This window comes from Protopterus annectens, chromosome 3.part1 (genome assembly GCF_019279795.1).
Source record: "Protopterus annectens isolate FY-2018-M chromosome 3.part1, PAN1.0, whole genome shotgun sequence".
Taxonomy (NCBI): domain Eukaryota; kingdom Metazoa; phylum Chordata; order Ceratodontiformes; family Protopteridae; genus Protopterus; species Protopterus annectens.
This window is the reverse complement of record NC_056732.1, coordinates 994572686-994644774: the sequence shown is the minus strand read 5'-3', so window position 1 is coordinate 994644774 and position 72089 is coordinate 994572686.

Below are 72089 nucleotides of genomic sequence, written 5' to 3'. Positions count from 1 at the left end.
TTCCCCAGAGGTGTATTTCTAGGTGAGTGACATCAGCAGCCTTGCCAACACTGAGTATATGAATTGTACGGGGTGTGAGTGGCCTAAAAATCATTGCTCTCTACTCAGTCAGACACACAGATTCACACACAAGCACACAGTTGCCAGATCTGGGGTTAGAACACCTACCTAAGTACTTTATCACACTACAGCAGTATGCAGTTACAGGACGCACTACAGAGATTACTGGGCTATGATTTCCCCAGAGGTGTATTTCTAGATGAGTGACATCAGCAGCCTTGCCAAAGTTGTATTTATGAATTGTACGGAGTGTGAGTAGCCTAAAAAGCATTTCTGTCTACACAGTCAGAGAAAGAGAGACACACATGCAAACACACACTCACACAGTTGCTAAGTCTAGGATTAGAACTACTACCGAACTAGTTTATCACTACAGCAGTACACAGTTATGAGATGCACCATGGGGTATACTGAGCTACAGCTCTCCCAAAGGTGTATTTCACATTAGATGACCTCAGCAGGCTTGTCATGATACTGCTATGGGGAGGGCAGTGTGTGCATGGGCCGTAACCCATTCATGTAGGGGTTGACATGCCACATGCGGGCACACACGGGGTCATATGCCACAGGTACGTGTATACAGCTACTAGGTGACTACTTCCTTGCACAGTCATGTTGCACAGCTGGCACGTGCAACGTGCTGTCATGCTGACAGATACTGGTGGCTAGTATCTGCAGTGAGTAACACCTGCACCTCATGTGTTTGGGGCCCTTTGGCTGTGTGCTGGGTGGGACAGGCCCAGATGGCTAATTGACATGGTCACCCTCTTCCACACATCTATGTCTGTCTACCTTTGGCTTACTATAGTGTGCTGTCCTTACATATATGTTTGTATTCCTATCCACTCTGTGTGCAAGGCAGGAGTGGTGCATACTGACATGTGTCTGCACTAAGAACTGCAACTGCCAGATATGTCTGGTCCACTGGTGTTTGCTGACTTGGCCTTCATGTGTTTAAATGTGTGAGCATGCCCAGTATGACCTTTCATATGTTGTTGACTGACATTGTCTTCATTCCTCTAAGTGTGTGAGCATGCCCAGTATGGCCATCTATATTGCATGTGTGGATCAAGTCCAGGTAGTTTGTACTGCTGTGCTGACCTTTGTGTTGTACACTGACAGGTAGCATGCTGTGTCTGCAGGGTATACATTGGTCATTTGGCAATGACTGCTGCTACATTTCTGCATAGCGGGGGGGCACCTGATTGTTTCTACATTTCTACACAGTGGTGGGGGGTAACCCCTGACTGTTACTATAAGTGTGCGGAGGATGGTGGGGCATACCTTATGCTTTTACACATTTGCTAGGACTGTACTGGTATGTCGGGTACACCATTTCAGTCTGTAGTCTTACCTATCGTGCATGCTAGAGGCATACCAGTGTACTACAGATCTTAGCTTTAACTACCTACATACTAGTTTCTGACTTCCTAGCCTTCACAACTTACATCCAACTGGCTGGCCTGCTGTAGTCTGTCTGTGTAGGCCTGGGGGAGGGGTTACCCATAGAGCTTATTCAGAGGCCATAGTACAGCATTTTGTTTGTGTTTGTCTACACCTATCCTGCTGGCTGTGACTGTTGTTGGGTATGTGCCCCTCCAACGGGCATGTGTGAGTCACTTACCTTGTGGGTGTCCCAATACTGAGGGTGGTGCTGCAGAGCTGCCTATGTTGGATGCACAAAGTACACTCCCTATACCTGATTGAGCACAGGTAGTGTCATGTTTGGCATCCTTTTTACTGTATGTGCGAGTCGGAGAGAGGTGTCATTCCCTGGGTCCCTACTGTGTCAGTGCATGTGCTATGCATTGCCTCTTTGCCAAGGCCAGGGTATACAGATCATGCCTCCTTCTGCCTACTGGGGCAGGCTCAGGTTGTTCCTCCTCCGAGTCACTCTGCACCTGTGCAGGCCTTGGCACTGGTGGGGGGCTGTGTGGCCCTGCCCCATGCTGTTCCTGCTGCAGCTGTTTCCACAGGATCATATTGTGTAGCATGGCACATACAAGGACAATTTGAGTACATGTGATTGGTGAGTACTGCAAGGCTCCACCAGATGTGTCCAGGCACCGGAACTGTGACTTGAGCATCCTAAACACATGCTCTATTATGATTTGTGTTTGTGCACGTGCCTCATTATGGAGTTCTTGTTCGGGTGAGTTTGCATTTCTGATGGGTGTCATCAGCCATGGCTCCAGTCCATATCCAGCATCCCCCACTAGGTGACTGTGTGGGATGTCCCCATTGGAAAATGTATGGTACAGCTGCATCAAATGCCAGATGTGGGAATCGTGGTAGCTTCCAGGGCAGCGAGTGCACACATTCATTATTATGCCCTGGGCATCGCACATAACCTGGCAGAAGAAGAGGAAGCCCTTGTGAATGATGTAGACCCTACCCTGCTCACCTGATACTGCTTTAATGCATATGTACATGCAGTCTATTGCACCCACTACCCCAGGGTATTCTGCTATTTGGTGTAAGAGACGCATATTGGTGGCCAACGCCTCACGGGTGATGGGGAAATATACGTGCTCACCGACATGTGCTGACATGGCATCCAGGAACTGGTGGAGTACTCTGGATGCTGATGCCTGTTAAATCCCCATCATATCCCCAGTTGGCCTTTGGAAGGTAAATGTAGCTAGTATTCTTAGGCCTTCACATACCTTGGTATCCACTGGGATGGGTTCCCCTGTTCGTTCTGTGTGTGAGGCGTGGCCGGCACAGCTCAACAATTTGCTGTAGGAGGTCCCTGTCCACCCTATAGTACTCCACTATCTCCAGCTCATGTAGCCCTTGGTAGCTTACCCTGGGTTTGTACACTCTTCTCCATCTCCTGACTGTGGGTTGCTCAGCAGCATTCACAACCTCACCACCCTCAGCCTCTTGCACATGCTGGTTTATGATAGCAAAGGCACCCCCTAACATTTTTTCTCTTGCTTTCATTTTGTAAAATTTCCCCGTCTGTATACACCGGTGGTGCAGAGGTTTTGGGAAAAATATGGGGGAAAGGTGTTTGCATAATTTATAGTGGTGTGTTGGGCTTGGCTGCTGCCTGTGTAATTGGCTGTTTTTGATACATTTCACCTGTCAACTAAGCTAGTCCTCCTTGATTACCTTCCTACTGCTGTTTTCCCATCCCATTGCCTCCATGTTTAAGCCTGTGTGCGTGCCGCATAAATGGAGTGCTCAAATGTGCACAGAGCTGCTATTTCCTGGTTTAACTTCCTTTTTCTTCCTGTAAAACCTGGTGCACTGTGCGCATACCTGCTTACACTTTGTAAAGAGTGCTAGGCAGTTTGGACACACCTCTATCTTAGCTGTGCTAAGCTATGAGCAGTCCCGAGCCACAGGGCTCCAATCCACTTACAGTATGCCTGACACACCCTCCCATGATGCCACCTATATCCTAGTCTTGCACCCAGCTATTTATACTCTTACACTCTTGGGACCTGCCTCACACCCTGAGGAAATCTGGGATTCACTATCCTTCCCTTCATTTGCATAGGATTTCCTGCTAATGCATAGTTACATGTCCCACACTGAGCCTCCCCCCTTAGCAACCATTACTCACTGGCCAGGTTGTCTTATGCTTGCCATTTAATTGCATGGCAGAATACTGCTTTTAGTTAGAATGCTCATTATAAGTTTATTTTGTTATATTCCCTCTGATCCCGTTTGCACGCCACTGCCCTATGCTTAAACAGCCGAGATCGGTGAAAAAAAATAAAAGTTGATTTATTAGTTTTGAAACAGTTAGCAATGCCAATGGTCTTATACTTGGCCATTGGCATGCTTCCTCAATGATATGCAGCCTTTATTTGGAGCTGTCATAGCTCCGTTTTGTAGTTTGCAGAAATGTACTCAGTTACTAATCGAGTACATTTCTGCAGACTGCACTCATCCTGCACTGCCACCTACCAGCTTCCTGGATCACAAATTATCCTCATTTGCATGGTTTACACCTGTAAAGGTGGATAATTTGCATACAGGAGCTGGGTCTGTGCAGAATTAGCCTAAGAGCTCACGTGCACATCCTGGGAGCTCGTTCCTAGATCGCATGCCAGCCATATTGCCAATAATAGCTCGTAGACTAATCCTGCATGCTATAAAGGGCTTCGGAAATCCGGGGGAATATGTACATGGAGATATACTTAACCTCTTAGTACAAGAAATCTGGATGAAGCATAAAATAATGGGGGGGGGGCAAAAGACCAACCAGACACATTTTAAATCTTGCTCCTATAGACTTAGAAAGATACAGGAATAACATGGTTTGTGTTAGCAAGCATTCTGTAAAGGACTTTTAATTGATTAACCAGAAAACACATGTTAAAAGGAACAGACCAAAAGTGCAAGTAAAAAAAACAGAGCACAACAATCCAAAGAATAAACCCATTAGCACAAGAAATCTAGATAAACTTCAAAGCATAAAGTCATATGGGCCAAAAATTGGGGACAGATTTTAAATATTGCTCCTATACACTTAGATAAATGCTGGAATAACAGGATATGTGTTAGCAAGTGGACAACAACACATTTTATGAGAAACAGACAAAAAATAAAATACTAGTAGTAGCAGCACAAGAAATCTTCTGGATGGTGCATAAAGTAAGGGGGAGCAGATGTCCTCTCCAGACTCCTAGCACTTTTAAAAAGTTAACTTACCTGTAATCCATAACAATTAACACAAATACATTTATTTATTTTTTATTTTTGTTATTTATTTAACATTTGTTGACCGGGAATGTCCGACTAGGTTCCACAGAGCCTGTTTTCAGCGGAGGCCCGGGGAGAAATGCTCCAGATACATCTCAGACCTAATGTGAAAAAATCCATCCACCTCAGCAGCACCAGCTCCTCTACAATTTTACAGCACTGATCTGAAGCTTCAAATTGAATCCTAATCCTTCAGTGAGGCAGGCAGCAGTAAATCCTTTCCTTCCTTTGATCTTCTTCTTCTTGACCATGGCAGGCAGTTAATCCTTCTTCCAGGCAGCTTATCCTTTGTGGTCAGTGCTTTCCTCTTCACAGCTCAAAGGACTGCAGGCAGCAGACCACTCAGCTTCAAGATGATGAGATGAACTTCAGGCTTTTCCATTTTGCCGAGCTTATATGCAGACTGTGTGGACCTAATTGAAGACAAAAGGACATCAAATCCAGGCTTCTGCATATACAAAGCAGGAAATGGAGAATGGGCCTGCAAGACGTAAATGAGATGGTGTAAAGTGACATTCTGATTGGTTAAGATGAGTACAGACAGAACAGAGGTCACTTTACTGCAAATCTCGGGGAGAGTAGCTCTCAAATCCTGCACTCAGAAGATTAAGCTTATTTAAGCTTAAAAATGGGTGCTCCAGAGGAATTCAGGAAGCTTGAGGGCTGTAGATTTAACAGTAATTATGCAATGACAGCACATTTGTATTCAAAAACTAGCATGCTGATTGGACAGCCCAGTCAGCATGCCCATTGTAAATCAAGCATATACCAATAGAACAATGTCCAGCTGCTGTTGAGTGGCTGGACTTCCTATTGGAATATGCAGAAAGAAAGTGTAAAATAAAAGAAAAATCAGGTATGTTCTCAAAAATAAGAAAGAGAAATGTACTTGATTTTTCTTTTATAGCTGCACTGTCAAGAGAAGAATAAAACAACAAAAAAATAAAATAAAACAAAACAGTAAGAGAGATTCTCTTTTCTCTGTTGCTTCATCCTCATGACCAAATCATGCCAGTCATGGGTAAATCCTGATATACCCACACCCAGTCGTGGATTATTGCTAAAATAGCAAATGATATGACTGCATGGCTTCTTCAACATGTACAGCAGTCAGATTATGTTTATTCATCGGTACAGTCATTCATATTCTTGGTAGATGGATTACAGAGCCTATCAGCAGTAAGTAAAGTGATTCGTTTTACAGATGTGTAATGTATGCCAGTAAAGAGATTTTATTTGGAAATAATGATGACACAGTGAGCAAAGTCTCTATGTAGATAAGGATGAGGATACGAAAGCATTGAAGTACAGCTGAGTGAGTGCACTGGAGATCTTTAGAATTAACTCAATTTAAGCGAGGAGTCTAAACATTCTGCACATAAAGAATCAGTAGGTCAAGTAGAGTATTGTGAAAATCAGAGGAGAAATGAGCATAGTAATAGAATTTCCACCACTAAATTAAGAAAGTAAAACATAAGTTAGCACAGTAATGGAATTTCCACTAATTTAAAAAGTAAAACATTGTGTGATGTTATTTTTTTGTCTGATAAAATCAGGAAATTATTTTACTCAATGTTATCTAAAAGATCTATGTATTAGAAAATGAATCTATTTTTAAATATTGCCGATTATACTGCAGGGGTGGGTACACTTTTTTTTCCAGGGTAAACTTGGCTTTCTAATTCAACGGATCATATAGCATGTGGTAAACCATAAACACTGAGGAAAGCTTCTTCTGAAACTTCTTTTCATGGGCAAAAAAGAGCTCAGGAATTCAAACAAATACTGAGATACTCAGACTTCTGCTTTACAGTTTCCTGCTAAACAGCCAGGTCAGATGAGGCACTGATGGGCTTGTACAGCATCCCAGAATTCCCGTGTTTATTTTTTCTAAAAATAGATTTCTAATTCTTCTTGAACAAATAGGTATGCGAATCCAGGAGGTTTTGTTTAATGTTTTCAGTGGTTACTGCACAAGAATGGGCATAATTCAGGACAGCCATAGTCTTTAAAATCAATATGAACAACAGGGAACCAAGGAAAGAAACCAGTGTATTTTTTTTTTTGTAAACAAGGCAGTTTAGTTATGGATCTGCCAACATATCCGGATATGACTGGTTTGACATCTCTTACACCAACTAAATGAAGCAACTCTAAAATCATATAATTATGTGCTTTCAGTAGCAATTCATAAAACGCTGAATCAAAGGAATTAAGTAGAACCGCAAATAATACTATTTAGCTCAATTTACTCAACAGCAAACAAGCTATTAAAAGTATGATCTGTGAAAATATATGTATATATATATATATATATATATATATATATATATATATATTGTGTTAATACTATGAAAAACACTAAGACAGTACCATCACTTATACATTAAAGCATATCAGTACAGATGATGCTTCAGAGAAGTTGATACTGTTTGATTAGATACCTTTGAGAGCTGAGAGTTGACAGAAGAATGAATTGTCTATTCAGTTTTCTGTGTGTGTGTGTGTGTGTGTGTGTGTGTGTGTGTGTGTGTGTGTGTGTGTGTGTGAGTATATATATATATATATATATATTTGCACACATATATATATATATATATATATATATATATATATAAAATGAAGGAATATGCCAAATATGCCATAGTTATAAAAGAACAAGGTAAGTTCTTATATATAACAACTAAACAATATCAATGCATTTTTTTGTACTTTTGCTTTTAAATATCCATTGTACTACTTACCCCCTTAAATATATATTTAAGGAGCTTACAGTTACTTGCAAAGTCTACCCAAGTTAGTATTACAATTCCTCAGGCATAACACTTCAGAATGTATTTTGCTTCCATCACTGTTGCTTATTACACATATCAGAGTCTGCATGTCCTCCCTGCATTCAGTGGGTTTCCTCCAGGTGCTCTGGTTTCCTCCCACATTCCAGAGACATGTCTGGAGTATTTCACCCTGTGCCTCCACCGAAAATGGACTCTGTTCCGGTTGGACTTTCCTGGTTAACAAATGTTAGATAAATATATAAATTATAGTGTTCATAGGTTAATACTTCCCAGAGAAAAAGTGTGACAGGTTTTTATACTGCTGGTCAGTGTTGCTCTTTCTTCAAGGGGCAGTGACCTCTGAGGGATAATAATAATCCAAGAGTTGTATGTGGGACAATGTCCCTCACACGGATTAGTGCCAGATGTCTTTTACGTGCTACAGTTGCTCAAAGTATTGCAAGCTTGAGTACATCTATGTAAAGTATTATGTGACTTAGCTCATGAAAATTGAGCTTTAGTTGCCGCGCTTTTATTATAGTTCTTTATTTATTATATATTAGCATTTGTTTATTGGGAAAGTCTGACTGGGCCATGACAGGCCTCTTTTGAGCTGAGGTCTAAGGAGAAAAGGTCCACAGTTAACAAATCTTACAAGATGTCATGCAATGCACTATATAATACAATATATTACAGGACAAAACAGTAAATGTTAACTATTACATTTAAGATACAAAAACTAGCATGTAAAGAAAAAAGCAAACAAGAGAGAGAGATTCTAGAAATCATTATATTCCAAAGAGTTACATTTCAGTTTTACTAGGTAGTAACAGTAACTATAAGAACTTCCATTAAGTTAACAGACAGATGCAATGGACTCTGAAGAGCATTACAACTAGATAGCAAATTGTTTGGTAAGAACTTATAAATGTTAACAAAGCTATTGGGTCTTCTGATGAAAGCTCAGAAGCTTAGATTATGCAAGGAGACCAAAAGGGCACTACAGAGAGGACAGATAGATAAAGGTTTAGCAACATTTAGCCAGAAGTAGACAGACAGGAGCATAGTTTGGAACCATGAGTTTTATCCTAAGGTTTGCTTTGAAGTATTTTGCATTTATGATTAACCTTAGATCTTGTGGGAGAGTATTTCAACATTTGGATACATATGATGAATACCTTGCTTCACTATGTTTATTGATTGGTATATCGACTTGAGGAAGATATGTCTCCTTAGATTTGAGAAGCCTAGATGGGGAGTACCATAATCTTCAATACTGAGCATTTCTTGACATTATGAAGTATACTTTGGGCCAATTTAAATTAACTGATTTTTTGTTAGTTGAAGAATTCCAACCAGTTTAGCTGTTTGAGTGCCAGGCAATGATGGGTTTTACTGAAAGGTTGGTTGCAAATATTGATATGTTATAACATTGTTCCAGTTTTGTTAAAAGGTAGAAGCTGATACTTTTTAATATGGGAGAGGTGTAGGAGAGAGTTGGCAATTGATATGAAAGAACAGTGGTCATTCTGGACTGCAAGGTAAGGTAGGGAGGTGTTTTGTAGGAGATACCTAGTTGTATATGCTTTTAAAGTATTTTGGACATTTAAATCAAATTTTAAATTATCGTGTTGAGGACCACAAGTAATTTAATAACTGTGACAACTTCAAGTTTAGTGTTTTGAGCAGATGATATACTAAAGGTGTTTTTGTGATTTGAGTGTTGTTTTGGGATTAAAAGTAGACTTTTTTACTTGTATGGTTTCAGGATAAGATTAGAATGGTTCGAGAACGATTTGATGAAGGAGTAGGATTGCTACGTAATATCTTGTATTGATGACATGTTTGGAGCTGATCAGATTAAAGTACAGTTGTCTACATATTGAACCAGGGAGACACTGCAGTATGGAGGTTGTTTATAAAAATATTGAAGAGAACAGGACTGAGCCCTGAGGGACTCCAATGGTTATGGATAGGCAGGATGAGTAGCATATTTGCCATGTGACACATTCTGTCCTATTTAAGAGAAAGTTTTTAAACCATCTTAGGGTAGAGGTGGAGAGACCAAGGGAGAGTAATCTTTGTACTAGTTTAGTATGGGGGACTGTATCAAATGCTTTTGACAGATCCAGTAATATGGAAGAGACTAGATTACTTTCACCCCAAGTTGATTTATTATGTTACGGAAGAAAAGAAAAGTTGTCATACTATGTGATGAGTGAAAGCCATGTTGGGTGAGCAAGTAGGTCATTATCTAGGACACAGTTTAGCAAATGGGAATGTACACATCCTTGTAGAATTTTTAACAAGGTAGAGTATGGCTATTAGTTGAGAGCTGAATAATTCCACTGATTTTCCTCTTTAATGTAGTAGGATAATAAATGTTTTTTCCCATAGTTGGGGTTCATATGATTCTAATATGGACATGTTGATTAGTATTGATATGGGCGAGGTTATGGTATTTGCAGCAGATTTTAACTATTCAACAGGATGTTGGCTGGCTGCTAATACTGTAGGTTTTAGATGTGATAATAGCTTTTTGTAGTATTTTAATAGGGACTGGTTGAAGAGAAAATGTTGAGGTAGTATTCTGAATTAAATGAACGGTATCTAATGGGTTGTCTGTTACACTGTTTAGTGGTGCAGATGCTACTTGGATTAAGTAGGAGTTTAATTGTTGAGTGATATTTTGGTTTCTTTTATTTGGCAGGGGATCTGATTGTGTAGTTTTTCCAGGTTTCAGAAGTTTGGTTATAGCTGCCCAATAACATTTTGGGCCAGATTCCAATACATTTATGGAAGCCATTTGTGGACAATGTAGCATGCTGAAAGAAGACTTCAGCTCACCTGCTGCAGGCACAGTTTCAGAAGATACACTGACAGCATTTCAAGTACTTAGCTATTAAGCATAGGATAATTAGGGATTCTGTGCACTGGTCTGATTCCAAAAATCACTGTGCATACACAGAGCAACTTGAATGTGACAAATAGCCATGCTGACACCATTTCTAAAGTCCTCAGTATATGATTTATGGCCTCAAGGAATTAAAGTGAATAGTATGGTGTTTTGCAAAAGATAAAAAAAATATATAAAATGCAACTTTCTGTTAATGAGCTATAACAGGATGCAGTGATACAAGCCATAAATGAGGCTGTGACTGTTCATGCTAGAAGGCAGCCATCCAGAGTCAGAGCAAGGCTTCAACTATCCCAGTTGTCAGACCAGAAAATAATTGACAGATACGGGCTAGACAGACAACTGGTGCAGGCTGTCTGCAACATGTCTACTAAACACAGGTCTGTGCAGACTCTGTGAGGAAACCCCATCACCTTGAAACCAAAGTGTGTCTCAGCCTGGGTGTACTTGCATCTGGGATATTCCAGATTCACATGTGGGATGCTGTGGAACTGTCACAAATAACTGCCAGCCGTATCCTGGCAAAATGTCTGGAAGCAATGTGCAGCAAGGGGGATAACTACATACGCTTTCCATCCACCACCATGGAGTGGAGAACTGTAATGCATCAGTTTTACAACATTGCCAACTTCCACCTTGTCCTCAGTCCAATTGATTGCACACACACATACCTATTAAGGCACCAGGATATCCTGAAGCAGACTGATACATGAACAGAAAGGGCTGGCCATCCATCAACTGCCAGGTTGTGTGTACAGCAGATGGTAGCATAACAAACATCATGGCAAAACACCCTGGATGCGTCCATGGTGCTGCCATATGGAGGGAAAGTGGACTGAGGGCAGCATTCCAACAAGAAAAAATACCTGCGGGACTGCTGGGTAAGTACAAGAGCAAAACTAGGATGTAAGCTAAGGATACCCTTCCCAATAATATTCATTCTGACCAAATGTGTGTTCATTCCCCACAACAACTGACTGTGGTTATCCACTTGAGCCATGGCTAATGACCCCATACTATGAACCATCCAACCCTGCACAAGAGGCCTATAAGAGCACATGCAGCAAGCAGAAACACCATAGAGTGTGTGTTTTATGTACTGAAATCTCGGTTCAGATGTCTGAACATATCAGGGAGTGCACTGCCATATAAACCTAAGAAGGCAACACAGATTATAACAGTGTGTGCCATGCTGCACAACATGCTAACTAGAGCACATGGCAGTCTTCCATTTGCAGGTGTGGGTGAACTATCCCAATAATTCCATATATCTGAAGAAAACATCCTGTAGTTATCAGAGGGGAAGCAGGAGCATGTAGGGGCAGAAGACACAGGCATAGGCAAAGTAGGGTGTGGCCACATGTGCTCACCCATGCAACAGAGCAGCATCTGACCCAAGTATTTCAGTCATGACAAGCCACATGTACATGAGTACACAGAGTGAAAACATACTTAGAAGGCAGCAAAAACGATGTGTGTACCATGCTGCACAACATGCTAACTAGAGCACATGGCCATCTTCCAGCTGCAGGTGTGGGTGAACTACCCAAGAACCCCAGTTGTCTAAAGATGACATCCCACAGGTATCAGAGGAGAGAAAGAGAAAATAGGGGGGCAGAATACACAGGTGAAGGCAAAGTAAGGTGCAACCACAAGCACAGGCCCAGGCAGTAGAGCAGCATCTGACTCAACTTTCAGTCATGACAAGCCACACATACATGAGTACACAGATTAAACAGTGATGTTCAGGTGTTGCCCCACCACAACAACACAGATTGCATCTAATGCAAAGTACCCACTAGATGTTCACACTGAGCATCAGACATAACACCACAATCATAACTTATTACAACATGAACACATGCAAATGTGTCACAACAGGGATCATCAGCTCAGGGCACAATTGACACAGGTATGCATACAGACTCAGATTGTTATATCAGTGTATGGAAAACAGTAAGGTACACACATCAGTGCTACACATTCCTATCACTACAATATAATAGCATGAAAAAAGAGAAGCCACAGAGGAGAAAATGCAGTACTTTTTAATAGAAGACACATATCAAAGTACAGTGGTAATTCAATAATATGAGACAGCTATATGTACTATACTGTTGGACACACTATAATGCAGTGTAGGTTGACCTTGCTGATGTCTCACACCACAGTCTGCTCTGCCCCGACCATATACAGACACGTGTTGCCCTGACTGCTGCACAGAAGAGATTAATGGAATGACAACAGCATGTTGAGATGAAGGAGCATGACTGCGAGTTGAAGGCCTTGTGAATGGTGGGACCACAGCAGATGGACCAGCAGTTAAACTTTGTGCAAAATTAGACCATAGAAAGTGGTTCTCAATGGCAAATGGTGGTTCTGTGGACAGATGGCCTACCTCTCCCATGCTGCAATCTGCTGAGCACAATTAGGGAATGTAGGATCAGGCTGGTAGCACAATAGTGTTGCAGTACCACAGAGGCCAAGGTTTCTCCCAAATGTGCCACATCAGTGGCCAATGCAGCCATTATCTAAGCATGTCTGTGTTCTTGTCCTTCAAGCATGACACATAGCTGATATGTAACATGATCTGTGATGTATGCAAATACGCTGATGTGTGATCGATGCTGTTGCTATGACCATACATTTGCATGAGCAGGAGGCGGACACTCTCTGATATCTGGTCATGCACAACATCTAATAGCCTATGTCTACCATGATGCCCTGTTTCTGATTGTTGTTTGGAATTGCCAGCAGCAACAGTATCACCTGGGGCTTGTTGGTCAATGGTCTCACCCTGTTCAACATCCATTGCGGCATCATCCTCTGAATGGCTAGACAAGTTGATCTCCACATCTGTGGCTACAGCTACAGCAACATCACTGTCAACATCATGGACAGATTGTTCAAACACATCAAAGCCCTGTGTTCCAGGGGACATAATACACTGCTGAGAAACATCTGAAAGCACATCACGATCACTGGATGGGCTGCTGGATGATACAGATAGTTGATGTGCTACTAGATACAAAGACACAGATCAAGACAATATGCATACATTACCTGATCGATATCATCAAAGACACATGGCATATATAGCCCACTGCAATGTTATGAATAATAATGACTGTATATGGTCTACTGTATGTATGTATGCTTCAGAAAATCTATATACATGGAGTATATAATTTGATTGCAAGGCCAACATGCATGACATATGTGAGCAATACAAAAAACACATACACCTAACAAACTCCCATGGGAAGATGGTACTGTTGAAGATGGATGAATGTCAACTAATGTTGGGAAAAAAGCAGCATTATTGATCACATCACTGCCACCATTAACACCAGGTGAACACAGTTAAAATGCAGAGAAAGTGTAACATACACATAACACTTGTATGTGCAATTGATGACATGGCCTAGAAATGGGAAGAAGGATGCAGTATTACTGGAGGACAAGAAAAGGATTAACAGCAATGACAGGCATGAAACATAGTTATTAACATACCACTGACAGACTCATGCTTTGTAGAGGTTGTGTGTTGTACAGTGGATCCTGCATTGGGAAAGTAAAGAGATAGACAGTGCAGTCATGTACTTACAAAAAACAATACTGACAGCATCACATGTGCAACACAATAACATGGGCTGCAAGTACTTCCCTCATGGACATTGCCACTGTACAGCAGATGTGCCTGTGTTAGCAAATACTGACATAAATGTCATGCATCACATGTGTGCAACACAGGGATGCAGGCTATGACAATTCTGCTATAACATACCTGGTCTGTCTGCACTTGAGCCTGCACGGCTTGGGCCCCCACAAGATTTACTTGCAGTGTACAATGTTAGGTAAATTACAATGACAGTAAACAGCAGTGCCATGAAATGAGGCTGAGGCAATAACAAGGCAGTGGTAACAGTAACATTATGGAAACACTCACCTGCCGATACCTGGTTTAGTCCCAAAGTAGATGGACCTGTGAATATCAATGCAAACAACATTACACATGTTGTTTGGACTGCTGTGTTTATACTTCAGTTGTATGAAAACATGTCATTAGACTTACATTCATCATCTTCACGCTGTTTGGATTTGTGTGTGGATGGCTCAACTCTGCTGCTGTAAATCAAAAACAACAACAAAATGAATATGCACACTACACCAATATGCAGTGATTGTCTCTACACCCAGCCATGTTATAGAAAGTAATACTTACATGTTCAGCCTGGAACTCCAGCTTCAATGCTACCCTGGGGATGCTTTGGCCCCTGTTGCTGTTCTCAGTGAGGCCAGAAATAATGTGATGTCATCAGGGGGTCAGTGGTGGTCCACCACTGGTGGCATCCTTTGATCTCTCATAATGTCTCACTCTGTTGGCTGCAATAAGCATCATGCCTGAGCAGCATTATCTACAGGCATCACAGGATCAGTTGTGGCCTCCAACTACATTTATCATGTTGGTAAGGTTGGCCTAGATTTCAGATCTTCAAGCTGTATCGCAAGTATGGCCTAAGAGTCTCCATCCATGTTGCTGGAGAACATCAATTTATAATGTTTTTTCCCTGAGGGGGAGAAGCTGTCACCCAAGGATGGTTGGCCATCTAAAAGATAGTGATATGCACATGATAATATTCCTGTCTGAGCCCATTTATGCGTTTGATTCTGTGAAAGACATATGTCAACACAAACAGTTTGCATTCTTGTGCAATGCAAAGGTCTTTATAACACTGTCTGTGATAAATACTAATGTCAAATACAATGTAACAATGCCTTCATAAGTAACATCTGTAAAATCAAAATAACTTGTAATATCTTTAGAATTCATAAGTGGGATGAGAATCTCCCATACTACGTATATGTTGAATGGAGGTCCAAAGACAACAGCATCATGCCACAAGAGTCTGCATGCCTTTCACATTAACATACTACAGCAAGTAACAATGTAACAACTTACAGAAAGTGTTAGAAAACCTCAGGATCCATAGGCAGCAGAACGGATCTTTAGTATATTGACCAAGTTGTGATATCAACTTTTGTTGAGAGGCATCACTGAAGAAATATCCATAACAGTAACAGCATGTTTTTAACAGTTTTGTTAGGAAATATGAACTAATAAATATCTATAATATCAACATAACATACTACATATGGATAGTGTCAGAATCCATAGGTTTCTGTAGTTACAACACAGACTCCAATGAATTATCAGTAAGAATTGCAGATGATCCGTGAATCAGACTTTATATACTGTTAACATTTATAATATAAGTCTGTCTATACAACTGCATATGGGACTGAAATCAATTATTTCAAATAGCAGCACCTGTAAGAATAAAGTTCAAACCAACATCACTCCTGTAATTTATAACAAACTTTTTAAAAAAAATAACAATTTGAGTAAAAATTACTTTAAACAAGTACCTTTGGAAATGACTGACTTGAAGAGGTTTATTAATCACTAAAACAGAAATGCTACCATTTGTCAATGTATCACTAACTTCAAATCATAGAGTCAAAGCGGACCTAATGTGCAACCACCTATAAGCACCATTTGCACAATGCATAATTAATGAGATTCATTAAAATTCAAGTTTTTGGAATCCCATTTGTGCACTTCCACATAATTTGGCTTCATGTGCGGTAACACCCAGGTGTTCTGCAGAAACACACAATAGGTATCAATAAACAGTACCATGTGTGGCACATGCTTAGTATCTTCCATTTATCTGATAACATGACATCAGTCCTACTTTTAAATATTGATTTTGATGCATTTACTGATCAGATCGTTGCTAACTGTGAACTGAGTGGTACCTCAGTGAACATTTCTTTGTGTGTGTATTTTCTATACCTCTTCAACTTGAAGATCAGTATGGCTACTTCAAGGAGGCCGAGATGTGCCCTTGTCCCCAACTGGACTTACGAGGAGATGACCCAGATGTTGACTGTGTATGCCAGATTGGAACAGATGATGAGAGCTAGACACAGGAACTTCATCGTGATATGACATATGGACTCATATCATGAGGGAGCATCAATAAAAGATAGTGATCTACCATACTGGAATGCAGGTTTGTCACCACTATGACAAACTGCATCAGAGTGATGCAAAGGATCTATAATGTAGGTCTGCTGGGCTGCAGAGGCAGCCCATAGATCCTTACAGTAAGTTGCAATATCTACACATACCTGAGCATTCTTATAGATTTTACAGACATTTCTCTGTCCCATATATATGTATATGTATATATATATATATATATATATATATATATATATATATATATATAAATATATATATATATATATATATATACACATGATGGATGTTTTTCATAACATGTGCCCCTCCTATGGAAAATTGCTCACATCATACCCCTCCACAAGAGTGGCCCCACTAGAGAAATCACAAACTACTGCCCCATTGCCATCCTCCCACCTTTAGCAAAAATCCTAGAGAAATGCATTCAGCTTTAACTACTAAACCACCTGACCACCAAAAACCTTTATAAGATTCCCATCACGGCTTTAGACTCAAGTATAGTGCTAGCACAGCCTTATTATCCTTGACCAATACCATTCACCACCTAATGAACAATGGACAACTGGTATCCACAATATTCCCAGACATGTCAAAAGCCTGTGACAACATCTCCCACCAACTACTTCTAAACATACTTACTACATACAACCTCTTCCTGCTGCCCTGTTGTGGTTTCTCAGTTATCTCTCCAGCCATCAACAGGCCAACAAATGGGAAAACACACTATCTCCACTACTACCAGGGACCACTGGGATACCCCAAGGAACTATACTTGGCCAACTCCTATTTATCATATTTACTAATAAACTTAATACAGCTACCCATCTGGCAACTACAATACAATACACTGATGATACTTCCCTCATCTGCTCTGCCTCTTCCTCACAAGAACTAAAAGAAAAAATGCAAAAAAGCTTTTCTAGAAATAGAATCCTTTTTAACAAACCACCAACTCATTCTCAAATAAGACAAAATTAATAATCTTCTCTAACAAAACAACCAAATCCAACCACCCATCCCTCTATATTCATTCGTCTAATGGTACCAAACTGGGCCAAACTCCTAGGTATCACAAATGATGACCATCTCAATTTAATATCCATATCTTACAAACCATCAAAAAAGTAAACTCTAAACTATGTGTCCTTTATAGGGCCAAACCATACCTAACCCCCCCAAGCCAGGCTTGCCACTGCTGGGTCACAACTACTATCTACTCTTCTCTAATGCTCGCCCATCTTTACTAACTTACGTAAGACAGACCTGCACAACCTCGAATCCTGTTATAATAAAATTGCAAAATTTGCCACTGACCACCCCCATAAAACCCACCATTGCTCTGCTCTTCTTCAACTCAACTGGCTAGAACTCCATATCCTATTAACCTTAAACCAATTAACCCTAGAACACAAAATCACACACAATCCTTAGAGATGCCTGGCAATCTCAACCTTACCCCAACTACAAGTGAACAATAGGCCCCTTAGATCTTCCAATAGGCCATTACTCAGAAAACACAGTCACATAACTACCATGGCAACTCCCTCTACTCAAACAAAGTAGCCAAATCCTGGAATGCTTTTCCACAAAGCTTACAACACACCGCTTGCTTCTCATCATTGAAAAATAATTTAAAGGAACATCTAAAAAGCAGCTAGCTCTGCCCTTGTCCACAACCAGGGTAGCCATATTACCTTACGTGCCTTTATACCTCTACTACACTGATTTCCTCCAATACAGCTCCTATTGTCTGCTTTTCTTCCCTTTATTTTCTTCTATAATTTTTCACAAGCAAATGCTCCTTTTAAACCTATTTTCTACAAAGATAATTACTAATGAATCATATTGTTTGTAAACTTTTTCAATACTCACTGTAAAAAAATGTTCTTATGTTTTAAGTCAATGTAATAATGCAGCTGTCTGTTAACGTAGTCATGTAGATTTTTTTCTCTACTTTTTCTTGGTTCTGTATTGTTTAACTGTGAAGCTTTTTTCCCCGGGTCTTCATTGAAAACGGGCCACCAGCCCAGTTGGACACTACCCAGTAAACCAATGTAAATAAATAAATAAATGGAATAGCTGCTGCATCAATTAGTTCATAAGGGTGATTAAGTGGTGTTTGTAAATGCTGTCCTTATAACTGTGGGTTCAATTCCCATGTTTTTAATTTATTTAACAATGCGTATAATATCCATAATTATGACTTTTGTAGATGTACATATGTTTTACAACATCTAGCAACATAATTTCACATAGCCACTCTTCTCGTGTATCACTGATGCCTATAACACCAAGGCCACAGATGACTGCACATTTTGTGTTTTTTTATTATAGTGCCACAGTTGTTCCTACTGCAGCATTATACATTGTAATACAAACAAATATATAACTTTATTAATTAATTCCTCCTAAGAAAGTACACAGATATATTTATTTAAGTTAAAAATATATATGTGTGTGTGTGTGTGTGTGTGTGTGTGTGTGTGTGTGTGTGTGTGTGTGTGTGCGCGTGCGTGTGTGTGTGTGTGTGTGTGTGTGTGTGTGTGTGTGTGTGTGTGTGTGTGTGTGTGTGTGTGTGTGTTTTCAGTTACGTGCTGATCACTGTTATTTCTTTACAATAAAATGTCCAATATGGTTTTACAGTTTCTGCATTGATCCTCTCTCTGCAGGACTTCTGATAAACACCTGCAGTGCCTGATTTTTAAGTTGAAACCTTTTCTGAATGTTAACTCAGCCTATAAGACAAGGATCCAGCATGTGTAAATTTTGGCATGCTGGGGCTTCCAATCTGCATACGGGAAACATATATTTATAACTGAATAAATAAATAAAATAAAAGGCTGGTACGGCAAGAAGGTGTAAATTAGAAACATTAACGTATTATAGCAAAAACAAAAAACAACGAGATGAGTGCTTTCACACCAAACCACAGTGCTTCATCAGATCTAATAATTAAACAATAAAACAACATTTAAATAGCCTGCTTATCTCCTCGGGTCATGTGATTGTAATACAGGTCTTAAAGATATAGATTCATTTAAAGCACTACCTGTGGTGGACCGAAGTATCAAAATCCATTTTGTTTCAAGGTTCTCAGTACCAGTTCTCACATCTCCTCTTCTCCTCTAATATTAGACAGATATAGCTCTAAAACAAAAAATTTAAAAGAATGTATAGGACCTTTATTAACTACAAGTTTGCCAAGTGTACTCTTAATAGTTTGTCTGTTTATACTGTATAAGTGCTCCTTAATTCTATCCTTAACAAGGCGATTGCTCTTACCAGCATAATTGGAGCACACATTGCATACAGCAAGATAAACAACATTCAGAGTACCGCAGTTAGTATAAAAATTAAAACTAAACTACTGTCCAGCATTCGGATGAATGAAATGGTCACACACTGTAATAAAATCACAAACATTACAACCACCACATGGAAAAGTGCCCTTAAAATCTGAGATTAATTGAGCAATTGTATTCAACATCACAGGCTTATAACATAACTTCCTCCTAATTTAACTAAAATTCTTAAATGCAAACCATGGCTCATCCATCAGCAAGAATATTCCTGTTTGTGCTGTCAGATGCAAGCACCCTCCAATGTTTTTTACACAATATCACATATACATTGCACATTATTAAAACAGATCAAACACATTCTTATAAAATTGTTAGTTGGCCGTCTATCAACTACATTTTCCATCCACACCACTGCCAAAAAATGGTCTAGCCCTAGTTTGACAAGATAATACCTCATTTTGTGCATGAAGGATTTCAGACTCATGATAACCCCTCCTATGAATGTCATCAAATTAAGCATCAAATGAAGCATACATCTCACTATCTACATTATGCAGTCTAGCATTCCTAAAGAATTGACTCTGCATTACATTATTTTTTAAATATTTAGGATGCCTACTTTATGCATGTAATAGACCATTCCTTTTATATGGTTTCATATAAATAGATGTCTTAATTCCCCAAGCAGTTTTTGTGACACAAACATCTAAAAAATCAATTTCAGTCCTTGAATATTAACGAGTAAATCTCAAAAAAATGGTAGTAGCATGCAGATACTCAATAAAATCCTGTAAAGAGTCAACTGAGCCAGCCCAAATAAAACCTTGCATAAAAAGGTAAAGAACCTAAAAACTTATTTACTGAATTAAAAATATGTTCAGACTCCCAATGTGCTAGCACCATGTTTGCGTAACTAGTCATATGCATGGTACGCATCGCAACACCCACTCTCTGAACATAATACTTGTCGGCAAAAGAAAAAACATTATTTGTAAGGATAACATCAAGCAAAAAAATATAATAAATACGCGATTAAAAGTATAAGCAGAATTCAAAAAAAAGTCTAATACCATCAATTCCAAAGTCATTTGGAATTACAGTGAATTATGATACTATATCCATGGTCACCAATAGATAATTCTCAACTGTATTGTTTACAGTCCATTGAGATAAACGCATCAAAAAATGTTTAGTATCTCGGACATTCTCTATTTTATCTATGACAGAATGAAGGTACTTCTCAACAAAGATCGACAAATGTTCCTTTAACGTGGCATATGTGTGCAACATATTCACATTCCGTTACACATTTGTTGCACATTTGTTTGGGTTGTGTACACCCACTTGTGTATGTAGCAGCCTTTGTTGCTCTTCTGCAATATTTCTGTTTGGCACTGTGCTTGGGTATTTACCTTTCACATGGATGGTTGTAGGTTTAGTTCTGTCTTCTGTTGGAGTTATCTAGCATTGCTAGACCTGCACTTGCTCATCTGTGATGCTGCTTGGCTTACACCTGCACTGCTGATGGAATAATTGGATACATGTTTATTTATCCACCATGTACTGTGATCCTAATTTATTACGCTACAACACATGTCTACCATTGGTCATATACATCCAGGTATGATTTCCACACAGTTTTGACATGTCATAATGTGATAGTACATAGGTAGATGTGTATTTCTTCATTTCACTATGGCTAATATGCATCTGCACCCTGTTTGTCAACTTTCCATTGCCCCTGTTGTACGGTGTGCCATCTGTGTAACTTACCCATCCTTACTGTTTTTTTTCTAATCTTTGTCTGTCTTGTGTTGTGATATTTGTTATATGGATATACCTGCTGTGATGTCATTCTCCTCCTCTTTCCCTATGTTTACTTTTACTTCTATTCTAAAAAAATGGGACCTATCCCTACCAAAAAAAAAAAAAAAATGCCCGTGCCCCTCTGACTTTCTCTCAGATTTTACTATTACAACATCCTCTTGTGTGTCCCTCTTCTTCACCCAAACCCACATCTTCTTTTCTATCTCCCACTTTCCTTTGGTGTGTGTTACTTGCATTCCCCACGCAAGTCCCAAACCTATTGTTAGCAAATGTTAGCTGTGGCAATTGCCCTTCACTTTTATTTATTTTTTTTATTAGAACATTTAAATATTCCATTAGAATCTGTAAGTCCAAACTGCCATATTTTATTGATATAAGTGTTACCAAGATACCTGTAGTTGTCTCCGAGCTTACTGAAAAAGAGCTGTCAATCTATATATTACAAATGGCATTGAAGCACATGTTTTATGTTAGTGGATAAATTATGGAAATATCCATAGTTGTCTGTAACATTTCTGGGTATATTTCAGAAAATATATGTTATGAATGCCATGGGCATAGATTGGGATAGTTGGCATTTTTTGTATCATAATAGATTCAGTTATAGTCTATTGTTGTCCATAACATTGGACAGATTATGTGATATATTCTGTATAACTGTCAAGATGCTTGAATTGTGATCATCTTTTCATAACTTTGTTACTGTGTAACATGATTGGAAAACCTTTTTTCAGTACTTACAGATTACCTGTGGATTTATTTAGTGCACCATTGCCACTGCGACATGTCTTTGTATGCTAAGCTATTCTGAGTTTCTTGTGATACATTTACATATTAGTTATCTGCAAATTTAGTGCTGATATCAGTGAAATGTGTGAGAATCTGAAAACTTTACAGAATCTGCCCTTTTGTGTTAGAAAGGTTATTATTTTGGAGATGGCTGAAGAAAGCATTTTTGTCAATTTGGATGAGTTTCTTGGAGAGATTTCTCAGCTGTTTATATGTCTAGTAGGAGGTTTCAGTTTTAACTTTATTCCACTATTTCTATGCTTTATCCTTGTATTTTGCATTCTTTGTTTGGAGTTTCTTGTAAGCCAAGGTGTTGGATTAGAACCAACACATGTTTTGCATAGTGCAGCCTGACTATTGAGCACTGATAAAGAATATAAATTACATTTTCAGATGCTTTCTTTAGAGTTAACATTTTTAGCAATAACCAACTGATGTCCCTAAGTGTAGAGGTAAAGGAGGTTAAATTGAAATTTGTCAGGTTTTGAACAAAGTTGTACGAGATGTTTTCTTGCTTTTGGTGCATTGTCAGGTGGGACTTTGATCAGTTAGGGAGTCTGGAAGTGAGCCTGTAGTGGAGATTTGCCAGCAGCATTTTTCAAAATCTAAACATATTATTCTTAATGACAAAGGGAAATCTCAGCTAGTTAACCAAAGCATTATTGGCGAACAAGTTAATACACTAAACTACTTAGGGAAAACCTTCTGCAAAAACTTGGAAAAAAACAAAAGAAACAAACAAAAAAGCATAATATCTCAGGTAAATACATACATAAGTAGCTGGAACAGTATGTATTTTCATTCAAGGACATACTGCAATAGTTAAAATGACTCTCCTTCTAAAAAATTTATATAGGGTTCTGGCTCTAGACACCCATCCTGGGAGTAATTATATTAAACTCATAAATAAAACTTTATTAAACTTCCTATGGTACCCAGACAAAAATAGGATTGCTTATACGCATCATATTAGATCTTGGGATGGTGGTGGTTTAAGATTCCCTGACTTGGAATCCTATATCAAAGCATCATTATTAATTTATCATTTGTTAACCAGGAAAGTCCAACTTGGAATGAAGCCAATTTTCAGCAGAAGCCCAGGGAGAAACACTTCAGATGCATGTCTTTGTAATGTGGGAGGAAACCAGAGCACTCAGAGGAAACCCACATGAATGCAGTGAGGACATGCAGACTCCACATAGAAGGCACCCCAGCCGAGAATCAAACCAAAAAGCCCCTTGCTGTGAGGTTACAACACTACCGCTGCACCACTGTGCCATCCATTACTTAAAAGCACATTAAATTGAATCGATTCAAATTACAACTCAAGTTGGAAAGATCTCCATATATATAGTACAGAATGAAAACTCACTGTCATGTAAAATTACTTCCAAACATCCCTCCAATAAGTTCTGGTTTCCTCTTAGTCACCCTGTTCATATAATGTAACAAAACCCATAAAACTAAACTATCTAATAACATTATTAACGACTTTAGAAAAATAATATAGTCAAATACAGATATCAAACCCTAGTTTGACCTAATAATCCCCTTTAAGATCACACAAAAAACTTCCCAGATAAACTTCACATTAACATCTTCAATGAATGGGAAAGTAAAAGTTGTATTTGTTGGAAATAATGTATTAAAGACTTGGAACTTATCATCACAAGACTGGTTATTACTACAAAGTGTAATTGCTTATTCTGAAGACTTATGCAAAATTATCCAAAACCCTTCATATTTAGATTAACCCCCCCCCTTAATCACTCTCATATCTGAAATATTATTTAATGATCAACAATTTGACAATATAGTATTCAAATTATACACCATTCTGTTACGTTACAGGTCCGTTTTAACAACTAAGCAATGGAACACTATGATTAAAGGCCTACCACATAATCTCTCACAGACAGGAAAACTTGAAATTCTATCTTCAGCAAAATTCACTTATTGCGGTCAATATTGGCATGCATTTACTTGAAAGTATTTACACGGAACATTTTTAAGTCCTGAAAAAATTGCTAAATTCAAAAAATCAAATAACATTATTTGCTTGAGATGTCTACATCATGTAATGCAGATTTGTTCCATATTTTCTATGGTTGCTCTACACTAAGGAATTTTGGAAAGATATTGATGATTTTCTTTCAGATTTATTTTCAGGTAACTTTATATTAACTAAAACTTTAATTTTTCTTAATGTTGATGAAACCTTTTATTTGAATAAATCAAATTCATACTTACTATGGACAATATTAGCTGTAGCCAGGAAATGTATTACAAGGAAATGGACCGCTACCACTTCTCCGAGTCTTGGTGAATTTCTCTTCTTACTAGAAGAAACCAGAAACAAGGAAGTCAGAACTAAAGAACTCAGAATATATCTGAGGAGTTTTACAACAATCCATGGACAAAGGTTTCATACCTAATTGAGACTTTCCGAACTGATTTTAACCCTGTTTAATCATTACTTGTTTGCTTCACTGAAAGTTTTTTCTTAAAATATTTGTACTACTCAAACATTTTCAGGCCTATGTAAATAATGTAAATAGTTATTTAGTTTTATTGTTGTTAAAAGCTGTCTGTTCAGTATAATCAATGTATTGGACAGTGTTTATTGTCTTATTTTAAAAATATTGGGAAAAATCCACTCAAAAACTTTACTATTGTTAGTCTTCTTACTGAATCTGATGGGGGTACTAATTAAATGAGTAAAGTTATAGAGATTGTTGGTGCTAAAGCCTTCATTTTGAGTAGTGCAATTATTATTACAATTACTGAGTATGAGAAGTTTTTTGGGTGACATTGTTTGTTGTCCATAATAGTATATCTTTAATTACTTAACTGTGACACACACCCCTCACCAGGCTTGATAAGGAGAAGGTCACAGTCAGTTGTCTGTCTGGTGCTAGGATCTACCACATCACGCACGCATGTAAGTCTCTCCACAACAAGTACAAGTATGACTCTGTCATTGTCCATGTTGATGTGAATGACTTGAGATGTACCTCTCTGGACTATATGAAGAGAGACTTGACTGAGCTCTCAGAGTATGTGTCCCAGGCAGATATTACCTTAGTCCTAAGCAGCATCTTTCCTTCACCAAGAATGTTACCCCAATACCAACAAAAACTAATTGACTTCAACAATTGGCTTAGTTTCTGGTGTCATTCAAAGGGGATCCAGTATCTGTCTGCCTGGGATGACATGGTTGACAGGCCTTGATACCTTGCCAGAGATGGCCTCCACATGTCACTACTGGGATTCCAGACCCTGGCCAAGATTCTCACCTCCCCATTGTGCCTTTTTTAGGCAATGTCCCAAAGACAAATCTTCCAACATAAAAGATCTGTCAAAAAGCAAACTGAAGGTCATGCTGCTTAATGCTAGGAGCCTTAACCTGGAAATTCACTCAATGGAGGCTCTCTTTGTACTGGAAGATGCCAATGTCTGTGCGGTCACAGAAACTTGGCTCAGGGCTGCGGAGAACACCCCTGCCTTAACAGGCTGCACCTCACTCCACATGTTCCGACCTCAAAATGAGGTCAGGAAGTCTAAGGGTGTTCGAATTTCTATCTTCATTAAGGACAAGCACACCTCCAGACTGGCTTGCCAGCATGATGCACTGGAACTACTCCAGGTGCAACTTACAGTTGGCAAGATACTCATCCAAGTCATAGCTGTCTATAGACTCCCCTTCATGACTCAGGACACCTACTCCTTTACCTGGTTCTACTTGACCTGATCAAGGTACCCACTAACACCCTTATCCTTGGTGACTTCAACTATACCACCATAGACTGGGTGAACTATTCCTGAACTAATGCACTCACTCAACTTGACTTCATCAATTCTAATGCACTAGACCAGCTCATCTCATCTCCCAGAAGGGAAGATAACATTCTGAACTTGGTTCTCACCAACATGGGCAACCGCTGCACCACTTCCATAGTATGCTCTTCCCTGGTGAGATCAGATCATCGGTCTATCTCATTCGAAGTTTCTATCCGACACCCCCCCCCCCCCAGCTATAATCAAGCTAAAAAACTTCTCAAAAGCTGACTACAATCACCTAAGGGAGGGTATCAGTAGCTTCATACCACCACCATCCCCCTCACAGGATGCAGACAGCTATGCTAAACGGTACGCCAATGCAGTATACAAGCACCTGTACAACTGCATGGACTCAGCCATACCCAACAGAACTAAAACCTGCTCCTCAAGGAAACACAAACCTGTTTAGTGGACATCCTCTATCAACAGGCTTTACAACAAAAGGAAGAAACTGTTGTCCAAGGGTAAAAAGGAACAAATTCCAAACTGGAAAAAAACTCCCTCCTTAGCCTCAACAAGCAAATTATATCACTAGAGAAAACCTCCAAAGCCAATTATGAATTGAAACTAGCCTCTGAAACAAAGAGAAACCACAATGCCTTCTTCAGTTATGTCAGGAACCTCCATGGCAAAGGGTGGGTTTCTTCTGAACTAGTACTTAACAGTATCACTTACATTGATCCTCCTGACTTAGCCAACCTGCCAGCAGATAGGTTCAGGGCAAACTTTACCTTTCTCCCCCCCCCCCAAGGCTGTTTCAGCATCCCCGATACTTGTCCCACACCTCACATCTCCATAAAGCAAGTGTTAAAGGTCCTATCCAAAACAAAGAACAAAGTTTCCATGGGACCTGATAGTATCCCAGTCTGTATTCTGCACCATCTCCAGCAAGAACTGGCTTCATCAGTGAGCACCCTATTCAACCACAGCCTAAGTATAGACTTCATTCTAACAGAGAAAAGAGCTGCCATTGTCATCCTCTTGCACAAAGGTGGTGCCACTACTGACCTTGGAAATTATCGCCCCATTAGTGTGACAAGTGTGATCTGTAAAGACAGGGAGAGTATTACTATGGATCTCATAACAAGGACATAGGCAATCTCCAAGCACTTGACCCCACCCGGTCCGAATCCGTCAAGTGCAGATCTTGCCTGTTGAAGCTGGTTGATTCCTTTGAGACTGTCATCAAGGCCCTGGGTGAGGGAAAGTCAGTACATACAGCTTACCTTGACTTGGCTAAGGCCTTTGACACAAAAACCCACTCGGGCATCATCGATAAGCTAACACAACTTGGTGTAAATCCCTATCTCATCAGATGGGTGGCCAACTGGCTCACCAACAGGACCCTCAAGGACAAAATAGGTGCCTCCACCCCCAATAGTAGACCTGTCACTAGTGGAGTTCCCCAGGGATCTGTACTGGGACCCCTACTGTTTGGCATCTACTTCTCAGAGGTCCAGGCAAAGACAAAAGGCTTGTGGATGAGCAAGTTTGCAGACGACTGTAAGTTGGGTGCTGTCATTGACTCTCCAAATGATGTTAACGTACTGCAAGAGGGTCTCACAGCAACTAATGACTGGTGCCATAGTCTTGGCCTCAAGCTAAACATAAAAAAAATGTATCATCATAACATTCAGCAAAAATACGCCCCATACTGATTACCACATCAACGACAACCCACTAAACACACAACCTGTGGTAAGAGACCTGGGTACGCAGGTTGATTACAATCTCATGTTCAACCATCATGTAGAGGCAGTGGTCAGAAAAGCCTTTTACTTGGCTCACCTCATAAGTAAAGGGATTCCATCCAGAAAAAAAAGGAGGTTATTACCTCTCTATACTCCTCCAAATTAGACCAATAATTGAGTATAATGCCCCGTTTGGTATGTACGTCTCCAAACATCTGCACCAACAGGAAAGGCCACAGAAATACTTCACAAAGAGAATCCATGGCCTCCAACAACTGTTCTATGTGGATAGGCACAAATCGCTATCACTCTACTCGGTATCATACAGATCTCTCAGAGGTGATCTGTGTCTCACCTACAAGGCAATCTCGGACCCTACTTACTAGAGATGCTCCATATCCGTAAGTCTAACTCCTTGGGCATTACCCACTCAAAAGGCCTAAATTTAATATGCGACATTAACAAAACATGCTTAAGAGACAAGTTTGTTTCCCAGAGGCAGCACTGTCTCTGGAACAGACTTCCCATACACGTCAAACAGAGTACCTTGCTGACCCTCTTCAAGCACAACATTGATGAGTAGATGGGAAAACACAAATTTGTCCCAGGGTTCCACCTGACCTCATTGACAGAGGTGACAAGTGCTGACTGAGGTTTCTTTTTGGGGATAAACTGTTAGCTAGGCTTGTAAGGGCCCAAGGGCCATTAGCCTAGTAACCTCTTATGATCCTATGATCCTATGGATGAACTGGGATTCTGTGGAATGGAGATTGCAATTGCACATAGTGCATTAAGCTTTAGCAAGGCAAACAAAATTTCATCTTTGTCAAATTTGGGCACTGTATGACAGCAGTAGAATTCAAAGGGTAGATATACAACACTAAAATCATAAAATATAGGTTCAGAAGGCAGTGAAATCACATTAAGGGTCATGATACTATGCATACTTAACTTTCTACTCTCAGATTTCACCTGAGCAGCATTGTGATAATACTAGGAGGTTACTTTTTCTAACTACTAAGTTACTATAAAGCACATCACTCTAAATATCTTTTTTTTAATTCTTCACACAATTATTTTTATCTAGTGGCACTTCCTTTTGTAAAATGTGTAGGTACATACATGTTCCTAAAGTAAGTTCTAAACATATTATGAAATTAATTGGATTAAGTATGGTAAAACTAGCACCCAACCCTTTTTATTTTTTATCTGTAGGCAGCTCATGCCAACACTATTGCCTTTAATTATATACAACACTTTTGATTTTGTTTTGTTATGTAAAAGGAAAGCTGCCTCTATCCTCTTAGTGTATCCCCCTTCTTAGCGGGACACACTCTTTTAGAAAGACTGGCCTAAATGCTTCACATTAGCAAATCAAGCCAAATTTGTCTTTTTGTGAATCAAATCAAGTTTCTGTGCCTACTAAAAACTTTTAACTTTCATTTGGATCATTGCAATTATAATAAGAAGTAATATAATGTAAACTTCTAATACCTATTTTACTGATAGATCTTTTCAAGTTTGCCATCTAGATATAATGGCATACCTCTGAACTGCACTGAATTCCTCGGTATTGACCAGTTTTGAGGTGAAAATAATGGGGTGCCACAAATTCCCGAGTTGCTCCTTTAATTCCTGGGTTTTCTTTTGGAATTTGTCGCTGATGCCATCATGTGCAAGGTATGTGTGATGATGTCAGCTTCATGAAGGAGAATGCCAGCCTGTCAGAATAGGGCTCGGGCTGTGTCTTGTTAATGTTTACTTTTTTTTTTTTTTTTTTTTTTTTTTTTTTTTTTTTTTATGAACTTTCAGTCATAAAATTGACTGAACATTCACAGCAGCAGGCAGCAGCATTTGCACATATCGAATGGAGGAGCAGTAAAGCTGGTTCTTAATCCTCCTTTTAATATTTAAGTAAAGTTAGGTCAGGTTTACTAAATTACTAAACCTAAACTTCTGTGTTCTCTGCTTCTGTCAGTGGTAGCCATGTATTTGGTATTCCTGTTCTTAAACTGTGATGCTTTCTTTACCGAATCATGTGTTGAAACATGAAATTGAGCTCCTTTTCTGAGTTTAGTTATTTTGTAGTATTTGTAGTAGAAGATCCCTCTAGAAGTGACCGTGTGTCAAGCTTTCAGGTTTATTATTAATATGTACATCTGTTAAAAACAAAAGGTTCTAATCCGTCCTGCATGTTTGTTCCACATTGCTAGCCATTTATTATATTGGGGAGTCTAAAATTCAGCTGTTTGTCTGCTACTGGTACGCTTCACTTGCCTGTTACATATTGTTTCAGTGTACTGATTATTATACCTTTCAACTGCTATATTTTTTTCACTTTTGGAACTGTGTGTACTCATTTTCAGGAGTACTTTATCGTGACAAAATTCCCTCATTTAAAAAGTTTAATGTTCTATGCTCCAGTTTAAAAAGGTGCGAGCCTGTTTTACAAACAAACTTCAAAAATGTGAGTGCTGTTGTAAGTATCTATTTCACAGACTAGTTTAAGTATTATAAATATAAACTACTTCATATTTGAGAAAATTATGGAAAAACTGAGCTTATGTTGTTTAGTAAGAATGGCTTGCCTACATAATTATTACTGCAGGTCTTTCTTTTAGTAACTGTAACAGACGTACCATAATAGTTCTTTATTAGACTGTATGATCATGTAATAAAATGCAGAAGTCACCATTACAGTTCAAGAACTCAACTCCTTTATTTATGTTCTGTTTGTTTTGTAAACTGTATTGTGGTGGTATGTGCACTTTAAAGTGCTGGACATGATTTCCATGATGGATGGATGTTTCAAAGTTGTATTGTTAAAAAGACATTGCTGTATCTAGTAGTGAAGAATGGGCTTTCTTTTCTGTGAATCAGATGCCCTTTTGATTTGAATGAATTACAACAGAACAAGACATCATGGAGATGGAATGAAATATGGTCTGTTGTCTTTTTAAGAGTATACAGCTAAGTGCTCTTGCATAATAGGGCATGGGATGCTTTCCATGTGTGGATATGATAATGATGCAGAGTCAGAAGCAGGTTTTCTAACTGAATGACTAATGACATTATTTTTATAATATGCAAAAATGTTGAGCTGATTGATGTAGAATATGTTTGATGTGTACTGTGTTTTGATTATATAATAAGACAACTGAGTTTCAGACTTCATTTCCTTCAGAAAAATGCATATTAAAAATCACTTTATTGTAGCAATCTTCTAAGTTTTATAAGAGCAATATTTAAAATCTGTCCCTATTTTTGGATATTTGTCCCCTTATAGTTTTAGGCTTTGTCCAGATTTGTTGCACTAAGAGGTATGTCATTGCTGACTGCAGCAGTTATAATGATATATGTGCTGCTTCATATATCAGCTGTCTAGCATTTTTTTTGGCAAGGCTACTAAGGTAAGCATATTTGTTGTGATGTATTGTGGATGACAGTGACCAATGCATTATATAAGCATATGGAAGCTAGTGATAATAGTCATATATGTTAAATGTTGGTATCCCACAATTCCATTGGAGTGTGCAGGGTTACATAATTATGTATGTAAATTTTATGTTAATCAGTGTACAGATTTTTGGCCAGTTGTACCTATTTTTCCTGGGCCTTTGTCCAGATTTTTTATGATTCCAGGTTGAAAGGTATGTATAATGGCACCATAAAGTGGACTTTTCCTGCATTCACTATAAACTTAATAACATTTACTGTTTATGAGGACATCCTCATGAAAGTTAAATGCACTGTATATTCCAGCTAAAAATATAATTTGCTGAGATACAACCAAGTTTTCAAGATATGGATAGACATACAGTGTAAAAAATATATATTTCTTTCAGAGAATTTAATTCTTTCCATTTTAACAAGTACCATTACATTCATCTAAAATATTCTGCACTTCTGACTTAAAAAAAATGTCAGAAATACATTCATAGAAATTCCAAGACTCTCTTTTATGGATAAGCACTCCCACCACCCACAATCCATATAGGATGCAGCAACATCCTTTTTAAAGAATTACTGCAGGGTTATAATGATCTATTGGTATATCAACACTAGGTACAAAAAACTGCAAGATTGTCAAGTGATAAAAAAAAAGAAATAAAAAAATAATAGAAAATATCCCCTTTGAGTAAAGTTTTATGCTAGGAGGAAAAATGAACTCTATCAAAAAACATCAGTCACCCAAACATTCCAATGAGAATACTCATAGTACAGGAAAATTCACCACAGCTGTGGAAGTAGGGGTATGTCAGAATTTGCATATATTTTTGGATGTGTGTGTGTGTGTGTGTGTGTGTGTGTGTGTGTGTGTGTGTGTGTGTGTGTGTGTGTGTGTGTGTGTGTGTGTGTGTGTGTGTGTGTGTGTGTGTGTGTGTGTGTGTGTGTGTGTGTGTGTGTGTGTGTTTGATGGTTGGTGCCTTTGCAAACATGATGCATGGGCTGATATGGAGAACATGAGTGCAGTCAAATCTGACTAGTGCAAATTTTAATTCAGAGGCATTTTAATGAGCTGCTAATGAGATGTTTCTCATTATTGCTATACCATGTCTCTGTAGAAGAACTTTTGTCCATCGCACTAACTGAGAAAACAGCATTGGGCAATTATGGCAGGGAGACAGAAGTTCATTGAATACCAGAGAATGATTTAAATTCATATTTTATTGATGACATGCAAAGGCACTGCCTATGATTTTTAATAAGTAACCGTAGTATTAGAACTGTCTTACCACCACAAATCGCCCCTCCAGGAAATACCATCTAACATAAACTTTCTAGTTATCAGTAGGGGGTATGTCTTAGATGTGCTCTCTAAGGCAAAGAATACAGGATCGCTATGGAATACCAAAATTCCACAATCCCAAAATTCTGAATCCCTCAGACCAGAATCTCGAGATTGCAGAATCTCGAATGTAGTGAATGGGGATTGCCGTACAGTGCGGAATGGGAACTTTGCCATTCACTCCACTGTAGTGCGATCTCAGAGTTGGTATATTTAAGTTGCAAGGGGTGTGGGGAGTGCAGGGGGGCTTGCCCCCCTGCATACATATGAGAATAGTTTGTTGTATGTTTTACTTTTTTTTTTTTTTTTTTAAGTTTCAAGATTCTTCAATCTCGAGATTCTGGTCCTCGGGATTCAGAGTCTCAGGATTGTGGAATTTTGGTATTCCATAGTGATTCCAAGAATACAGCTTTGATGGGCCTCGATAATATCCCAGGTAGCCTGAAATATTACCTCTCACAGCCACTGGTGTCACTATTGAACCACTGCCTCCAAAAAGGTTTGTCCCGTGCAAATAGAAGATTGCAAAGGTCATCCCTCTGGACAAGGGCAAACCAACAATGAATCCTGGGAACTACAAACCCAATAGTCTGACTACTCTCATAAGCAAAGCCATGGAAAGAATTATCATGGAAATGATTAATAATGGCATAGGAAACCTTCAGACACAAAATGCAACCCAGTTTGACACCTATGTCCCTGGTGGACTGAGGCAGCCATTAAATCATGTCTTAAAATACACCCCTTAAAATAAACTCTAAAACACAATAACTTTGGGTTGCATGCCTGGGCTTATAAAGGCTCCAATGGCTGTTTGCCTAGTCTACACCTAAAAGCCTACAAAACCATTTAGAACACTGGTCTTAAAATCTCCAGTTATAACTAGAAGACCAAATGCAGACTGTACAGTGGTTTTGATCTGGGAGAAAAATACAAATATTATATGCAAAAGTTATACAGGACTGATAAGAGTATTATAAAAGAAGGAATTTCAAAACAAAGTATTTAATGCACTAGGCAGTACATATTTTGGGTCTATATTAGAATATCGAAAGATGTAAACACCGAATGTTAAAATGTCGAACTGTGTTCAGCGAAAGCTGAAAATATCGAAGCAACAGAAAACCGAAATTTTTCCTAGGGAAAGATTTCGGTTGTCCGTTTCTGTTGCTTTGGTATTTTCAGCAATTTGGTTTAAAGTTACGGGTTGGGTTCAGGTAAGTGTGCGATTGAGTGTGGGTTAGGTTAGTTAGGGTTAGGGTGCAGGTTAGGTATGTGTGCGATTGTGTGGACGTGAGGGTTAGGGTGGGTTAGGGTGCGGGTCAGGTAAGTGTGCGATTGTGTGGACATGAGGGTTAGGGCGGGGTAGGTGAGTTAGGGTTAGGGCGTAGGTGAGGTGAGTGCGCGATAGTGACGGACCTTTGGGTTAGGGTTTGGGTTAAGGTAAGTGGATAGTTAGTTGTGTGTGTATAGTTTAGTGTAGGGTTAGGTTAAGATTTTAGGTGTATGTGTGTGGATTGCTGTTTGTTTGGTGTGCTTGTGTTGTGTGTATGTGTTTGGGAACAGCGAATTAATTTTTTCCCTAAGAAAAAATTTGCTGTTCTGTATGTTCGTTGTTTTCAGCTTTCGCTGAATACAGTTTGACATTTAAACATTCGGTGTTTACATCTTTCGATATTCTAATATAGACCCCCTACTTCTACCCCTTACAGTCTGCTTATAATTTAATCAAAACTAAAATGCCATTTCTTGAAGGAAAAAAAAAACTTGGTGAGGAGGGTTTTAACCTCTCAGATATAAGGTATAGAGTTTAATTTTGACTTCTTGTTATTAGATAGGCTTGTAGCACCCTGCAAGTCTACAGACTGATAACCTAGTGTTTATCTATGAACCTTTCATAACAATCATAATAGTTATTCATCTTTACTGGGAAAATGATTTCGCAAAATCTCCCCATATAGCTTCTATGTTGAATGAAGACGTAGGTAATAAGTGTTGTTTTAAGGTCACCATATTATTCATTTATTTTATTTTTATTTATTTGACATTTGTTGACTGGGAAAGGCCAACTGAGCTAGTGCTCCTTTTCAGCTGAGGGCTGGGGAGAAAAGCTCTACAGAAGAAACACAATACATAGTTACAGTTCATATTATTCATAAAAAATTATACAATGTATGTCTGGGAAAGTATACAATAAGACTAATATAACTGAAATCCACAAAAGGGAAAAGTACTCACTGGTATGGAGAAAAATACAATTAAATAAAATTCACTATTACTGCTAAGTAAATAGAAAAAGAAATACACATTAGGTTTATTTGCAAAACAGACAAGTAAGTTATTAGGTGCAAAAGTATGAGAAGACATTGGAGGTAGTTATATTTTAATGTGGCAGGTAGATGAGAAACTGCATAATGAAGAATATGTTTGTAAGTTAAGAGTACAGTAGTTAAAGATAGTAACTAAGTAAATATTGAGAGCAAAGGAGGCAAAAGTAGAGACTAATAAAGTGATAGCAAAGGAGAGAGGTAGTATTAGGGGGGTGATTTGTGTTAGACTTACTACAGTGACAGATCCAGGTTTTAATCAGATGTTTGAGTGTTTTTTTAATTCATGTGTGTGGGCTATGTATCTGATGTGCAAGGGTGGTTTGTTCCAGGCTAATGCAGGTGTGTAGCTATAGAAATGTTTGCCTATGGATTTTTTGGGTTTGTAGATTTCCAGCAGATGTTGGTCTGAGCTTCTGAGCATTCTGGATGGGGTATAGTGTGTAATAAGTGAGGTGATAGAAGGACAGGCAGAGGGTCTGTCTAGGATACAATTAATTATATTAAGATGGGAGAAAAATAAGTTGGTGGGGGAACTCTAGCCTAAGAATTTGAGGCATTGGCAGTAGTGTTTCTTTGAGGTGTGGTTAGCAGCGAATCTTGTTACATTGTTATAGGTGGTTTCCAGTTTGGAAAGGAAAGAGACTTGTAGGTTAGTTAGTATTTGTGAACCGTAGAGAAGACTAGGATGAAGGAAGGCATGGGCAAGAGTAATTCAAGAGTATTTTGTGAGAAATGTGTTACTTCTGTGTAGTAACCCAAGTTTGTAATGTGTTTTTTGATACATTGGTGGACATGGAGGTCAAATTTGAGTTGGTCATCTATGATGACTCCAAACAGTTTGGTGTGTGTTTCTGCATTAATGACAATGTTGTTGAGGGATGTAATGGAGAAGGTAGGTTTAAGATGTGTGAGAGATTTTGGTAAGAAAAGAAGAAGCTTAGTCTTTTTAGGATTTAGGGTGAGTTAGTTATTCAATTGAGTTAAAGGAGCTTTGGGTGAGGAGATGAAGGTCAGAGAGAAAGTCAGAGGTAGAGATGACTGTGTAGTCATCTGCCTATTGTATATGAGAAGAATAGGGACAGGAGGGATGCAAGTAATTATTGAAGGTATCGGATAATAAGGGACCAAGAATTGAACCTTGAGGAACCCCTGTTTTGATGGGGAGAAATGGAGACATTGAGGAGAGCCATTGAACTGATTGTTGCATATTAGAAAGATAGCTTGAGAACCAGGAAATTGTAGAACTGCATAGGTTGAGATCAGAGTGTTTAGAGAGTAACATAGGATGAGAGACCATGTCAAATGTCTTAGAGAGGTCAAGAGAGAGACAGGAGGTAAGTTTGTTATTATCTCTGGCAAGGGAGATTGAGTTTATGAAGGAGATGAGATCACGAGTAGTGCTGTGGTAAGGTTGGAAACCATGTTGTTTGTTTGTAATTAGGTTTCCTTTGACTAAGTAGCTCATGAGTTGCCTATGTACACATTTGGTGAGTATTTTGGAGAGGGGGACAGTATTGCTATAGGCCGGAAGTTGTAGTTCAGAGGAGTTACCACCCTTGTGGAGAGGTATGGTATAGAATTGTTTCCAAAGCAAGAGACTGGTGGAATCAACAGTAGATTGGTTTAGAAGTATAGATATCGGATAAGCTAAGGAGTTAGCTGCTAATCTGAGGAAGAATGGAGGTAGGTTGCCCACGGAAGGAGAGCAATGGCTTGAACTTAAGAAGGAGGTGTTTTATTTAGCTTGTGGGGACAGGTTGCAAAGAGGAGGAGTTTTCCTTGTTTGATGGAGAGGAGAGATCTAAGTGAGTGTGGGAATTTGGGGTCTGCAAGGATAGGGAGGGGGGAGCTGTAGGGGGGTTTGGGAAGAAAGGGGTTTGTATGAAGAGTCTATGAAATGGGAGTCTAATATGGTAGCAGTTTCAATAGGGGTGTTATTAGGGCAATGATTTGATGCTGAAGAGTTACCAGGATGCAGGATTTGATTAGAATTCTAGAATTCTGGGAAGTTATTATGATGGGTTGTTTGGAGATTGAGATAAACGTTTTTCTTGTTATGAGCAATTTGTTTTTTGGAGAGGTTAAGAAGTTCTTTGTAGGTTTGAAGAAGGATGGGTGATTTAGTCTTAGTCCAGAGTGTCCAGACAGAGTCTCTTTTCTGCATGAGAGCACAAGTAAGTTGGGAAAGACAGGGAGAGAAGAGTGGAGAGATTTGACTATTTTTCTCCTAAGAGGAGTGAGAGAGTTTAGTATGCATAAGAAAATGTTAATTTTTGAGCTGAATCAGTAAGAGGTAAATATGATAGGAAGGACCTGTTAATAGAGGTGAGTGTGCTGTTAAGTATGTCAGAAATGAAATTTGATAGGCTATGTCAGTCTATTTATTTGTGAGGCCTTGGTAGGTGTAGTGTGAATTGTTGGATGAATATGGGAGAGTGGTCACTATTGGAATCAGGTAGAGATGAGGGATGGTGGTATGGAACTGGGTAAGATACAAATATCCACTCTATGATGGAGAAGCTGATGGTGGGTTTATTAAATTGAGTAGGGGAGGTGATGAGTTGTGAGATGCTATAAAGGTTTATGCTAGAGCTAGGGGAGGTGGATGTAAGGAATAAACAGTTAATGTTGACATCCCCTAATAGGATAGTTTACTAAGTTATATTATGTGTGAACCAGGGCAGTATGTGTTCTAGTACTGGGATATTGTCACCAGGGGGAATAATGCTAGAATAAAATGTGTTACTGCCATACATTTCACTGGCAACTCTTGAACCCAGGACCCTGTGCACTACAGTTAGAGGAACATACCACTATGCCAAATCAGCAGTTTCCTGAAAGACAGGAAGACTGAAACTTAAATGGCTGTCATTTAGTGAATTCAGTTCTCACTTCTCACCATAGCTCTCAACTCTTAACACAAAAAACTGGACAAAGCCAATAATGGGGGAATACAGTCCCAACATAGGGACAAATTTCAAATACTGATCTTATAAACTTAGAAAATTGCTAGAATAAAAGGTTTTGTGTTACCATTTATTTTCTGAAGAATATGAAGTCTGAAATTCAAATGCCTGTCATTATTTAATGAATTCAATCCTGCAGTGATTTGCCACAAAAATCCTGAAAACCCACAGATTTTATGAGGAACAGATCAGAAATATGAGGTACAAATTTACAAGTGGTAGTGGCTAGGGACTTTAGGCTCTTTTTACCTTGTACCCATGGTACAGAGTTTGAGCCTAAGTACCTCTAGCCACCAGGTGTATTAAAATGGGGTCATTTCTACACACACCAGGTGTCTTTTCACACACACACACACACACACACACACACACACACACTTTATGAACATAATTCCTGTTTCATTTCAGAATACAATAAAGGTTCAAGTCTGATCATTAAATCCTTTCTGCTCAGAATAATGTACGGTTGGGAGGTATGGGTAGAGTGGAAGGTAGAAGTGTTATTGTCGATGGGGCCGGGGTTGGGGTGGATGTCCCTTGAGTGTAATGTAGATCTGAAGAAGTGGAGTAGTAAAGGGGAGTTGAGGTAGTCATATTTAATTTTGATTTTGAGGTGACTTGGGGTAGGGGAAGTTTTGATTTTAGGGAAGACTGGGTTAAAAGTAGGAAGCATTGAAGAAGATATGGTAAAAGAGTAGAGGGTTTGGGAATACATAGTGTGGTGAATGGAGGTAGGGGAAATGAGGGAGGGATTAATTTGGATGTGGTATGAGGTGAGGAAGGATAAACGTAATAGAAGAGGTGGTGCAGTGAAGAGGGTATGAAACATGGTGGGGGAGAGAAGAGACTGAGTGAGAAGGTGGTGTGGATGATGAAAGTATAGGGTAAGTATGAGGGAATGTGAAGAGTTGGAGTATGCTTAGTTAAAGTAGTGTGTTGAGAGTTTGGAGTGAAGAGGGGTAAAGGATTTGAGAGGGGGGGGAAGGGTTGAGGTAGTAGTGTTGGAGAGTATGAGTGAATGTGAAGTAAGACTAAGAGTTAGCATAGAAGGTGAGTAAAGGTAATGGAAAGAATTGTATAAAGGCAGGATGTAAAGGAATAAAGTATATAGAGGGACAAGAGAGCATAAGGTGTGACAGTGAGTAGGTATGAGTTATGGAAAGAGTGGGGATTATGTATGGGAAGGATTGAAAGAAGTGCTATATAGATAGTTTGTGTAGGTAGGGGAGTGGTAGAAAATATATTTAAAGTAGGTATGAGAGTAGAGAGTTAGTGATTGGCTGGCAGGGGAGAAGGAGGTGTGATGAGTGTGGGAGGGGCTCAGTTAGGTATAAATATAATGAGTACATGGGTGGGTGAAAATGGGGACAGGGTAGAGGAGCGAAATGAGCCTGAGCTGAGAATGGAGCCAGCAGAGCCTGGAGTGTCGGATCGCTAAAGTAAGAAACTATCACTGAGCCTTAAAAGAGAAGTGCAAAAGTTGAGTGTAGTAGTTAAGAAGGAAAATTATCTTGTGGGGAGTTAACAGAAATGACCCTAGTGGTAAAGCGTGTAGAGAGAAATAGGGGGGTGGGAGTGTTTATAGCTTCTGAGCACTAGTCTAGAATAAACAGCACCCAGAGAGAAGAGCAGAGATGGGGGTGGCGACGTAGGTTAATGTGGACACCAATGCCAAGATAAAACCAAATGACATTTTTAGGTCTATTTAATTACAAGTACTTTGTTTTTACTTTCACAAATGCGAATTACTTACCCAATATTAGGGTAGAATATTTGGGAGATGTGCATAGAGCCAAGTACGAATTAGCTTTCTCGAGGTTAGCAGCTCTGTCCAGTTCTTGGTTAGGAGTTTATTATTAATTACCAGGAAGACCTTCTGTAGCGTTCGAAAGACATGCGTGCGTAAATGGGCATGCCTTTGTTGAAGGTTGGGCATCAAGCTGGCACCTCGGCGTTTTGTAAAAATCTACTGCCAATCATTAGCAGACTGGAGTTCTGCTGTGGCAACTCCTTACCGGGAAAAGCCGCAAGACAAACAACAACAACAACAACCAGGAAGATCTTTTCAGCTCGGTGTTCTCGGGGGGGGGGGGGTAGAGGAATTTTAGGGATCCTGATTAGGTAATTAGAGACAAGTAGGAATTAGCTTTCTCGAGGGTTCACAACTTGAGGTTGGCAAGCTAAAAAGGTATTTCTTTTTCTAAAAGCTGAATGCAAACAAACAAAAAAGCTACAAATGTAACAAGCACCTTGCTACAGTTAAGTCAGTAAACACTTCAGCTATGATCACTAATGAAGTATTGGCATTCACACAGCAATGTCATTTCTTTACTGCCCCACCATCAGCACTCGCTAATGTCACACACTGGGATCTTGTACCAGGTGCAGCTGGTCCCTTTGTCCCATCATAGTTATGGCCCAACATTCTGCCTATGGCCATATATGAGATTTGCAGCATTCCCTCTGTAGATAGGGGCCCAATGAACATAAAGGGGGTCTTCTTCACTTGATCAAAATCCCTTTTGTTCAAACACCTATTTGTCGAACCCTAATTGTTGAAAGCTTGCTCTGTTGAATGGCTATTTTAGCAAATTTATTCCTGGGGGGGGGGGACACTTGGCCATCATTGGGAATATGCCCTTTTTCCTACTGTAGTGTGATCTCAGAGTTGGTATATTTAGTTAGGGGGGTATACAGCGCACAGCTACCCATATCAGAGGGTGTGGCAGGGAGCAGCATCCCACCTTGCTGGGTTTTAAATTTTGTGACAGTTTTGGTGTTTGTTAGGTTGGCCAAGTGCCCCCCCCCCAGGAAAAAAAATGCTAAAATGGCCATTTGATGAAGCAAGCTTTCAGCAATTAGGGTTCAACAAACTTAAATCTGTGCTTATTCTAGTTCCTGCTACAACTATTGTTTTCTTGATAATTCATAACACACTCTTAATTACTTAATTCTTCCTCCTGCTTTCTCTTAACTCTTCAACCACTTTTCCCCCTCTTCTCTCCCTTCTTCCACTTCCTCCTACATCTGTCTTTTTCCTTCTCCCCTATCTCTTTCTTTCTCTTTTTTTCCACTGGCCATCCTACTTACTTCTTCCCTCCCTTATCTCCTTTCTTCCTCTTTTTCTTCTTTTCTTTCCACATACCCTCTCCCCATTTATAAAAGTACTTCTCTTATGTCTTTCTTATGTCTTTCTCTCTACACATATGTCTTATCATTTATTCTATGAAACACCAACATTTACATACATTCCATGGTGCTCATAACTGTATAACATTGAATAATCTTGTTTTGCCTATAACTATGTTATGTTTTTATCCTCTGTACTATGTATATGTTTATTTGTTTTCTGTTAGCATGATGTTTTAACAGTTTATCCACTTTATTTGAATTTCTGATCATTTCTTTATGTAATTCTCTGGATCTTTTGAAATTCTTTGTAACTTATCTTGAAATTTTATGCAAGTCTTATCATTACCTTGGAGCTCTTCTCCTTGGGCTTCCAGTGAAAACGGGCTCATTTTGGCTTTTTGCTCAAATGATATAGACCCCATAAAAGTTACCATACAAATTAATCACATTCTTTCCTTCTACAAGTTGAGGAACAAGCTGTTAAATTGCTAACCCAAGTCCAGGTTGCCTACACACTCTTCGATCTGCTAATTAAAGAATCAAGACATGAATCTGCTATCAATCTATTACTTCCTAAACTAGAATATCCATTTGCCATAAAATGCCTTAAATTTCATTATTAATTAGACATTTACAAAAGACTGAAAGCAAAGTTTTCCATTTATTCACTTATGTCCATACAGCAAATATCACTGCAACACAGTTAAGAAGTCCAAATGGCTACCACTCCAGACAACAGCCTTCTACTTTTTCAACTCATTTACCTACAAGATTATAAAAGACTGTTACTGAGATTTTCTAAAAATCTTCTCTACTTTAGAGAAAATAATTGCATGTTAAAGAATTTGCACAGCACTGTACTAGCTAGACTCTCATTCATACTGTTTGTCTCTAAAGATCCTTTTTCAATGTATCCCTAGACAACTGGAATATTATTCCACAAAATATCAGTGCATGCAGTACCCCACAATCCTTTAGGGAATCCCTTAAACAGCACCTGATAGAAACCTACCAATGACTCTGCTTTAGTCTTCCAGGGTATATCTCATTCCTCTTAGCTTATTCTCTACTTCATAGTTTTACCTCAATTCCACCAAGCAAACTTTATGACTAATGTATCTCTAATTGGCAGCCTAGACTATTGTTCACCCTTGCCTATGTCTTACCTCATTATTTCATTTATTATACCTTACTTTTTGCTGTGGCTAGTGTTATTCAGTTTACTTCTTTTCTGTTATGTGTTACTATGTCTGTTTTTGTCTTCACATAGACAATTCAGTGTCCTATGATAAATGTTATCTTTTAATTTCTTATTGTAATATCTGGTGTTTGCAAAAAGGAACATTTCTTATAATCAAACATATTTTTACATTTTATGACAAAGTTGATGTACCTGTTTCTTAATGTTATCTTTTTCTCTATTGCCCACTTAGGCCCAGGTCATATCTGAAAAAGGTCCATGTACTAGTGTCCATAGAAGGATAGTAGATGTATAATTAAATGAATGAATAAATCAATTGATTGATCAAAAAAATTCAGATATATGACAGCCATATATTATCTGTATCCTACACAGCAGAAACATATTAAAAATAGCATTTGCACTTGAATACCTGTGCTAAGGGCAAAGTTACTGTATTGTTGTATCTGCACATATATTGCACATGTCAACATGTCCATATTTATGACATGATTTCTTTTGTATGTAAATTTTGTAGCTGTCACAGCCTTGCATTTTGCATAGCCATCTTTAAAACACAGTAGTCTACTTGTGTATAGTTGGTGTGCGCGCGCGTGTGTGTGTATGTGTGTGTGTGTGTGTGTGTGTGTGTGTGTGTGTGTGTGTGTGTGTGTGTGTGTGTGTGTGTGTGTGTATCCATAGAACACAGGCATAAACTTGCCAGACTTTGTGTGGTACAGCATCCTGTGCAAAATTGACATATATCAGTTGGGAAATTATGTGTGTGATTGTACACACATGCACACACATACACACACACACACACACACACACATATAAATAATATATATATCTATATATATATCTATATATATATATATATATATATATATATATATATATATATATATATATGGATCTATGTTAGATTATCGAAGTTCCAAAACTTCAAAATTCATATGGCCGAGCACCCCCTGCTAATTAAATATAGTAACTCCGAGATAACTACATTATAGAAAAATGGTAAATTTCCCATTCTGTGCTGTATCATGGTCCCACCCATATGAATTTCAAATTTTTGAAACTTTGATAATGTAATAGGGATCCATAAAAAAAAAAAAAAAAAAAAAAAAAATATATATATATATATATATATATATATATATGTGTGTGTGTGTGTGTGTGTGTGTGTGTGTGTGTGTGTGTGTGTGTGTGTGTGGGTGTGTATGTCATGTTGTGTCCAAGGACACTATGCTAAATATTCAGGCTTTTGGTATTTTTAGGAGATACTTCAGACACAGGTAAGTTAATTCATTTGGACTGATATGCAGGAAGTCATTGCAGTACAGACACTTGAGTATGAGTACAGAAGTCAGGTCAAATATCCAGCATTCTAGAATATTATTTATACTATTCAGGAGGAAAGGAGTATTAAGAATATACAGACTATTTCAGTTTATCAGCAATGTTATTGGAGACAGAATATGGATATTGTTCACATCTACTTAATAAAAGCATTCTTAACTGAACTACTGTGTTTGCAGACTTTATTCTGAAAGGTACAACAAGATTTGGCCCATAAAGGAGAAACCGGCACCTGTTCAGCACAGTTTAGGTAATTAATGGTTGAAGACATTCATTCCAGTTTCATTCCAGTTTCTTCCAGTTAATTCCAGTATCTTACAGTCATATGAATTCTTAAACAAGTCAGTGAGATTTTGCAAGGATGTTGGGCGAGCAGGTAAGATCATGCTAGAACACAGATTATTATGGCCAGTTGACTCCCCTTTAATAACAGGATGCAACATCACATTATAAAACAAGAGAAACAGCAAGCAAAAGGAAATGGACAGACGCAGAAAGGCATCTGCTGTCTGATACTGTCTAGTGAAGGAGCTATGTCACACTGACATTTCTTTCCTGAGACCATGAGATACTCTTTTCAAAGGGGAATATCTGCCAGCTTTGCAACTTCTGTGGCTACAGCTCTACCATCTCATCTGACCTACCTGGTAAAAATAGCCAAACAAGTATAATTACTCCATAAATAGATATACATTTGCAGCCTCACTTTCTTTGTTTTCATTAATTTGTTTGTATCATAGACAAATGACAGAGAGAGAGAAAAAGATACTACTAAAAGTACTGTCCAGTTCTCACTAGTTTAAATTATTTAGTAGTACAGCAGCTTCAATGGATATCTGTTTTCATCCTGCTAGGTTGACTGCATACACATATACAGCATTACATCTCAATTATCCATACTGTGATGCATGTTCTCCTGAAATGTGTGATCATCAAGGAAAAGGCTTATTCAATGTTTTAAATTCTGAAATCTTATTTGAAAAAAGTACATTTCAAAAAAAGTCCTAGAATTTTCCATTTCATTGTAGTGTGTTTTTGTATGACACCTGGGTTCTAAGGCTTCATATCAGTTTTCATGGATAGTACTTATTGATACATAAGTAAATATCCATTTAACACTTTTCCAATAAAATTTTAATTTCAGAAGTATTATATAATGATTTATTTCTTGGTCACTACAGATCTGAAAAGTTGACTGCGGGAAGGATAAATAATAATTGCCTTATGCATTTCCTCTTAATTTAATCCAACAAATAAACTGGTCTAGAATTAGAAATTTAAGAATTGCAAACATCCACATTTAAATCTGTATCATATGGAGATATAGCATAATCTGTTTGAGAAATTATTTGTATATTTATTTAAATTTGTTTACTGGGGTAGTGCACTGATATCAATGGATCATTTACATGCACAGCCTGGATGAATAGGATCATATAAGAACTGAAAAAATATATGTTTACATACACGAGGATATGCTAAAAATGTATATATTTAAAGATGCAAGAATATGTTACAACATTTAATTCAAGAAGCAGTTTACAATGTCAAACTATGGATGTAAAAATAGAACTGAATTTTATGTCTTATGAAATAAAGATTTCAACACTATTGACAAAAAATGAAAAGAAAGAAAGAAACACAACCTTTAATTTAAGCATAACGGAAAATGAAATTCTACTTCCTGATGTAACTAATAATACAATGTAGCACTATATGATGAGTCATAGTCATGTTTTCCTGCAAAATATGCAATCTGACATTTTACTATTTTAACAAAAAAAAATCTAAGCAAAATATTCTTAAAGTTTTAGCTTGCTATAGCAAAACTAATTTTGTTTGCAGTCTTCTCTGAAAGGCATGTTCATCTTCCTTGTGTTTTTCAGTTTAATTTGTTTCATGCAGGGTTACTGGTTTATTTTGTGCAATGTATTGACTTGTTTGCTGCAAGATCACTAATTTCTTTGTTGCATGTTTACTATTTTGTTTGGTGTAGGATAACTGATTTCTTTGCTCCACTATTAATGACTTTTTTGGTGCAGGGTTTCTGAGTTGTTTGGTGCAGGAATACTGATTTTTGGTGCACTGTATTATCTGGTGCAGGACAACTGATTTATTGGGTGCACTGTTGCTGTCTTATTTGGTGCAGGGTTATTGACTCATTTTGCCCAGGGTTAGTAACTTGTTTGGTGCAGGGCTACTGATTTGTTTGATGCAGGGTTAATGACTTGTTTAGTGCAGGAATACTGATTTTAACTGCACTCTTGCTGTCTTACTTGGTGTAGGGTTATTGACTCATTTTGTCCTGGATTACTAACTTATTTGGTGCAGGACTACTGATTTGTTTGATGCAGGGTTACCAACTGGTTTGATGCAGGGTTACCAACTTGTTTGGTGCAGGGTTACTGACTTGTTTTGTGCAGGGTTTATGACTTGTTTAGTGCAAGGTTACTGACTTGTTTGGTACAAGGTTACTGACTTGTTTTGCACAGGGTTGTTGTCATATTTAGTGTGGGGATACCAGCTTGTATGGTGCTGGATTATGGACTTTATGTGCTTGGCAGCTAATCTTCCATTTCAGTCATGTATGACAAAAAACAACCCCTTTGTAAAAACAGAAGTATGTTTTTTCCTATAATTTCTATGCTCTCACATAAAATTGAATGACTTACACTAAACTGAGTTTAAGAGCAATAGGAATAGCTCATAATGGCAAATTATATTTTCAGATGTATTCACCTTTTTTTAAAGCTTAACTGACAGTCAGGTGCAAGTAGTGGGTTAAACCATTTCTGGTCAGAAGTACAGTCTAAATAATTGAGAGGCACCCGTACAAAAAGATAAGATGAAACTACATTTTTAAAGTGAAAAAAAATCCAAAAACTACTCAAAAAATAAAAACGTCAGGTTATGGAGAACAAATGAATTCCAGTTGAGAATCACTGCACAATTCTTTTATTAAGTAACCACTATAAAATGTTTCATCTCTGCTAATTCAGAGACTTTTTCAAGATAACCACAGATAACTTAAACCATCTTAAACAAGCTGGCATTATGTCCCGCCCCAAGGAAACAACCTATCAAAATCAGAAAATATAATTATATTTAATAATTAATTAAATAAAAAGTTTTCAATGCCAACAACAGCAAAGAAACCTCAAAAACATAAATGGCATAAACCGCATAAAGAGGCATAAAAATGCATAAAAAATAGATCTAACATTTTATAACGAGCAGATGACCAACAGTATCACTTAAATGCATCATTGATTATATGTGAATATGTAACTAAATACGAATAAATATTACAAGATTTTTTAAAAGCTGTATAACTACTTATTTAATAATGTAAAAACATAAATACATACAAAAACACACACACACACACACACACACACACACACACACTCTCACACAAACATATATATAATATATATATATATAAACAGTATAATTTTACTTCTACCTTTCTAATGCTTTCAACTTCAATAACTACGTTAAAGAAAAAACATCATCCATACCAGGCCATTGAGTGGAGTTAGTTCTTAACTGCCAGAGGGGCTTTTTTGAGTACATTTTTGAAGTTGCAATTAAAATAAAAGGATTAAAAATAAAATTTAATTTTAATTAGTTCCTTTTTTCAGTTACTTTTATATGATGTATAGTTCTAATATATACACAAATGAGGCCCAGATCGTTAAGAACACCTGGATTCCAAAAACTGTGCCTTCCTGACTATGAGATCTCTTTGAATGAACAGGAATATATAAATGTATAGTGATCTCCTATGACACAGGGTTTTATACAAATTCTATGGTGTTGTATAATATGAATTATCTACAAAGCTGCCCATGGCAGGAAACTTACATTTAAGGAATCATATGCAGTGAGATGTCCTGTATTACATGCATTAAAAGAAATCTGTATAAGATCTATGCCTCAGTATGTGTGGCATTTCTAGGGTCTATATCAGCTTATCGAAAGCTAAGAGCGAGCGCTCTTTGATCAAACCCAAAACTTTGAACAACCAAAATAGCGAAGACACGAAACAGCAATTTTTTTCCCAGGGGAAAAAAATTGCTGTTCCGTGTCTTCGCTATTTTGGTTGTTCGACATTTTGGGTTCAATCAAAGAGAGTTCGCTCTTATTAGCTTCCGATAAGCTGATATAGACCCTCATTTCTAACCCTGAATAAAATATGCAGGACTTGCACAAAGTATCATGTACATGCTGATAAACTCACACCCAACCCACACATGAGCATCATCATCATAATCATCATCATCATCATTAAACCCCCTTTTAGCATTTTTCTAAATGCAGTTCAGGTGTTGTGTTAACTGTCGCCATATCTTTCTATTCAGTGCTACTCATCTGCCTTCTTCGACACTCATGTTTGACTGTTGCAGGTCTCTTCACACACAATCCATCCACCACTTTGCTGGGCACACTTGTTTCCCCTTGCCTTTTTCTTGTCTGTTCCAAATCTTTTCACCAGATTGTTTTCTTCTTTTCTGTACATGTACCCAAACCACTGTAATCTGTTCTCTTTTACTTTTTCTGCATTTGGAGCTTCTTTGGCTTCTGCTCTTATGTACTTATTTTTTGTATCTGTCCCACAGTGTGCACCCTATCACCTCATCTCCATCACCTCTTGCTTTCTTAACTGCTCTGCCTTTACTGCCCAAGTTTCTGTACTATACAGTAGTACTGGTCACACCACTGTTTTGTACACCTTACCTTTCAGCATCTTTGGCTTTCTTCTTCATACACTACATTTGACACTCTGTGACAGTTTGCTGCAGCCCCTCTGATTCTAGCTTTGACTTCTTCATTCAGACTTCCCTTCTCATCCACCACCCCTCACAGATACTTGAAGCTGTTAACCTGTTCCACTATTTTCATTTCTACCTCACTTCTCAGCTTCTTCTGAACTCCACCATTTGCTGCCATTACAATTGTCTTATCTGTCCTCAGTTTCATGCCATGTGCCTTCAGTTTTTCATTCCATTCCCCTACGCTTTGCTGAAGTTCTTGCTCTGAATCTGCTTGTAATTCCACATTGTCAGCCTACAGCAGTTTTGTTGATCTGTCCCCTCTGACCTGTTTGCTAATGTAGTCCACCACCAGTATGAACAGCAGTGGGCTCAGAGCTGAACTCTGGTGCACACCCACTCCCACTGGGAGCCCCTCTGTGAGTCCATACTCTGTTCAGATTTGAGTCATTGGATCCTTGCACATAGTATGCACTAATTCTATCAGTGTTTTTGGGACTTTGAATTACCCAAATCAGCTTTCTGGGGACCTTGTCATATGCTTTCTCCAAGTATAGGAATGCACAGTTTGACTCTTTCCTCATCTCTAGCTTCTTCTCAACTATCTGTCTCACTGCAAACATGGGTCATTTGTACTGTATCCAGATTTGAATCCAAACTGCTCATCTCCCATCTTACTTTCTACTACTCTGCATATTCATTTATCAGTCACCTACTCCAGGACTTTCATGGTGTGCAACAGGAGTTTGATATGTCTGTAATGCCCACACTTGTGAATGTCCCCTTTGTTTTTGAACACTGACACTAATATGCTTATTCTAGAGACATCTGGAATAGGTTGTTTTTTCCACACTGCTCAAAGTATCTTCAGGAGCCATTTCTCCCCTATCTCTCCCAGTTTCTTTATCATATCTGCTGCAACCTCATCTGAGCCTGCTGCCTTCCCTGTCTTCATTTTCCTTAGTGTTCTAGTTACTTCTATGGTGGGCTTCTCCTCTTCTCTTATTGTAGGCTGTGCCTGGGGAAGTACAGCTTCTGTGGGGTTTTCTTTACTCAGAAGCTGCTGAAAGTACTCCTCCAATCTGCCTTTGTTGTCCTGTGGACTGGTGAGCAGGCTGTTGCTGGCATCCCTTATGAAGTGCATCTGTCTATCTGCTTTATCTTTTCTGTCTTTACCTTGCAACCTAATATACTATTTTTGTGCCCTCTACTGACTTACTTTCTAAAAGCTTGTAGAGTGCCTCTGTTGCCTGATTCTTTGCTATTGCAACTCCTTTCTTAGATTTCTGTTAGCCAACCAGTATTCCTTTCTAGCCTGGTCCATCTTTTCTATTTCCCAGTTTTTCTTGCACTCCTTCTTTCTTTTGATGACATGCATTCCACCACCAACTTTCCTTATGTACCTTATTTCTATACCTGGCTCACCACATATCTGTTCTGTAGTCCTCAGACATGCTGTTTTAAGGTGCTGCTATTCTTCTTCAACTCCACCTATTTCCTCTTCTTCCTGAGAAGCTAGATCTCCGAGTAATTCCTTGAACTGTTGTGCTTTCTCTTCAGTAAACTTCCAGGTCTTTAACCTGATCTCTGTCGACCATAGAGCCTTCTCTGGCCACTGCTTGCAGCTGATTATGGCAACCAGTGGTTTGTGCTGTCAGCCGATTGTTTCACTGGGGATTACTTTGCGCTCTTTTATGTGGTCTTGTGACTGTTTCTCTTTCTGAACCATGTGTTGGCTAGTATCAAGCCATTTATCAGACAGACGTCTGGAATGGCCTCTCCTTTTTTGCTGTTGCCCCCACCCATGTGGACCGAGGCAGTCCTCATATCCTGTTCTGTCTGCCCTGATATGTGCATTCAAGTCACCCATTATTAACACCTATTCATGTCGTCTGGCTTTATCTAGTAACCTATTATTAACACCAATTCATGTTGCCTAGCATTATCTAGTAGGCCCTGAAACTGCTTTTTGAATGCACTCTCCTCCTCACTATCACAATCCTGCTGTGGGCATAGGCTGAAATTATGAATACTGTCCTATCATAGAGCAAGAGTCTGATTGCCATGAGTCAGTCATTAATTCTGATGACCTCCTCACTGTCTTCTGTATTCTCTTCCTCACCACAACTCCCACATCATTTCTAGCCTGTCCTCCTCTCCTGAGTAATAGATTCTGGATCCCAAGCCAAGGGACTTTGCTACACTGTCTTTCCTTCTTGTTTGCTGGATACATAGGTTCATAAGTTGGTACTAGGCTATCTGCCCAAAGGCATTTATAAGCCTAGCCAGATTGTGTTAGCTTTCACCGCCCCCTTAGATTTGTTCCCTGTGCCTCTGTCCAGCAGAGCCACTGAAGTGATCCCCGAGGAAAACTTTCTGTTTCCCATCCACTCGTCAAGGTTTCTTTTGAAGAGTGTTAGCGAGGAGCTCTGCCTAATGTAGATTGGGATTAATTATTATTATCATTAGGATGTTCAGCCTCCTCCTTACCATCATGCATCCATTTCCAAGCTGCATCTTGTCAGTGAACCTGCAATGAGTGTAGCAATTCTTCATCTTGTTTAGCAGGTTGATTGATTTCATGTCCAGCTTTCGCTCAAAAGAGTTATCCCAGGTAAGCCAAGCTGGGCAATTGGACACTGGCCAGCAGGGCTTTATGGCAGGCACACACATGCCAGTAGGACCACATACACCCCTCCCACCTTCAGCATGGGTCTTTGGCATAGGTGGAAGTAGGCATATGAGTGTATGTACAAAAAATAGGTGTCATGACATTTTCACAAGACTATTTTGTTTTCTGCATATGCTTAGTATTGCACATCAGAACTGTTTCAAAGAGTCATGACAAGGATTACACAAGCAGCTTGAGTTTTTCTCTTTTTGTGTTTTAGCTACTGTTAGGAGTTAGCTACTCCCTTGTAGTATAATAAGTAGGCCTGAAATGCTGCCTTCTACAGAGTTAAACACCAGATCTGAGTGAATAATATCCAGCTACATTACCACCATTCTTCCTCTTACTCAAAAACCTTCAAACACTATTGTGTAGAAAGCATGTGCGTACACTCCTTTCAGAGAGCTAGAATTACATGTGCTCAAAATGCCATTTGAGGGACAGTACATACATACATATGGAAATATATTATTATTATCATCTGCCCTTAATCATCTTATGTTTTCTGCTTATGACCTAATTTCAAGTAACAACATGGTATACTTTAACTTGCAGGCTGCTGTTGTAATAGGAGTCACATTTTCTTTAATGATTCAAGAAATAGTGAGTAAAATGTTTTATTTTCAACAGTGTTCTTCAGTTGCCTTCATACCTCTCAACCTCTCAGAGCAAGAAATCTGGACAAAGCCATAAATAAAAGTGGGACAAAGGCCCAAAAATAGGGGCAATTTTTAAATATCGATCTTACAAACTTAGGTGGATAGAATAACAGGTTTTGGATAAGAATTAATTTTCTGAAAGGTATGAAGTTTGAAACTCAAATGTCTATTATTATTTTCTAACTTCAGTCCTTAATGATTTGTCACTAATTTAACAGAAAAACACAATTTTATCAAAAACAAACCAAAAATATGAGGCAGAAATTTGGACATTCTGCGAAAATCTGTGCAGTTGAGTGGTGGGGTTGCCTTGTATGATTTCCATTTGCACACTTTTTGTGGTGCAGTCAAACCCATCTTCAAAATAGTTCATTTCTATACATGGTAACTTCTGATTTTAACAAGATAAATACACATAAACTCAATTCTTACCCGAACAGATGTTCATCTGTGACAAGGCGTCAGATTTGCCATTATATGATTAATCACAGTAACTGCCTTTTCCATGCATTAATTTAGTTTGATATGCCTTTCTTACTGGTATATTTATTCAAGTCAAACACTTGTGATCCTTCAGCAATATTATGATCTTTTCACATTGTGGCCCTCTCTGGACATGTGCCTTTATTCTTCACTGCATGTGTTACCTTTTTCACACATTTTGTTCTGGTTAACCTATATATCATTGAGTTTAAAGCAGTCAAGGACTCAGGCTTATCTATTTCAGCTCAATGGTAACCCAGACTAACCAAAACAATAGAGGGAAGTATCTTTTTTTGCAGGGCAGCAGCCTTAAACTTGTGTATGCCGACTCTGTTGTCACACACACACACACACACACACACACACACACACACACACACACACACACACACACACACTACTGTTGGCCAACAGGGTGCTGGCAGAAATTGGGCCACTGTTGGCCGAAGGAGGAGAAGAGGGGGAAGGCATGCCTGAAAGGCAGGTAAAGGCTAGGACTGTGATAGTGATGGTCGGAACTATGAATGTTGGCTGTATGACTGGTATAGTGAGAGAGCTAGCTGATATGATGGACCGAAGGAAGGTTGGTATATTGTGTGTGCAAGAGACCAGATGGAAGGGGAGCAAGGCTAGGTGTATCGGAGGCGGTTTCAAATTGTTTTATCATGGTGTGGATGGGAGGAGAAATGGAGTAGGCATTATCCTGAAGGAACAGTATGCTAAGAGTGTTTTGGAGGTCAAAAGAGTGTCGGAAAGAGTGATGTTTATGAAGCTGGATATTGAATGTTGTTAGTGCATATGCTCCACAAGTTGGGTGTTCGATGGATGAGAAAGAAAAAAATTGGAGTGAGTTGGATGAAGTGGTGATGACTGTACCCAAGGGTGGGAGACTGGTGATTGGAGCAGATTTCAATGGGCATGTTGGTGAAGGGAACAGGGGGGATGCGGAAGTGATGGGTAAGTATGGTGTTAAGCAAAGGAATGCAGAAGGTCAGATGGTAGTGGATTTTGCAAAAAGGATGGACATGGCTGTGATGAATACATATTTTAACAAGAGGGAGGAGCATAGGGTGACATACAAGAGTGGAGGAAGATGCACACAGGTGGATTATATCTTATGTAGAAGGGCCAGTCTGAAGGAGATTGGAGAATGTAAAGTGGTGGCAGGGGAAAGTGTAGTTAGGCAGCATAGAATGGTGGTTTGTAGGATGACATTGGTGATCAAGAAGAAGAGGATGAGTGTGAGGGCAGCACCAAGGATCAAATGGTGGAAATTGAAAAGGGGTAATTGTGAGGTGATGTTCAGGGAAGAGTTAAGACAGGCACTGGGTGGCAGTGAAGAGTTACCGAATAGCTGGTTAACTACAGCAGAGCTAGTAAGAGAGATGGCTAGAAAGGTGCTTGGTGTGACATCTGGAAAGAGGAAGGAGGACAAGGAAACCTGATGGTGGAATGAAGAAGTACAGGAGAGTATACAGAGAAAGAGGTTGGCAAAGAAGACGTGGGATTGTCAAAGAGATGAAGAAAGTAGACAAGAGTATAAGGAGATGAGGTGCATGGCAAAGAGAGAGGTGGCAAAGGCTAAGGATAAGGCGTATGAAGAGTTGTATAAAAGGTTGGACACTAAGGAGGGAGAAAAGGACATGTATCTATTGGCTAGACAGAGGGACCGAGCTAGTAAAGATGTGCAGCAGGTAAGGGTAATAAAGGATAATGAGGGAAACGTATTCACAAGTGAGGAGAGTGTGTTGCACAGATGGAAAGAGTACTGTGAGGGGTTGATGAATGAAGAGAATGAGAGGGAGAGAAGATTGGATGATGTGCGGACAATGAATTATGAAGTGCAGTGGATTAGCAAGAAGGAAGTATGGATAGCTATGAAGAGGATGAACAACAGAAAGGCTGTTGGTCCAGATGACATACCTGTGGAAGTACGGAGGTATTTAGGTAAAATGGCAGTGGAGTTTTTAACTAAATTGTTTAATGAAATCTTGGAAAGTGAGAGGATGCCTGAGGAATGGAGAAAAAGTGTTTTGGTACCGATTTTTAAGAATAAGGGTGATCTGCAGAGCTGTAGTAATGACAGAGGGATTAAACTGATCAGTCACAGCATGAAGTTATGGGAAAGAGTAGTGGAAGCTAGGTTAAGAAGGAAGGTGATGATTAGTGATCAGCAGTATGGTTTCATGCCAGGAGAAAGCACTACAGATGCAATGTTTGCTCTGAGAGTGTTGATGGAGAAGTACAGAGAAGATCAGAAGGAGTTGCATTGTGTCTTTATGGATTTAGAGAAAGCATATGACAGGGTGCCTAGAGAGGAGTTGTGGTATTGTATGAGGAAGTCGGGAGTGTCAGAGAAGTATGCATGAGTGGTATAGGATATGTATGAGGGTAGTGTGACAGCGGTGAGGTCTGCGGTGGGAGTGATGGATGCGTTTAAGGTGGAGGTGGGATTACATCAAGGATCAGCTCTGAGCCCTTTCTTATTTGCAATGTTGATGGACAGGTTGACAGACGAGATCAAACAAGAGTCCCTGTGGACTATGATGTTTGCAGATGACATTGTGATCTGTAGTGAGAGTAGGGAACAGGTGGAGGAGACCCTGGAGAGGTGGAGATATGCTCTAGAGAGAAGATGAATGAAGGTCAGCAGGACTAAGATGGAATATATGTGTGTGAATGAAAGGGAGGATAGAGGAATGGTGAGGATGCAGGGAGTAGAGGTGGTGAAGGTGGATGAGTTTAAGTACTTGGGATCAACAGTTCAGAGTAATGGTGAGTGTGAAAGAGAGGTGAGGAAGAGAGTACAGGCAGGATGGAGTGGGTGGATAAGAGTGTCAGGAGTGATTTGTGACAGACGAGTACCAGTAAGAGTGAAAGGAAAGGTCTACAAGAGGGTAGTGAGACCAGCTATGTTATATGGGTTGGAGACAGTGGCATTGACAAAAAGGCAGGAGTCAGAGCTTGACGTGGCAGAGTTGAAGATGTTAAGATTTGCAGTGGGTGTGACGAGGATGGACAGGATTAGGAATAAGTATATTAGAGGGTCAGCCCAGGTTGGAAGGTTTGGAGACAAAGCCAGAGAGGCAAGATTACGTTGGTTTGGATATGTGCTGAGGAGAGATGCAGAGTATATTGGGAAAAAGATGCTAAGGATGAAGCTGCCAGGTAACAGGAAAAGAGGAAGGCCTAAGATAAGGTTTATGGATGTGGTGAGAGAGGACATGCAGGTGGTTGGTGTGACAGAGCAAGATGCAGAGGACAGGAAGAAATGGAAACAGTTGATCTGCTGTGGCGACACCTAACGGGAGCAGCTGAAAAAAGAAGAAGAAGAAGAAGAGGTAACCCAGACTAACCAAAACAATAGAGGGAAGTATCTTTTTTTGCAGGGCAGCAGCCTTAAACTTGTGTATGCTGACTCTGTTGTCTCTCACACACACACACACACACACACACACACACACACACACACACACACACACACACACACACACACACACACACACACACACACCAAATTTTCACAAAACAAAGGATCACTGCCAGCACACAAAGAAGCCACAACAGCAGTGGATCACTATGGAAACAGCAATCAGGGAGCTCAGAAATGGGGAGAAGAACATGATCAGTTGAATGTCATACAGTTGTGAGTTAAAATATAAAAAAAAGCTATGTTCACTGCCTTGCTGGTTTGAAAGTATTTCTTTCACTGCTGCTCTTGGAATGTTGCCAGAGTTACACTAAATCTGCGTTAACCCAAGCCAGTACAATAAGGAATCCTTGAGGGATATCTCCATAGACCACTTTTCTGGCAGAGTTACACCTCAGTGATACTTGCTATCTTACTCCTATAGAATTCCTAGCAACTGTCTCCTGCCTCCCACTTATACCACCATCGTAATTCTGTCCCACTTTACATGTTATTTTCCCGCATTGCCTCACTACCTTATTTTTCTACTGCATGCAACCAAATTGTATAGCACAGGAGTCATCTTTTACTTAAAAAAGTACCCCCCATTCATGACATAAGAACCCTAGCAATCTTATACAATTTTGATTATTTCAAGAAAGTCTCACATGTAATGACTACACAATTTATATCATCTCTGTGTATGAATTTTTTTTACTGTACAAACTTCATTTCTTCTGTAGTGGAGTTCAGGCAGTTCTACATATATTCCTGAGTTGTATACATGGTTGTATTATTTTATATCCAGAGTAGCATTTTTATTTTTTTTAATCCTATAAAATGGAAAACTAGAACTGTATTCTTGATCTGACTCATCTCTTCCACAAATGTATCAACGTGCTTCCTATATGATTATTTTATATTTTTCATTCAAGTACTGACAGCCCCCAGAATAACAAAGCAAAATAAAAACAGGCTATGAATACATTGTGCAAAAATTAAAGTTAAAGTGAATGCTTTGACTTAAAGATTTCTTCAGAAAGAGTCTAAGAAGATAAACAAAGCAAGTTAGGAGACAGGTAAAAAATAAAATAAAGGAGAATACTGTACAGCTATTTGTCTGTTGCACTATCTATGTAATCTGCCTATCTCTCTCACTGTATATATCTATATTTATATCTATATATCTATGTGTGTGTGTGTGTGTGTGTGTGTGTGTGTGTGTGTGTGTGTGTATATATATATATATATATATATATATATATATATATATATATATATATATATATATATTTCATATAAGTTATCAAAAAAAAAATGTTTGTGAACAGCAAATGATCTAACACAAATGTTCAAACATGAGATGATCAAGAATAAAACAAAATAAAGAAAAAAACATGTTTTGCAGGGTGAAAAGTCCCCTGTATCCCCTACACCCACGGCTAATTATATATAATAACTCTGAGATTGCGATGCAGTATGGAAAAGGTAAATTCCCCAATACCCACTGTATTGTGATCTTGCACTAATTAATGCTGGCACTCTCATTCAAATGTCTCTTCAACCAATTTTGCTGGCATTCTAAATGCTCAGTATTTTGAACATGCCACCAACTTTCTGCAGCTACAGAGTTAACAAACACACACACACACACACACACACACACACACACACACATATAATACACAGGTACATACACTCCACTCTAGTCCAGCCTGTATTTGTTTTATTTCATAATAACATTACTTAATACCACATTCCTCAGTTCTGGAAAAAAAATCATTCTTCAACTGCATGGCGCGTGTGTGTGTGTGTGTGTGTGTGTGTGTGTGTGTGTGTGTGTGTGTGTGTGTGTGTGTGTGTGTGTTTAGTGTGACGAGTTGTGACAGACATATGCCAATCACACAGACAGTTATCCAAACCATTCACAAAGTTTTCTTGGTAGAAATACAGTAGCAGAGTACATTGCCAGTCCTTTCTCCTAGCTGACCCTCACCAGAAGCTCAGTCTTCTCTCAAACCTAGCTTAATAGTGCTGAATTCAGATGTCTTGTCTCTGCAGTACTGGACCATCCAACTTCACAGGGAAGGACCAAATACCTCAACACATTACATTAGCTCTGTCATCTTCTTAACCCCTCTATGTGTCTGAAGAATGCTATGAACACACAGCTACTTAAAAACATCTAACTAGATAACCTACTAACTCCATCAAATTATAGGCACGACTATTTTAGCTTTGCAGATAAAAATCAGGACAGAGCAACGTAAAGGACACCTCATGGGTCTAGAATTTCTACACATTCTGAAAACATTAAATGCAGTCACATAAAAAAACAGAACAAAGACAAAAAAAAGTTAACTCTATAGTTGCAGAATTTCTAGAGCATGAAAAGCAATTATCACAATTACCCTCAATTTATTAAACAATATAGTTGCAAACACCTTTGTTCTCATTTAGGAAGGGATTGATTCCCTGATAAGTTCATTTGTCATGCAAATAAAATGATATGGGCAGCTATCATTTCAATCCTAAGCCAGTACAACAAGGAATCCCTGAGAAATCTCTCCATAGACCACTTGTATTTGGACTGTTCATAAACAAAATGGATCCCCATAGCAATAGAACCTGTCATTCAGTATTCTGATGATTCCTCCCTTATGGTCCTGGGATAAACAGTACAGGAAGTATAAAAAAATGCAGAACATTTTAGACTTCCTACAGCTTTGGTTAGAACACATTTTCCCTCATACTCAATCTCTCAAAATGCATTTGTATTCTTTTTCCCTCAATCTTACGACTAATTAAATTATAACTAAATAAAATAAATAACTAAAAAATAAATAAATATTAATAGAGCTGACCACTCACATTTTCTAGAAGAATTACATTACAGATAAGCCTGACCATGGAATAGTAAGAACAATAAAATATTTTGGAATGTTCTCTCCTGTTCTCTCTCTATTTCTACCAACCCATGATCCTTGCCTAGTAAAGGGAAGAAATGTCCATTTGCTCTCTTCACCCTAACTTCTGTCAAAATGTTATCCACAAATGTTATTGGGTATTGTCTTTTAACAAGCATACATTTTAATACATCTAACTGTCTTAAAAATTAATTTTCTTCTGACACTATTCTAGCTACGTACCCCCTGTCCTTTAACTAAGTATTTCTTCTGATGTATGGGGTGGCAGCTATTAAAATGCAGAAGAGTGTGGGAATATGTTGGCTTTCTAAATATGTTGGACATAAATTGCTTTTTGTATGCATTTTTCTGAATGGAAATATCAAGATAGTTCACACTTTCTTTACGTATATCTTTAGTGAATTCCAAAAATTCAGTACTATTATTAATGAACTAAAAAAACCTAGTTAGTTCATGTTCACTGTTTTTCCACAAAACAATAATATCATCCAAAAACCTACCATAGAAAGTCCAACTTTCATTAAAGGAACTTTTAAAGGCAATTTGTCTCTCTCAAAAGGCAATTACAATGTTGGCAAAGATGGGGCCACAAGCTGACCCCATTGCTACACCTTTGCATTGTTTAAACAGTTGTTCTTCAAATGTTATAATATTAGTGTCTAATACTAGTTCCATTAAAGTTTTTATTGTTAGAATGCGTTCATGTTTGACTGGTGTATTGACACAAGTAAGAATAGAACCAATCTAGGCCTATGTCATGTGGTATTATAGAAAATAGGTCCTTCATATCTATAATGACAAAGATGAGGTCATCTTGGTATTTATCATTAGTAATTTTCTTTAAACAGTCCCATTAATTTTTTAGAATCCATCGGCAATTTTTTAAGACATTTTTAAGTTGATTGTCTAAGAATTTTTCTATAGGAAAAGTTTTTGATGCCTTAGCATCTACTATGGGTCTAAGAAGGTGGTCCCAGAGGGGGGTCCCGAAGATTTTTATGTATCTTCAGGACCCCAAAAATTGGTGGCATTTTAGGGTGTTTAATGCCCATATATGCATGTTCTTCTTCTTCTGTTATTTCATGGTTTAATACCATCTTCTCTAGTGTGACATCCACCTTCCTACAGGCTATGCATTTTCATTTATACTAATTTCATTGTATAGATCTGTATACAAGATGATTAACATTTTACTGACATACATATCCTGATTTAGTATCACTAGTCCCCCAACCTTGTCAGGTTTGGTTACCCTGGTATCAGTGTTGTTGGAAATATCTTTAAGTACCTTAGTTTCAGCTTTGTGATGTTGCTATTTTCATCTTTTGTTCTTATTTTATTATAGAGCATTGCTCTTATATCTTTTTCACACATTTTTTCATATATTTGTACTATCGGACGTAGGGGGGGTTAATACACTTGGTTTCCTACATACAGCGTTCCTTCCTGGTGCAGGTATTTTGCCTTTAAAGTAGAAATCAAAGTTAAGCTTTCTTATATATAATTTCAAGTCTCTTAGTGTTTCATGTACAAGTGTGTTCTTGTTTGGTACAAAGGATAGTTTTTTTTTTCAAACAAATCTGCCACTTTCTCATTAATCTCCACATTGCTGTAATTATACACTTTAAAATCACCATTTTTATTTTCAAAAATGTTGCAAGTCAAATCATTACTAATCAATATTTCTGATAGGAAATGTTCTCTCTCCATTTCCCCCACATTTCCTTGTTGTTGTTGTAATGATATGGGTGGTAGTTGTAAAATTCTTCACCCCCTTCTGGTTCTTCAGTCGCTCGGACCTTCTCAGAGGGGGGGGTATTCTAAAGGGTCAGGTGTATAACCATTCCATGCAAAATCTTCCTGTTCATTATTACCCATGTCCTGGGTTTCTACATGCAATTCCCTATTAACATTTGTATGACTATGGTGGGGGGGGGGGTCAAAGAGTAGGCTCTACCTTGTTCATATTCCCTTTTATCCCTTAAAAGTTTACGTTTCTTTCTTATTTTGATATCATTCACAACACTGTTAATTTTTTAAAATATTTTAAAATAATCAACTTGTTTAGTTTCAGACAATAAATCTTTTTAAATATTAATGTACACATTTTTGATCTGTTCAGCTAGTTCAGTCATATTTCTATCATTGTCTTTGATTAAACATTTCAACAGTTCACATCCCTGCTTATTAAACAGCTCCAATAATTCTTTATGAAGCAAAGAGTCTCCTACCAGTCCAGAGGGAAATTTCCACAACCGGAGACCATTTGAGACTCTTTCTGTCCATATACATTCCCTTAAATAATTATTTTCTGTTTGTAGCTTCCTAAATTTAAGGGAAATAAATGCATAATATGCATTTTCTGTAACAAAATAGCACCTCATCTTTCATGTCCTGAAAATTTCCATCCATAATATTCAGATCCAGTGAAAGAAATGAGTTAGCTCTCATTATTTTTCTTTCTTTTGTAATCTGCATGTCATAAAATGTTAACGCTCACCAAAAGTATCCTACCTGACACCTTACTATTCTAACCAAAAAGTTCAGAAAATCCAGCAATAGCATCATGGCCTTTGCTCTTATCTTCTTTCTAGCTAACAAGAACCTGAAAAAGCTTTTCTATAGTTCCCTTACCTGTCAAAAACAATTGTGTCCAGGTTGTGGTTGAAAAAGACCACCTGACCAGCTTACTTCTATGGCTAATAAATAAGTAAATAAAACTATTCACATCTTTCATTACAGCTGATTTGGCATAGTGGTGTGCTGCTCTGACTCTAGTGTAGAGGGTCCTGGGTTTGAAACCCTATCAGGGCTTGTTATTTAACATAGCACAGTGGTGTAGCAGTAGCTTTGTCACCTCACAGAAAAGCCTCTCTGATTCAATTCTCAGCTACAGTGCCTTCTGTGAGGAGTCTGCATGTCCTCCCTGCATTCATGTGGGTTTCCTCCCACGTTACAAAGACATGCATCTGGATCATTTCTCCTCCGGCTTCTGCTGAAAACTGGCTTTGTTCCAAGTTGGACTTTCCTGGTTAACAAATAATAAATAAAACTATATAACATCTCTGCTTGCTTAGAAACAGTCTGTATTATGTGTTGCATTTACCAGTTCAGAAATACAAATTCTGACTGTAGTTTATCAGCAGATAATGTTAGCAAAGTGAAATGTAGCCATTTCTAGGGTATGATATACCCACCAAATAATTCATGGTATTTAGATAATGTATATTATGCTGATTCTTTTTTAACAGTTCATTACTTCATGTAATCACTTACATGAAAGGAGAAGCAAGAATCTAAAACCATAATTAAGTGATCCTGTGAATCACCTGTTGATCTCATCTGCTCTGGAAATACCCAGATCACTGACAAATGACTCAAGTTTATGAACAAATAGACTCCCCAAGAATACAAGGTGCAGATATTGAAAGTGATTGTCCCAGTGTAGCATGACTGTGCCTGCAAATAACACTGTTAACTAACATGCAGCTAGCAGAGATCACAGGTAGATTCTAAAGTCATCCATGTAAGATGCACATTTATAAATATATGCTATGATGCATGCTGATTTGAAGAGAGAATGGCAAATATCACAGAGGATTAAGGCAATGAGTTGTTAACAAGTTGCTTCCTGTGGTACACAGTTTGATTTTCCTTAGCTTTTTTATGCTGATTGTGTGACCTTGAGAAAGTCGCTTAACCAGACAGTGCTTTGGTAAAATTGGGAAATTGGGCTATGCCCCTCAATGGTCTACTGGACGGTATATGCCTAATAACTACTTATGAACTTAGGTGTTTATTACAGTATGTTGTGACAAGAGAAGTGCTTGCAAGGAAGTTGTCAGGTTCACTTCAAAAATTGTAGGAGTAGGCAATAACCTGAACGATATCAGGAAAATATGCAAACTCTGCTATCCTCTGTAGGACTGCCCTTTTTTGCCTATGTTTTAACCTAAAGAGTATTGTACCACTGTTTCAGTCACCACGTTGCTATATGTAACATATACATAGGCTGTCATCTACAGTATATATTTTCTTGTACTACTCTTGGCAATTTGAACATCAGCAACCTTTTGTGATGGGATGTCTGGAACCCCACCAAATCTGCCTTACTATATAATCATGGAGGTTTTATTTTCATGTCCATCCCGCCTACAGTCCACCCAGAATGCACAATTTACATTGATGACAGTGCACTATTGTGAATACATTTCCATGCAATCATCAAAGAATTTTTGTTGCAGCCCCATTTCTTCTTTTGTCAGTTCTCTGCCAACCAGCTTGGGCACACAATCTTTGCTAAGGTTCTGTTAGATAGTACACAAACCTGTCTTTCCTTAATTGAGAAGTGATGATAGCTGGTCTCAAGCTATTCTGTCATCCTCTGCCCCCCCCCCCTCCACACACACACACACATTCAGACTAGCTACTTTATACCTAGCCTGATAAAACAATGAAGGCTATCACAACCACAGGAGGAAAATGCTTGCTCTACATTACTGGGGCGGTTAAAATATAATGATTATCTTACTGATCTGCCAACCAGAAAGTATCATTTTGTTAGTTTTACCATGTCCAGGTACAGTAATAAGAGGAAAAAGTTTTGACAGTATTTTTAATAATTGGAGAAGAAGCAAATATTGGTCATGTTGTACTTTCTACATCCTTGGTAGATTAAGGCCTATCTTTCTTATCTACCAGTAAAAAACACTGACATGAAAATATAATTTCTGTATCCTACATGAGCCAAACCTGCTGGTGTTAGCTGCTTCCATCAAAGTATAGAGAGTACCAGGCAGAATCAGTTCAATCCTCTAAGGACCGTTTCACACCTAGTCTCTATTCACCTTCTAGGGACACCTCCTGCCTCCAAGAATTTAAAACTGGTATGGACAGGGGGAAATTTATGGAGAGCTAAATAATTTTCAAAATTCATCTTAAAGGTAGCTATGTTGGCACTCTGTTTAATTTGCATAGCCAATTTGTTCCAGAGGTATGGTAAGCCTTGGGATTTAATCTATCACACTAGCAGGTTCTGTTTATTTTTTTGATGGAGAGTTACGTCTTCTGTATGGTTGCTTGTGGAACCATTCATTGGAGGTAAAAGAGATAGAGGAGTATAGAGTCTTTCACTGGACAGACAGACATTGGTTGCCATAACAAGGATAGAGTTCTAAGCCTATCTTTGTAGTTTTGGGTTTTTTAGATCTGCAATTTCTTTTATCAGGAACCACAGGCTTTTTTCTAATTGGGCGATATGTTATGAGAGATATATACTAAAATGAGCATTATATTCTGTAACTGGGCTGATGAGAAAAAAAGTATCTTCTTTAGACTTGTGAAAGATTAATCTAGACATTAACTGGGCCAGACAGAAGAATTTTCCCGCCACTGCTGCAACATGGTGGTCAACCGACATGGAGTTATTTACAAAGGTTCTGAGATGTCATGATGTTCCCCTTAGCTATATTGAAATGCACAGTCCTAAGAATTTTACATAATTACAATACTAGTAAAACATCAATGTATGTAAAGTGTAATTTACTGCAAATCTGCATTACTATCCAAAGCAGCTATACTCACAGACAGACCTAAAAACTGTAATAAAATAGCATAATGAACAATTAAATAAAAAATTAAACTGGGCTCAGTAAAGATCTTTGAATGAGACAATGAAAACATAGTATATATTATAGAACCAGTATTCACACATTAAAATAGTTAAATCTAAGATTTATCACATGGAATATGGAAATAAACCTTCAGCATTTATTATGACTAATAATCAAGAAGCAATGTAGGTCAGACCAAAGTCCCCAAATAAAGTCATACATCTGTACCTATAGAAAACAATAGTTTTTCACAAATATTCAAAAACTGCCTCAGAAGACTTTAAGGGGAAATCCACTAATTAAGGTTTCTGAAAAATATATATATATTGCTGTAGAGTTTTGATATCCACAAACCATTCCACTGGCGGGATCACTCATAATCAAGTATTTTGCAACAATATCTTAATAAGCTCTCAATTAATATATGTGGGTGATTTACTTTGTTCATGTGATTTCTAGTCACTGAAATGTTTTCACCATTATACTGTGATGCTACTTACTTCTTTTTTCTTATTTCTAGTTTGTATCTTTTCAAATAATTTCAAATTCTATTGATGTGTTTAGCCTTCTCTATTCAAATCTTTTCATTTATTTAATTCTGGATTTAGTGATTTCAGTGTTTTGCAGTAAACAACAAATAATAAAGCACTATAATAGAAATGTTATGATAGCCCTTATTACAGTTCAAAACCATGCTTCATTGCCACTACCACGGCAATTATTGTTTATCAAAGACAAGCAAGAGTTATATGTTTTTATCTACAGCAGCAGTGAATGTAATTACTATGCACTGAAATGGGGAATGCCATATACTAAGTGCCACCGCTGGCATTGGCTTACATATTAACATATACTTTTTTTTTACTATGTAAAATGGTCAATAATAATAATAATAATACGTGATAATAATTATTAGAACTTAACTACAGATAATGATTATAGGGAGTTACATAACTGAAATTACTTTACATTCACTGAAATAATAAATTTTGTCAATTTTCAAATACAACAATTATCTCTTATTTGAAGGTAGGATCCCAGGTACAGCCATATGTTGTGTTTCTGAACCCCAGGTACAGCCATATGTTGTGTTTCTGGACCCCAGGTACAGCCATATGTTGTGTTTCTATGATGCTATCCATGCCACATATTCCACTTCTTTGTAATTACTGTTTGACCTATAGTACAGTGTGAGCAGCATTAACATACTGATATAAGCAATACAAGAAAATATCAACACACATTACATCGACAACAGAAACCTAATAAATATGATGTGCTTCTAAAAAAATAAACTTAACACTTTGAAGAAGCTCATTTGAATTGCTCACGGAAGGTAATACCCCTGAAACCATGGATAAGATATGACATTTTAAACCTGTTTCTGGATGACTTGGCCTGGGTGCAATTATGTTTTTAGTAAATAATGATTCATGTGCTGGAGAAATAGTTTTTCTGCATCTGAAAAAGAAGGTCATGAGGAAATGCAGTGGAACAACCTGCAATCTTTCCCAAGTGGAACAGACTTTGTAATAGTGGTGCGACTTTTAATAGTATTTAAAGAAATCATGTTTGTAGCACTGATAGTTTTGAAAAAGTCCAATGTTATAAGGGATAAAAATGCTTAACGTCTTATAAATGCAGTCATTCTAATATTCAGGTATATGCGCCCGTGCTTAGCACCTCTGTACCACTGCCATAATTATACTACATTTGTTCTACTGCCAATAATCAGACAAGACTTCAACCAGGAATATAACTATATTTATTGTTTGCAGCAGATAACCATTTTCCAACTTTCTTCAGCTTGGCTTGTCATATGCTTTACAAAGTAATACAGTACTTGAACTGTAACAATAGTCAGAAAAGCAAGCTGAAGCAATTGTCAGAACTATCACCAATCTTAAAGTGTTCAGCCATTCTTCAAAGCTGGTGGTTACTTAGCATTAAACGTTCATAACTTCTTTATACTTATTATCCCCTTCCAATTGCTGCAGTAAAACAAGATATACCTTAAACTGTGTTTGGCTTATTTTGGCATTAATTTCTGTAGTCTCTTGTCTTTATGTATACTTCATGAGTCAGATTCCATAGAGTTTTAGCAATCCAGCAGACTGAGCTGAGCAAAAAAATTGCAGGCAGTCATGTGATATGCAGATATGCCACAGCGGATCGATGTCAGATTGTCCAAGTTCCGGAACTTCAAAATTCATATGGCCAACACCATATGATCGAAGTTTCAGAATTTAGAACATTAAAAAAAAAAAAAAATAAAAAACAAACATTTTTGCACCCCCACACCCCCTGCTAATTAAATATATCAACTCTGAGATCACAACCAAAAAAAAGTATATCAGGGCAAGTGCTCGCAGACTGCAAGAACCAAATAACAAACTAGCTAGCACTGAAGGAAGGCTTGTTGAAACTCAAGTTGAAAGCAGGCTTTATTAAATGAATTCAGGATGTTCCAGAATTCACTTAATAAAGCCTGCTTTCAACTTGAGTGTTGTTGTCAAGCCTTCCTTCAGTGCTAGCTGGTTTGTTATTTAACTCTGAGATCGCACTACATTGCAGAAAAAAGTACATTTCCCGTTCTGCACTGTACCATGATCCCTAGTCAAAACTTTCAAAGTTTCAAAACTTCAGTCATATCATCCCGACCATATGACTCTCAAAGTTTTGAAACTTTAATAATCTGATAGGGACCTGCCACAGCATGTAGAAAATACTTCAGCACAAAGAAGACATAACCAGCTATGTCAGCACAACCTCAAGCAGTCACGTCAAACCTGTATGCCAAGAAACGTTTATAAAGTGGGATATATATGTGCATTATCAAAGCACAGCTATGGAAATTATACAAGCTCAGTAGAACTTACAGTAATAATTGAAAATTACTAAAGGAATAAAAATATGCATCAGACTCTCTGGAAAGTGACAAATATATGCAAATAGTTATGGATATCATCATAATTCCTAGATGGACACCAGTGACGAAATACCTGCAAGAGAAAGTAGGCACAGAATAAAGCAAGACAACCCTAGCTAAAAAGACACATAACTCATGCAAGTGTTCACACCATAGCATATGCTAAAAGTCTACATAAAGTACATTGAAGCAAATGGCCAAGGTATGTCACATTGACATAATGGAATAATGATTGTTATAAACAAATATCAATGAACAAATGACGCAAACATACTAATGTGCAACAGTTAAACAGAAGATGCACAAGTACACAACAAAAGTACCTTTGATTATCACATATATATATATATATATATATATATATATATATATATATATATATATATATATATATACTATATACTATCATGAAACATAATACAACAGGTACCACAGTCATCATTCTTAATATAAATAGTACCACACATGTATAAGACTGATCAAAGAACAGTCCTGAGAACAAAAGTGCAAGACAGAAAAACAGAATAACTGTATTTACGCAATCATATAATACAAGAGTGGTTGTGTGTCAATCATATTATGGTCATACATAGGTACATCCATGGAAAGGAGTGCGTATGTACTATAAATGCATGCACATGGACATGTATCCAAATTTGTGTATGCATGTCATAATATAAGTTATCAAAAAGATCGGCTATTGACAAATGCAAGATAATGACAAAGGACTCATGAATGATGCTAAATAAATCATCAGCTTTGTATATCTACTAATGGACCCAGTGAATGTCTATGCAGTATGTGAAATATACATGTTTATATATATATATGTATATATATATATATATATATATATCTATATATATACCAGTCACAATAATGTCATATAACATAGCACAATATTTGTTAGTACAAGACACACACACACACAAACACACACACACACACACACACACACACACACACACACACACACACACACACACACACACACACACACACACACACGGCCATTGTGTCAGTCTGAAAGCATGATACAAGGTCACACAACACACATAATTAAGGACCTGTCTTGTTTTACAGACATAAGGCAGCAACAGTGAATAAAGAAATATGTGCAATGCATACACATGGATAACGTGCAAATTAACACCCGGGACCCATCTTATTGTGTTATGTCAGAACTATGGGACTAATGTAATATAACAATTGCTGTCATCCCACCTAAGTGTATGCTGGAACAACTCAAGCAGAACAATATTGGCTTGGTTGCATTATGCTAAGTGCAGCAGTCATATCTGTCACATATTGGGCCAAACATAAAAAATATTATGCATGCATTGGACTACACACAGACACACACACACAGAAGTAAGGAATAGCACCCCTGCCCATATGGAACAAATGTATGTAGTAATTCAACGTGTCATGTACATCAAACTGGTTACTGCATGTGTAATTTAGTAATGTGTGTTATACTGCAACAGCAACATAACACCAATTATGACATGATATGTTATGACATGTGTCAAAAAAATCAGAACAGCAGTATGTGATGCCTGCACACTTGTGCTTATACAGTAAATAGTTAGATATAGGAAACACCATGATGGCAGCATTACAAAAGTGGATCACACAGACAGTACTTATGGAGTTAAACATTCCCAAAGATCTCTCTATCAATCTCCTAGAAGGAGTCATGTATTGCTTGTACCATGTCATAGGATCATAGGATCATAGGAAGTTACTAGGCTATTGGCCCTGAGGCCCTTATAAGCATAACCAAGAGTTTAGCCCATGTTTAGACAAGTCAGTGCCCAAAGCCCCTGTCCAGCAGGGACACAGGGGTATTTCAGGAGTGTATTTTCTCTTTCCCATCCAGTTATCCAGGTTGCAGTTAAAAAGGGATAATGAGGTGCTCTGCTTGATGTGGAGAGGGAGTCTATTCCACAGATGGTGGAGTCTCTGTCCCACCAACTAGTCCTATTGATGTCATAGACCAGGTTGAGGGCGTGTATGCGGGTTACTCGAGAGGAGCTTGACTTGCGGATATGCAGCAGTCCCGCCATGGCATGGTCTGAGATTGCTTTGCATGCCAGACAAAGGTCACATCTGAGGAGTCTGTATGAAACTGAGTAGAGGGACAGGGTTTGTAGCCTATCTGTGTAGGGTAGATGTTTGAGGCCTTAGATTCTCCTGGTGAGGAACCTCTATTGTCTGTCCAGCTGCTGCATGTGCTTTGTGAGGTGCATGCCAAAGGGGGCATTGTACTCAGTAATTGGGGTTACAAGGGAAGAATACAGAGATGTTATGACCTCCTTGTTCCTGGATGAGAAACCCTTACTTATGAGGTGGGCCATGTAGAAAGCTTTCTATACAGTGGAAGCAATGTGGTGGTCAAAAGTCAGGTTGCCATCAACCTGGGTGCCCAAATCCCTCACAGCTGATTGCATGCTTAGGATGCTGTTATTATTGTGATAATATTTAGGGACATCACTCTCTCCAAAGGGGAGGATGATGCATTTTTTGGCATTCAGCTTAAGGCCATGTTTCTGGCACCAGTCATTTGTTTGGGTGAGACCCTATTGGACGATGTCCACATCACTTGGAGAATTGATGACAGCTCCCAACTTGCAGTCATCTGCATACTTTGTCAGCCATAGCCCACTGGTTTTGGCCTGCACCTTAGAGAAGTATCAGCAGTGCTCATCATACAGTGTTGGTACTTTACTCCACTATGTTACATGACATGCAGTACTAAGTTTATCAGTCAAGATGATGTTATTACTTGTTAATTTTCTAACATATCAGCTATCAGTATGCATGCAAAACTCACAAGTGCACAGCACCCAGACATACATATCGTTATATGCCAAGAGATGTGGTACTGAATTGCAAAAGCATTACTGAGAGCACACCTTTAGGAAAGGATACTTATTGTAACCCACTTACCATGTAGACTTTATATCAATGACAATCACATCCTCTGAGAGAAAACCCTTAGTTATATGGACTGGTATTCATTACTCAGTGTTTGCCTTAAACATTTATACTGAGGTGTTAATGTGGTATTTAAATTTCTACTATAATATATTATTATGTGCAAGTAATATGTCATGTTGACATCCCATGAGTAAAATATGTTTATTCCAAATATACTGTAAAAAGAACAAAAAATGGTACACTTAAAATGAATATTCAAATGAGAGGAGCAATGCAAAATAGTTAATGGGTGATCTCACCACATCATATAATTAGAATGGAATTGAAAAGCTTAGAACAACTGGACAATCACAAGTACAGTGACAGCACGTGACATCTAGTATTTTTGTATATGCCACACACATAACAGTCCCTCAGCAAATGTTTCAATTTCTCTACCTATATTTATATTATGCTTATATGTACACCTGCACACTTAAAAATTTGTTATTATAATCATGATTATACTATTTAACAATTCAGAGATACCAGAAAAGCATGACTGGCTTGTAGCACAATGATAACAAATGGTATGGAAATTTGTGTTAAACAAACCATTGCATAACAGTTACATAGCACTGCAAGAGATACCCAAAAAAAAACCTCAGTCAGCACCTGTTACCCCTGGCAGTGAGAAACACAGGTGGAATCCTTGGGATAAATTTGTGGTTTCCCATCCACTCATCAATGTTGGGCTTGAAAACAATCAGCAAGGTACTCTGTTTGACATATTACAGAGACAGAGCAGCCTCTGGGAGACAAACCTGTTTCTCCAGCAGGTTTTGTTGATGTTGTTAAACATAGATATCTGTCATTTGGATTGTGGCAACAAAAATTGCATAATCTGAAGTTATCCAAAGCATCCTGTTGATAACTTCTAAGACAACATTGAACTTAAATTTATGTACACATTACTATTATTCATAATAAATTAATGACTATTCAACTTACCTTGCAGATGCATTATGGTAGTCTGGCATAAACCTTAGCATACTTGAAGGGCTGAAGAATGCACATTTAAACCTGAAGTTTTAACTATGCTAGGAGTATTTATGGAGAACTAAAGATGGATAGTGATAACATATACCTCTATCATTCTGCTGCTCCTCAGGCCTTTGCATATGCTCTATGCACAATGCATGATTTTGGGCATGGTCTTCATCACCTGCAAACATGAAAAAAGGATATATTACAGTAACAGAAAGATTATTTCAAGCCATGACTGCTATGTACAACAACAACAAAACCTAACATTACATGTGAGCTAGCACTGACACGAAATACAGTACCACATTTTGCAGAGTCTGTCATTGCCATGGAACTCTCAATACTGTGCACACATGAGGATTACTGTACACAAACTGGAGTAATCAAGAGTCAAACCTGCAGCTATCACATATGTTCACACTACAAACTTGTACTCTATCTGCCTAGCTAATTCATCACAACTGTGATTGCATGGAAGTTTAAAGCTCATCTACATGAACATGCAGGGAAGAATTGCACACGATAAAATGAGAAGTTGTGTTTGTATATTACATGACAAGTAAAAGAAAAATACAAGTGCTGCCACATGATATACATTTGATAAAATTAGGCAATTGTGAGTGCATGTCACCACAATGCTCACAGCAATAACCCATGTGTAACACTTCAGCATTGCAGCTGTCATAGTTTGCAATAAAACATTTGACTGCACTTGAAACACACACGTACACATATTAAAGGAATTACTGTTCATTTGTAGAATTTAATACATGGACGTAATTCAATTATAACATAATACTATATAATTCAAACTGCATAGGTAACATATGTATATAGCACCCAGGATTTACACATACATCATTATTAACAGAAGTGTGATGTTTTCTGAAACTTTGTCAATAATGGAGCTATACATATTTAT